General features: G+C 41.9%; 3 protein-coding genes across 7 annotated transcripts in view; all 3 read right to left on the bottom strand.

The window, feature by feature from the left end:
- LOC117432762 (neoverrucotoxin subunit alpha-like) overlaps window positions 1-1920 on the bottom strand; it is an 11981-nt gene extending 10061 nt beyond the window's left edge. The window contains exon 1 of the mRNA XM_059016291.1: window positions 1742-1920. The gene's annotated coding sequence lies outside the window, so the exon portion shown is untranslated. The remainder of the gene's footprint in view (window positions 1-1741) is intronic.
- Window positions 1921-25619: 23699 nt separating this feature from the next.
- LOC117963003 (probable endonuclease 4) lies at window positions 25620-35918 on the bottom strand. 3 transcript variants are annotated; one of them, XR_009320108.1, is made up of 10 exons: window positions 35788-35918; window positions 33723-33892; window positions 33168-33341; window positions 31895-32077; window positions 31306-31515; window positions 30253-30435; window positions 29986-30117; window positions 29593-29697; window positions 28452-28645; window positions 25620-26692 (listed from the first exon to the last, which is right to left on the bottom strand). XR_009320108.1 is itself a non-coding variant. In XM_059016333.1 (10 exons), the coding sequence occupies exons 2-10, from the start codon at window positions 33877-33879 to the stop codon at window positions 26638-26640; spliced, it is 1329 nt and encodes a 442-aa protein (XP_058872316.1). In that variant the 5' UTR covers window positions 33880-33892; window positions 35788-35917; the 3' UTR covers window positions 25620-26637. The 3 variants fall into 3 exon arrangements, 2 of the variants coding, with proteins under 2 accessions (XP_058872316.1, XP_058872317.1); XM_059016333.1 differs by having other exon boundaries at window positions 28516-28645; window positions 35788-35917; XM_059016334.1 differs by lacking the exon at window positions 31895-32077 and having other exon boundaries at window positions 28516-28645; window positions 35788-35916.
- An 8153-nt stretch (window positions 35919-44071) lies between these two features.
- On the bottom strand, window positions 44072-58393 carry LOC117432943 (serine/threonine-protein kinase ULK1-like). Of its 3 annotated transcripts, XM_059016326.1 has the most exons (15): window positions 57698-58393; window positions 57477-57530; window positions 55617-55725; window positions 53878-53976; window positions 53157-53198; window positions 52414-52446; window positions 50405-50441; window positions 49114-49287; window positions 48830-48903; window positions 48294-48395; window positions 47888-47940; window positions 47286-47368; window positions 46698-46748; window positions 45992-46057; window positions 44072-45802 (listed from the first exon to the last, which is right to left on the bottom strand). In XM_059016326.1, the coding sequence occupies exons 3-15, from the start codon at window positions 55704-55706 to the stop codon at window positions 45267-45269; spliced, it is 1440 nt and encodes a 479-aa protein (XP_058872309.1). In that variant the 5' UTR covers window positions 55707-55725; window positions 57477-57530; window positions 57698-58393; the 3' UTR covers window positions 44072-45266. The 3 variants fall into 3 exon arrangements, with proteins under 3 accessions (XP_058872309.1, XP_058872308.1, XP_058872310.1); XM_059016325.1 differs by having other exon boundaries at window positions 57477-58392; XM_059016327.1 differs by lacking the exons at window positions 57477-57530; window positions 57698-58393 and adding an exon at window positions 56535-57119.
- Between the last annotated feature and the right edge of the window lie 13696 nt (window positions 58394-72089).

Here is a 72089-nt window from a genome sequence, read left to right as displayed (position 1 = left end):
TGCATGTGTGGTCTCGTGGGTTCGGTCTCTCGACGTGACCCATTTCGTTCTGCTTGGATTCCGAGATCCGGATAGTGAAAAAAAAAGTTCTAGTTGTTTTTTATTTGTCGCTCACCAACGCCCAAAAGGCTTGTAATTTTGGTCTGAAATTTTCATTCTACAGAAGGGCAGCACAGCTCTTCAAATTAGATGTGACCCGCAGGAGACGATGCGCATAGAACACAGACCAGAACAACCGCAGTGAAGGACTCCCTTGGGGGAGCAGTGGCGACACGGAGGCGAGGGGTGGCAGTGTCCTAGCAAATTTCACTGAGTCACATGACGATTGTAGCGATTCAGAGTGAACAAAAAAAAAAAAAAAACAAGATGTCTGGGGTTTATATTGGTATTTATTGAGGATGGGAATTTCCAACAGTTTCCTATTCGAATACACAGGGCCAACATTTTCGTTTATTTGATTTACCCAAACTCTAGTCCATGCTCTTACACTCCCAAGGCAAATACATATATGTGTCACTAGCAGACAGCATAACACTGTATGTAAGCTGGTAAAGCTGTAAGTTTACTCTTCGGAGGAGCCGGTCAGCTTCATGAAGTGTCCAAACAATGTCCAAGACGACATTTCTTCATTCAAAACTCTTTAGATCCTCAGGCACGGGTTTCTCCTTTTGTTTACTGAGTTAAAATATAGAACTCAATGCAACTTGTACCGAGATGATGTTGAGCAGCAACGCCACAGCGCGTATCTCTTCTAATTAAAGCTACAGTGCATAATGTTGTGCAGTACAAAGCAGAGTCCCAAATAATACTTTTTGCTGTATTCAGAATAAAATAACACATCATATAGCAACCTGCATTTTCTACATCTGTTCAATTCTAACAAATAATACCCTTCATAAAATAATTGGAATAGTGCAAATACTGAAACCTGGACAAAACAATAGAAAATACATTCCAATACATTACTACCAATTACAACTAGCCATCAAATACTGACCTCTGATGAATCAAGGCAAGTTACTTTGTTTATTCAATAACCTGAAAATAATTCAAAACAACGAACACACCTGGCTGTACTTTTAATGGTCAGGGCAAATGTTGACGTTCCTCCACCATTCAATGAGAAAGCCCACAGCACATGTTTTACATTGAACTGCAGTCCAGAGTTTAAAACAACTTTCCAAGTATCTTGCTTTTTCTTATTAGCCGCTGTGTTGTCCTGCTTAGCTTTTAGTATGTCTTTATATTCATCAGGAAGTTAAATTAGCCTTCTAATTTCAGTGTTACCCAAGTTTGGGTTCCTTCTATTATAATTCGACTGAACTCAGATTAATGTTACTGTCTTCAGTCACGTTTCTTTCTAAATAAATCCAAAATAAAATATTTCCTACTAAAATACTTAATAAGAATATGTCAATGCAGAAGCCAATTTAACAAACAGATATGTAATAAAAAAGATAAACTATAGTTTTAATATGTATCCAGGAGGATTTGTTTTAATTTCAAGAGCATTCTCTGTTTTAATTCTCAACTCTCCATTTTACAGCTCAGACTCTACTTTGCAGCATAAAAACTACAAATATGAATCCATAAGTAATTCTGTCTGGTTTGAGTGTATTTTACTATATAAAATAATATATATATATATATATATATATATATATATATATATATATATATATATATATATATATATATATATATATATAAATTAAACAATGCATATTAAAATGTCACTCACCAGACTTCTGAATAATTAAATACAGGATTCAGGTTCAGCAAAGCTCTTGGTTATTTTAGATTAAATATCTGCTAACTTATTTTCTTTTTGAAGATATATAGAAAATAATAAGAAAAGTATTCTTCACAGCTGCAAATTCTGAGGTGACTTTCTTGTAGTTTTCTCCTTTTAACCAAGGCAGCCAACCAGCTGCCAACGACTTTTCCAAAAACCCGCCCACTTCTTCCTGAAAACCCGCCCACTTCTTCCTGAAAACCCGCCCACTTCTTCCTGAAAACCCGCCCAGAACCCACCCATTCAGCAGCATAAGTTGTGACATCGCAATCACCTGTTGTTCCCCATTGTAAACAAATAGTGACTGTGTTCAATTTGATTGCGGCCCGACAGGACTGCGTAATAACAAAACGAACATTTCTGGGAAGTGTAATAATAAAACTGAAGGAAAATACATTTCTTGATAATGGTGGAGTTTAAATAAAAAATCACAAATACAGCCTGAAGAGCCTGCATTGCACATGTAAAGTTACCCATCAGATTACCAGCTCTCTTCATCTGAAACTTGAGTTTATTTTTGCCACACAGAGAATCTCATGCATAAAATACTTGCATATCTGTGGAGCGTCCTTTCCCTTCTGTTGCTCGTATTAGAACGTGTTTATTTTGTCTCGATCATGGCTCCTGTTAATGCTCCTAGTCCTACACTGGGCTAATTCACCAACCTCTCTGCTGCCTTTCACCTTCCTCTGGAGGCCTGGGCTCCAATCTGGGGGGCTAGGGGGCACATACAGACAGACAGATAGTGGGCTAATTCACCAGCCTCCCATTGCTGCCTTTCACCTTCCTCTGGAGACCTGGTGCACTAAAATCCATAATCAAAGTTCAAAGAGGATTTGAGACATTTCATTTGTATCACACAGGATCGCCACGCTATGTGAATTGAAATATATGTGTTCATGGAACTGTGTATATATGGCGTCTCATAATCAAACATTAAATGACCATTAGATGTAAATCTATTGGTTTAAATACTTTAAAATAATACATAAATTAAGTTTGATATATTAATGAATTATACAGTTGTACTGTATGTGACAGATTGTATTTTCTAATGTCTACTTGAGGCCTGAAGGAAGGCTAAATTAATTTGCTAGAAATATATATTTTTTAAACTTAGCTTTTCATACATTTTCACAAACACACAAGCACACTGGCACAGGTGACTCACACACACACACACACACTCACACACACACTGACACACACACACACACTGACACACACACACACACACACACACACACACACACACACACTGACACACCCTGACACACACACACACTGACACACACACACACACACACACACTGACACACACACACACACCCACTGACACACACACACACACACACACACACACACTGACACACACACACACACACACACACCCACTGACACACACTGACACACACACACACACACACACACCCACTGAAACACACACACACACACACACACACACAGTTTCCAGTAACAAGCGATTCAATCTTATCAATGCAATTCATAGATTCTGAGGTTGAGGTTTTTTTTTTTACAGTGGTTCTGTTGTTTTATGACAGCTGTATAATAAATGGAATAGAAAGATGTTACAGAACTGGAACAAAGAAGAGTCTGTTCCAGTCTGATAAACTGCAGGTCAGAGGCTGCTGCCCACATTTATTTTATTATTATTTTATTTTCATTTCATTGGATTTTTATTTGCTTGAAAGCAGTGCAAAATTTGCAATATTAAAAAAATGAGGCACAAGACTGTCCCCTGAAATGTACATGAGGTAATGTACTCCAACTATCCCACGTGTCTCACAGCTCTTGCAAGAGAGAGGCTGTCTCTTTTGTAAAGTGATGTGCTTCTGAAGGGCGTGATCTGTTTGATTTTTTTAGAAAGGAGAAATGCTGTTGTGGCAAAGTGGTTAACAGTGCGTCGCACAGTGAAGAACTTATCTGAAGCAGCAGAGAGGAGCAGCAACTGGCTGTGGTTGAGACGGAAAGATTTTGGCTGGGGATCTCAAGCACAATAGAAAGAAAGAAACGCTGATGTACAGGTAAGTAAGCTGGGCTGAGTTGAGTGGGGGACGGAGGGGGGTGATGCTGGGATGCCAGAATCACCGTCGAGCCCTCTTGAGATGTCGTGGGCTAGTCGACGAAACACTGAGGATGGAAGGTGCCCACTTGAAAACCTCAGAGATGTACCCTACTTAGCTCAATCCAGACGGTTGTCATGCTGATGCGCTGGGGAGGCCGCACTGTGGTTGATCCCCGGAGCCAGCATCGCAGCCGTTGTGTGTGCTGATGCGCCAGGGAGGCAAAATAAGCTGATCCCTGGAGCCAGCATTACACTTCAGCCATTAACACCAGACTGAAGGATATCTACATCATCATATGGAAGGAAACGTAAATGGATGGAGACACACATGGATCACATTAGTTTACTGTAAAGCTACGTCTTAGTTGGTGCTTATCTTGGCGAGAGCCGAGTTCAAATCAGCATGAAGTTTTAACATCTACTCTCGTGTAATGGAAATCATGTGCAGGTGATCAATGAACAGACAGACAATTATAATCCAGGTGCAAATTTGTTTAATGAGTTTGTATGTCCAGTGCCTGACAGCAAAACAAACAGTAAACAATAAATGAAGCTAAGTAATACAGCGGCGTGTGTTATTTAATTTATAATCCCCAGGTTTGTCCAGAAATAATGGTCCCGTTCTTGAGACACCCACATGAAACACAAAACACATACACAAGTCCGTTAGTGCTCATTTTGCAATTACAGTTTATTTGTGATACAAGTGCAGTGCTGTTCCAGGTTGGTGCTGGCCTCTGGCAACGGCTCCTGAAAGTGTAGCCGTCTACTAATAACAAGACACAATCAGAGACAAACAAACAAACACTCAAGATACGTTTTCTTACACAAATCACAGGCCCTTCCAGGTTGTTCTCTAACCAAAACAAAGGAACAGATTACGTCGCTCCGTCCCCTATTTATACCGTCACTCGTGACCCCTTGGTAAACGATTGCAGTGGCTCCTCCAATCCGCGGCTGCCACATCATTTCCCTTCCGGGTCAATGAGTTAGTGCACTGAAGCTCCGCCCCCTTTCTAAATGACCGACTTCCTTTTAACCCTGGGAATGAAGTGTCAGGCCAAACAGTCCAGGGTACTCTGTTCCCGTTACTTAGCACCCTCACCGGTCTGGAGGGAGATTTACCACCAAGAATCATTCTTTCTGTCACAGCCCCTTCTATCTGAAAACATCCTGGGTTAAAGAAAGCTCTTCACCTGCACCTCCTCTGTCATTTAATCTAGCTAGAGTGTACGCTATCCTGCACTTCTTTCACAACTGCATATTATATGTGAGATCTACACAGTGTATTGAAGTGCGTGGCAGGTCAGGCCATTTTTTCATGGAATTATTTAATTTGCTTAAAACAAGTTATATATATAATCTGTTTAATATAAAAGAAGCAATTCAGACAGACTTCAGTTCTGGAGCAGGAACATTACTGAGCTGTATGTCTTGAAGCAAAGGTGGCTGATGGGAAACCTCCTCCTGAAAGTAATTAAAAAACACACAAACAGTCATTTTAATTATAATGAAAAACATTTATTGAAAATTAAATAAATCACATGAAAGCACCGTGCAGCCAGTCTACCCAGGCTAAGTGCTTGAGAAAGAGAGAGGGAGAGAGGTCTAAAGGGAAGGGGTGTATATCTCACTGCTCATGAACACACTGCTCCCAGGTAGGAAACCCACTGATCCTCAAATACTGCTCCTAGTGATTTCACACAGGTGGCTGGTGGTCAAAATAAATGGGGAGGCAGAAGAAAAGCAGAGGTCTTGGGGTCCCCTTCAGCCCCCAGCAGCAGAAGAATCATATTATTCTATTCTGACTGACAACACTTTTCATATCTTCTGAACGTTTTACCCCAATTCAAAGCTGTTAAACACAGCCAGCAGAACAAAGAGAACTGCAGCCCATCGTAATTGATTCTAATAAACGTGACTGTTACACACTGCCAGCGTATGTTTAAAATACAACATTAATACAGCATTTAGATTTCAAGTCACTTTAACATAATTTGCATAAAATATTTTCTAAGCAAAGTTGTTAAAGCAGGAGAAAGGCAGACACTTATCAAGCACACCCTATCCACTTCATCTGTTCAACTTAATAAATGAACAATAGAATAATTAGATACTGTTCTGTTCATACGAAACGGATCTGTTTAATATAAAAGAAGCAATTCAGACAGACTTCAGTTCTGGAGCAGGAACATTACTGAGCTGTATGTCTTGAAGCAAAGGTGGTTGACGGAAAACCTCCTCCCAAAAGTAATTAAAAAAGCACAAACAGTAATTTTAATTATAATTAAACATGTTAGTAACAGCATTTATAATGTGGTATAAATACTGAATAGACGATACAAGACTTTTGCAATGAATGAAAATATAAAGCTGTATATTAGCTGTAAACAAATCAGGACAACTCACATTAAACACAAATGATTTGCACTTCATTGTCTGGGTCATTTATTTTTGTATTTCAAATTAATCTGCTTATTGAATAAGGTTTTTCATTAAAAAAACACCTGCCATAGCAGTGTCAATATGGTGTAGGGCCTCCATGGACAGCCAGCACGCACTGTTTGGACGTGGCAGGTAGCGATTCTGCAGGGTATGAAATTAATTTTTTGCATGTTATTTTTCTAATAATGTGTTTTATTATAAAGCTGATTCTCTACTTTAATTGATATTTTTTAATAGAACAATTAGAAATTATAGAAATCACTTTGTGTTTTCTCATTAACTGCCCTATATATAATATTGTGGTAAAGCCCTTTGTGTCAGGTTAGGGTCCAGGACTTTACCACTGTTTGTGTTTGTGTGGGTGTGTCAATAACAAGTCTAGTCATCAAGCTGCTTTTAAGCACATTTTGTTCAAAAACAAACAAAACAGAGAAATCTAAATAAACAGTTTAAACAGTTTAAACAAATGTCTGAACTAAATTTTAACAAAACTATCAATCCGGACGGCCGAGTCGTTTACCGGGACACACCCCTGGTTTCCATACCCATCTGAGCCAGATAGAGGAGTGAAAGCTGAGAATGAGAGGGAGGGAGGAGGGAGCTCAGATGGGGAGAGGGAAGGAGAGGATGGGCTGGAGAACAGCTTCTAAATGTCCTCTACTTTGGAGCAGAAGAAGGAGGCAAAGTCGTCAGTTGTAAAGGAGAAGGAGGATTGGGGAGGGGACTTCCTGTGTGGCAAACATAAACTCAAGTTTCAGATGAAGAGCGCATTGGGAAAATGATGGTTAACTCTACATGTGCAATGCAGGCCCTTCAGGTTTCATTTGTGATCTTTTATTTAAACTATTATAAAGAAATCTTTCTTCCTTGAGTTGTATTATTTCTGTGCACTTTGTTTGGATTTGTTTTAAAATCTACCATTTCCCAGAAATGTAAGTTTTGTTAAACATGCAGTCCTGTCGGGCCCAATCAAGGACTCAGTTCCTCAGACCACAGTGAAATCAAACGCAATGTCCTTTCAGCTCATGTTGTACAGCAGGTGACATTATCCAGGTAATTCCCTTTTTGATGGCAGGTTTTACATGGAAAAGAAAAACATTAATGAAAAATCAATTAACCCTCACAGGGTGTGGTTGAATGCAAAATATTTTTCCATTACATCTTTTGAATGTACTTAATGCATTATAGGGTTAACATGGATAAATCTACACCAGTTCTTATAATGTTGCTCATTGTATTTCTCCAAACACCTGTATTACATGCACATGTATGTAATCTGTACCAAACAATGTGTTTGTTATTAGCAGAATAAATGTGTATTCCAGTTAAGAATGTGGAAATACATTGTGATGCTCCTCACTGGCCCTGGCTGCTTTCTGCTTCACACAGGCTTGCTTCAGTGTGCTGCCTTTCTGACTCATCCTGACTTCCTCCTTCACATTGTCTGTGGTACACACCTCAATATATTAAACTGAAAGAAAATGTAACTCGTGATTGTTTTTATTGAATTTTAGTTTGGGGAACATGAATCTGGTTACAGACACCGTGACACAAATAAAGCTAAAAAGTAAACAATTTTTTTTTTAAACAAAACAGTCTGGACTCGTATGTTGGTTAGCCACATCTAAAATGTAGAACAGACTTCAGTGTGTGCAGACAGAGATATAAATGCTGTATGAATACGGGACTGAAAATAGCCAGAAGATTGAAGCACAGTTACATTGTTTACATGGATCTAAGAGGATGAATACAGCTCATGATTTTTAAACAGCTGCATTTCACTTCGTTTTACAAGCTTGCATGTTTTTTTAACAACTTCATCTTCACAGCAGACTAGTTCATCAAGGCAACTAACGTATAAAAAAATAACATTTATATGAAATAAATTACATGATTTCTACTGAAACCGGGGGTGTCGCATACAGTAAATCTGTATAATGTATTTATAAAATAAACTTATATATATTAAAGTATCTAAATCAATAGGTTTTAAATCTAAAGGTCATTTAATGATTGATTATGAGACCCCATATATATACAGTTCCATGAACACATACATTTCAATAATATAGCGTGGTGATCCTGTGTGAGACAAAGTATAGGATTTCAATCTCTGGAAGAAGTGGCTCAGCTGTTTATTGTGCAGGTCTGGTCTGTTGTCAGTCTACCACTAGCTTCATTACTCAGTCCTTACCTAGTTTCACATGTACTCTTTGTAACCCCCAACTGCCTGTAGTTGCAGAACTTAGGCTGTGGTTTTTCATTTTTGCTATGCTTAACACGACATGACCGCTTGTTCTGCTTTTACATGTCAGATGCACGTGGTTTCTGTTCTCACATGTATGTATATACATGCAAGATTGTCTGTTTGCCTCTTTCTCAGAAAACCATATTTTCATACTCCTCAAATATCATACGTTCCTTTGCGGTATTGTCAGCCACATTCAGTTATGTGAAAAGTTCAATAGAGAGTCCAGTTCATTATTATTATTATTATTATTATTATTATTATTATTATTATTATTATTATTATTATTATTAGTAGTAGTAGTAGTATTATTATTATTATTATTACAATAGGACCTTGGTTTACTTCTCATCCGAAGGACACCACTAAACTTACCAGTTCAATATTCCACTTACCTGGGATCATGTTCAGAGCCCTAAGGTATCCCTGTTCATCTGGGCCGCCTTCTGTCAGACATAAGAGTTCCAGGCAATCTTAGGGTGAGCTCAAAGGTCCAGTATTGGTTTTGTATGAAGGATCGCAATGTCTTTATGGCAGAGCATCGACATGCATTATAAATATCATGCAGTATTAGGAGGTCATCCATGTTCTTTTGAGTTTTGTGGTAATCAAATAGAAGTTTACTTAACTGATTGGTCTTCCTGTTAATAATTTTTTTTATTGATTCTTCATACAACTGTAAACCCCTTAGACTCAGTAATTCATATTTATTGAACTCTATGGCTGGATCAGCTATCATATTGCCATTACTAGTAATAGGGAAAAGTGAGGCTCAAGCAATTTTGGAGGCTCTCTGCAAAAAACAAAAGGGGGGGGGGGGGTTATACATATTTTATTACCAGAGAAAGCTGTGTGTCTGTAGGTGAGTGCCAGTGTAGAAAGCTGTGTGTCTGTAGGTAAGTGCCAGTGTAGAAAGCTGTGTGTCTGTAGGTAAGTGCCAGTGTAGAAAGCTGTGTGTCTGTAGGTAAGTGCTAGTGTAGAGGTTCCTGAGGGAAGGGGGGCATCTTTTTAAAAGGGGCAGTGAGGCACCATTGAAAACTTCAAACGCCAGGTTTTCAATACACAATCTAGAACTTTACATAAGCATAAGCCATATTGGCTAGCTTATCATAAGGGAACACATTGTGTTCTATCTATATATAGCCCCACATGCACCACAGTAGTGAGAATGTTGTTATGTACGGTGACAGGGATTACCCTGTCTCTGGTTCTTAACTGGATGTGTGCCTTCATGGACGTTGCTGGGACGCACAACAGGAGATGTGTTGCTAGGCAACTAATTGAGTATGTAGGCTCGGCCAGTGCTGTCCTGATTGGGGGGTCCTGGTTGGCTGGGGGCCGTGCCTGTGAAAGCAGCATGGAGCTCAAAAAGCATCTGCACCACAGCTCGGGGTTTAAACATTAAACATATCTTAATTTGGAGAAAAAAAAACTAATTGGCCACCATTCTTGAATATAATCCCTCCTATTTTTTAGCCTTAATTCTTGTCATAAAATATGAGCAATCAAAACAGTTCATATGAAATAAATGACATGATTTCTACTTAAACCGGGGGTGTACTTGTTTTAAAGCATTTATTTTTGTATTTATTTTAAATCTGGTCTCTGCTGCACCAGCATTTTGCCCAGGACTACAATTCCACAATAGACTGCAAAGATGACGCATGTCTAAGGAAACAAGCAAAGTGGGAATCAAAAGGATTGTTAGAAAAATGACGTTCTAATGTTCATTCACACATGGGTTATTTAGATTTCCAGAAAACTTTTGACAAAGTCCTGCATAAAAGATTAATTCTCAGACTGAACACAGTAGGGATTCAAGGAAATGCATGCACATGGATTAGGGAGTGGTTAACATGTAGAAAACAGAAAGTACTGATTAGAGGAGAAACCTCAAGATGGAGCAAGGTAACCAGTGGTGTAACACAGGGATCAGTATTAGGTCCTCTGCTATTCCTAATCTACATTAATGACTTAGATTCTGGTATAGTAAGCAAACTTGTTAAATTTGCAGACGACACAAAAATAGGAGGAGTGGCAAACACCGTTGCAGCAGCAAAGGTCATTCAAAATGATCTAGACAGCATTCAGAACTGGGCAGACACATGGCAAATGACATTTCATAGAGAAAAGTGTAAAGTATTGCATGCGGGCAATAAAAATGTGCATTATAAATATCATAAGGGAGATACTGAAATTGAAGAAGGGAACTATGAAAAAGACCTAGGCGTTTATGTTGACTCAGAAATGTCTTCATCTAGACAATGTGGGGAAGATATAAAAAAGGCCAACAAGATGCTCGGATATATTGTGAGAAGTGCTGAATTTAAATCAAAGGAAGTAATGTTAAAACTTTACAATGCATTAGTAAGACCTCACCTAGAATATTGTGTTCAGTTCTGGTCACCTCGTTACAAAAAGGATATTACTGCTCTAGAAAGAGTGCAAAGAAGAGCAACCAGAATTATCCTGGGTTTAAAAGGCATGTTATATGCAGACAGGCTAAAAGAAATGAATCTATTCAGTCTTGAATAAAGAAGACTAAGAGGCGATCTGATTCAAACATTCAAAATCTTAAAAGGTATAGACAATGTCGACCCAGGGGACTTTTTTGACCTGAAAAAAGAAACAAGGACCAGGGGTCACAAATGGAGATTAGATAAAGGGGCATTCAGAACAGAAAAAAGGAGGCACTTTATCACACAGAGAATTGTGAGGGTCTGGAACCAACTACCCAGTAATGTTGTTGAAGCTGACACCCTGGGATCCTTCAAGAAGCTGCTTGATGAGATTCTGGGATCAATAAGCTACGAACAACCAAACGAGCAGGATGGGCTGAATGGCCTCTCGTTTGTAAACTTTCTTATGTTCTTATATATTTAACCTTCCTTCAGGCCTCAAGTAGACATTAGAAAATACAATCTGTCGCATACAGTAAATCTGTATAATTTATTTATATATCAGACTTACTGTATATCTATTAAAGTATCTAAATCAATAGGTTTAAATCTAAAGTAATTTAATGTTTGATTATGAGACCCCATATATACACAGTTACATGAACACATACATTTCAATAATATAGCATGGTGATCCTGCGTGAGACAAAGTATAGGATTTCAATCTCTGGAAGAAGTGGCTCAGCTGTTTATTGTACTGTTCTGGTCTGTTGTCAGTCTTCCACTAGCTTCATTACTCAGTCCTCCCTAGTTTCACATGCACTCTTTGTAACCCTCCTTGTTGCAGAACTTTGGCTGTGGTTTCACTTTTGCTGTGCTTAACCCGACACGACCGCTTGTCCTGCTTTTACCTATCAGATGCTTGTGGTTTCTGTTCTCGCGTGTATGTAGAAACATGCAAGATTGTCTGTTTGTCTCTTTCTCAGAAAACCATATTTTCCATAATCCTCATATCTCACACGTTCCCTTGTGGTATTGTCAGCCACATTCAGTTATGTGAAAAGTTCAATAGAGAGTCCAGTTCATTATTATTATTATTATTATTATTATTATTATTATTATTATTATTATTATTATTATTAATTAGTCTTTTAGCAGACGCTTTTATCCAATGCGACTTCCCTAGCCTAGTGGCTGAACTATGCATCACGAATGCTGCTGCTGCAGAGTCACTTACAATAGGACCTCGGTTTACTTCTCATCTGAAGGATGCCACTAAACTTACCAGTTCAATATTCCACTTACCTGGGATCATGTTCAGAGCCCTGAGGTATCCCTGTTCGTCTGGGCCTTCTTCTGTCAGACATAAGAGTTCCAGGGTATCTTCGGGTGAGCTCAAAGGTCCAGTATGGGTCTTGTATGAAGGATCGCAGTGTTTTTATGGCTGTGGTAGTTTATGTTGGTAATAGTTGTGGGTTAGGTAGTAAAATATGAAACAGTATGTGAAAAAAATAATAACAGAGCATCGACATACATTATAAATATCATGTAGTACTACATCTGATAGGTAAAAGCATCATCTTTCATATATTCATTTAAAATCTCCTGTAGAGAGGAGGTCATCCATGTTCTTTTTAGTTTTGTGGTTATTATTTAGCAGACGCCTTTATCCAAGGCAAAATTTTGTGGAAATCAAATTGAAGTTTACTTAACTGATTGGTTTTCCTTTTAATAAGGTAAATGCCAGTGTAGAAAGCTGTGTGTCTGTAGGTAAGTGCCAGTGTGGAAAGCTGTGTGTCTGTAGGTAAGTGCCAGTGTGGAAAGCTGTGTGTCTGTAGGTAAGTGCCAGTGTAGAAAGCTGTGTGTCTGTAGGTAAGTGCCAGTGTAGAAAGCTGTGTGTCTGTAGGTGAGTGCCAGTGTAGAAAGCTGTGTGTCTGTAGGTGAGTGCCAGTGTAGAAAGCTGTGTGTCTGTAGGTAAGTGCCAGTGTAGAAAGCTGTGTGTCTGTAGGTAAGTGCCAGTGTAGAAAGCTGTGTGTCTGTAGGTGAGTGCCAGTGTAGAAAGCTGTGTGTCTGTAGGTGAGTGCCAGTGTAGAAAGCTGTGTGTCTGTAGGTGAGTGCCAGTGTAGAAAGCTGTGTGTCTGTAGGTACACACCTCAATATATTAAACTGAAAGAAAAAAGAAAACATTGTGATTGTTTTAAATTAATTTTAGTTAGGGGAACATGAATCTGGCTACAGACAATACACTATGGCACAAATAAAGCTCACAAATAAACTTATTTTTTAAAACAAAGATAATCTGGACTCTTATTTTGGTTAGCCACATCTAAAATGTAGAACAGACTTCAGCGGGTGCAGACAGATATACATGCTTTATGAATAAAGGATTAAAAATAACCACAGCACTGAAGTGCAGTTAAATTGTTTAACAGATCAACATGCTTAATCAATATGTCCCATGATTTTTAGACAGTTGCATTTCACTTCACTTTACAACCGTGTGTGTTTTAAAAACATATCCATAACAACTTAATCTTCACAGCAGACTAGTTAATCTTCACAAGGTAACTATTTTTGTATTTATTTTAAATCTGGTCTCTGCTGCTGCAACATTTTGCCCAGGACTACAATTCCACAATTGACTGCAGAGATGACGCATGTCTAAGGAAACAAGCAAAGTTGGAATCAAAAGGATTGTTAGAAAAATGACATTCTAATGTTCATTCACACATATATTTAGCCTTGCTTCAGGCCTCAAGTTGACATTAGAAAATACAATCTGTCACATACAGTTCATGTGTGTAATTTATTCATATATCAAGCTAAACATATACAGTGCCTATAGAAAGCCTACACCCCTTGAACTTCTTTTACATTTTGTTGTGTCAGTGCCTTAGAGTTTCATGCATTTAAATGAGGATTTTTTTCCACTTATCTACACACTGTTAAGGGGAAAAAAGTTATATATTAAAAATACAAAACTGAAAGATCATAATTGGATAAGTCTCCAGCCCCCTCAGTTAATACTTGGTGGAAGCACGTTTGGCAGCAATTACAGCTGTGAGTCTGTTGGGAAAGGTCTCTACCAACTTTGCACACCTAGATTTGGCAATATTCTTTACAAAACTGTTCAAGCTCTGTCAAGTTCCTTGGGGATAGACAGCAATCGATAGTTGTCAAGTTCCTTGGGGATAAACAGCGTTGATAGACAGCAATCTTCACGTCATGCCACACATTTTCGATTGGATTTAGGTCGGAGCTCTGACTGGGCCACTCAAGGACATTTACATTTTTGTTCCTTAGCCACTCCAGTGTAGCTTTGGCTGTGTGCTTTGCGTCGTTGTCATGTTGAAAGGTGAACTTCCGTCCCAGTTTCAGCTTTCTTGCAGAGGGCAGCAGGTTTTACTCAAGGACTTCTCTGTACTTTGTTCCATTAATTTTCCCTTCTATCCTGACAAATGCCCCAGTCCCTGCTGATGAGAAACATCCCCATAACATGATGCTGCCCCACCATGCTTCACAGTAGGGATGGTGTTCTTTGGGTGATGCGCTGTGTTGGGTTTGCACCAAACATAACGCTTTGCATTTATGCCAAAAAGTTCCATTTTAGTTTCGTCAGACCACAAAACTTTTTGCCACATAGCTACAGAATCTCCTGACTGTTTTTTTGCATACTTCAAACGGGATTCAAGGTGGGCTTTCTTGAGTAATGGCTTCCTTCTTGCCACTCTACCATACAGGCCAGATTTTTTGGAGTGCTTGGGATATTGTTGTCACATGCACACTTTGACCAGTCTTGACCATAAAAGCCTGTAGCTCTTGTAAAGTTGCCATTGGCCTCTTGGTAGCCTCTCTGATCAGTCTCCTTCTTGCTCAGTCTTCCAGTTTGGAGGGATGGCCTGATCTAGGCAGGGTCTTGGTGGTTCCATACACCTTCCACTTCTTAATAATAGTCTTGACCATGTTCCAAGGGATATTCAAGGCCTTTGATATTTTTTTATACCCATCCCCTGATCTGTGTCTGGTGCTCATGGTTGAGTCTTTGCTTTGAAATGCACTACCCAGCAGAGGGAACCTACATGAACTGCTGAATTTATCCTGAAATCATATGAATCACTACAATTTATCATAGGTGGAGGCCACTTAACTTGGTGTGTGATTTTGAAGGCTATTGGTTACATCTGGGCTAATTTAGGATTGCTATTACAAAGGGGGTGGACACTTATCCAACCAAGCTATTTCAGTTTTTATTTTTTAATTTATTTTCTACAAATTTCAAAAATATTTTTTTCACTTGGAGGTTGTGGGGTAGGATGTGTAGATAAATGAAAAAAAAACTATTTTAATGCATTTTAATTGCAGACTAAGTCAACAAAAGGTGAACATTTTGAAAGGGGGTGTAGACTTTCTATAGGGACTGTATATTATTTTAAATTATTTAAACAAATAGGTTTTACATCGAATGGTCATTTAGTCGAATGGTCATGTCAGCGATCTTCAATTAATGTGAAAAGTTCAATAGAGTCCAGTTCAATATTATGTACAATTGATATGTGATCCTTCAGTCCCCACCTCGATACCTTCCTTTAGGAATGTAGTAGAGCTTCATCTTCATTAGGATGCATTGAGCTCCGACTCGGATCTTCATCTTCATTAGGATGCATTGAACTCCGACTCGGATCTGCATCTTCATTAGGATGTATTGGGTTCCAACTCGGATCTTCATCTTCATTAGGATGCATTGAGCTCCGACTCGGATCTTCATCTTCATTAGGATGTATTGGGTTCCAACTCGGATCTTCATCTTCATTAGGATGTATTGAACTCCGACTCGGATCTTCATCTTCATTAGGATGCATTGAGCTCCGACTCGGATCTTCATCTTCATTAGGATGCATTGAGCTCTGACTCAGATCTTGCTCAGTTGCCCCTAAACTTGCAAGTTCAATATTCCACTTACCAGGGATCATGTTAATTTGGTGAGAAAGTATGGCGAGAGTCCCAAGGTATCCCCTAAAATAACACTGAAGACATCACCCTGTCATGAATAGAATAACACTGATTCCATGAAGACATCACCCTGTCAGCAGAATAGAATAACACTGATTCCATGAAGACATCACCCTGTCAGCAGAATAGAATAACACTGATTCCATGAAGACATCACCCTGTCAGCAGAATAGAATAACACTGATTCCATGAAGACATCACCCTGTCAGCAGAATAGAATAACACTGATTCCATGAAGACATCACCCTGTCAGCAGAATAGAATAACACTGATTCCATGAAGACATCACCCTGTCAGCAGAATAGAATAACACTGATTCCATGAAGACATCACCCTGTCAGCAGAATAGAATAACACTGATTCCATGAAGACATCACCCTGTCAGCAGAATAGAATAACACTGATTCCATGAAGACATCACCCTGTCAGCAGAATAGAATAACACTGATTCCATGAAGACATCACCCTGTCAGCAGAATAGAATAACACTGATTCCATGAAGACATCACCCTGTCAGTAGAATAGAATAACACTGATTCCATGAAGACATCACCCTGTCAGCAGAATAGAATAACACTGATTCCATGAAGACATCACCCTGTCAGCAGAATAGAATAACACTGATTCCATGAAGACATCACCCTGTCAGCAGAATAGAATAACACTGATTACAGGGTGATGTCACCCTGTCAGCAGAATAGAATAACACTGATTACAGGGTGATGTCACTGTTATGAAGTTATAGGTGGGGAAAAAAACAGGATGTTTTTGGAAAACCTATTATTCACAGGAAGTGGCCACTCTCTAAGTTCGACAACATGGCACCCGAGCAGAATTTTTCCACATAGGATAGGTTACAAAATTGCAAAATGTTTTTTTTGTACCTAAAACTGACAACCTTAGCCTTTGTAACTATAAATTGAAATGAAGATTAATTGCTTTTATTGTAAACAGTGTGTGTGTTTTGTAATGTGTCTCTCACCTGTGTCTCTATATGCGTGTGTCTCATTTCTGTGCTTGTGTGTTTCTGTGCATGGACTGTACATGCCTTTCTACACATATGGCAATTTTATACCAGGGCATATCTCAGAACTCCAGCACAGTATGGCTAACCAGAACCTGCCCCAACCAAAACACTAAACAACACTAACCATACATCACATCCCAGTTTCATCACATCTGCTCCAGTCTTCATGGGTTTATCTGAAACATCTAATGTTCTCTTTGAGCTTATGTGTCTGTCTGTCTGTCTGCCTGTCTGTTTGTCTGTCTGTCTGTCTGTCTGTCTGTCTGTGCCACATAGCCCCCCAGATTGGAACCCAGGCAACCAGAGGAAAGTGAAAAGCAGGGATGAGAGGCTAGTGAATTAGCCCACTGTAGGACTTTTACAAGGAGAATAACAGGAGCCATGACTGAGACAAAAGAAGCTAATTCTTGTTACCAAAATGTCTCATATTTTTATGTTCTAGTAGGAGCTTTAATAGGAGCAACAGTAGAGAAAGGGCAAACTGAAGAAATGAATAAAATGAAAACAGATCAAATTGTTATTTTGTCTTGATAAATGTGTTACTTTCCCTTGAAATCCTTTGTCCTTCTGTCTAAGAAATGTGTTAGACCGAATGCAGAGTCCCATGCATTTTAACTTGACACATGAGTTATCTCACATATTTGTGCAGTTACATAACAAACGCAACATTCACTTTATTTCAAACTTTATTAACATCTGGTATAGAGAACAGGAGAGAATGGGGAGAGAATGAATCTGTGCTGCAAATCTACCTCTTGACCTGGAAGGACTCTAAGTAAGGTTGGTGGTACGCCTTCACAGGGATGGGTCGACTCGATGGTAGGATGGTACCACAAGTTGGCCATCTTGGCGAAAGGGCGTTGCTGTAAGACTGCAAACAACTATACTGTGATCAGCTGTGGTGAGTGCGGCGATTGGATAAAGCATGGCGCTGGGCTGATCACGGGGAGGAGTTTGGCAGTACAAAGGGGACACAGATATATGAGTAGGGACCCTTAGACTGAAATAATAACAAGCCAGGGCACTACTGTTGTGTTTTATATTGTAGAGGGAAACTGATTGGGATTTAGTGCTAACAAGCCAGCACAAGCACCCAGGATTTCAACACTGTCACAACACTGCAACCTGCACTTGCACTGGGAGCACCGGCCTTTTCATGAGCACTTGGATTATTGAGTATGCATTGTAAATAGGCCCTCTGTTTGGACATCACTTAATTCCTTGTTGTAATTGAGCAAATACTTTGGACTCTAATGAGCTTATGTTGACTGCAACCTCATGTGTGGGTCAAGGTAGGACGATTCATTAAATACATCAACAACACAAACTAAATATCAAGGTCATTCTGTTATGGTGCAATAACTGACTTTCACAACTTATGTAAGGTGAACTCAACAGGAGGTTTATTGTGTGGTTTTTGGAGTATCTGGAACATCGCGTCTCACTGCCGTAAAGCACACACCAACACTGCCTTACGGCATCATAACTTAGCAACACAAGCATGGCACACACTCACAACTCAAGACACAAACAGGGCGCTGCTGAGCGATTAACAACCAAACATAACACATTCTATTAACAACCAAACATAACACATTCTATTAACAACCAAACATAACACATTCTATTAACAACCAAACATAACACATTCTATTAACAACCAAACATAACACATTCTATTAACAACCAAACATAACACATTCTATTAACAACCAAACATAACGCATTCTATTTCCTTTTTTGTCCAGGCCTTGGGTGCTGAACCTAGCACTTTGGTTCTGTTTTACATTAGCGTGTGGAATATTGTCTGTGTGGACACATTTAACCATTTAAGTGACTAATACACAGGTGTAACCAGTATTTAAAGATCCGAGCCAGTCTTTTATGAAGAACCTGCATTAAGGGCTGTGGGTATCTTCTCTGTTCCAGAGTAGGCGGCACCACAAGGTGGAGTTGGAGCAGCCTAGTTGGGCTGCAGCATAAGGAACCAGAGCGACAAGAGTGGTGACAAGCCAGCCAACGAGAAAGGCTGTGAAGAGGAGAGCCAAAGGACAAGGATGCTAAAGTGGAGCTTGCTGCTATTGAGGAGGAAAAGGAGAGAAGGAGGGAGGAGCGCTACACTGCGCTCATTGAACGGGTAGGGCTGGCACTTTCCACAACACCAGCCCCTACAGGAACACCAGCAATATCGGCACCGAAGGCTCGGGCGATGAAGATGTCGGCGGAGGATGACCCGGAGGCGTACCTGGTCGAGTTTGAGCATCTGGCCACCACCGCGTCATGGCCGTAGGAGTTCTGGGCGAGCCAGCTGGGACCCTGCCTGATCGGGGAGGCTCAGGTAGCCTACCAGACTATGAGCGACCTCAACACTGCCAGTTACGAGAGACACTCCTAGGCCGAGACAGAACTGATAGTACAATTAACAGACTAAGTAGAGTAGTTTAATGTAGTTTAGCAGGGACGATGTTAGCTTCTGTTCTGTGCCAAACTACATCCCGTCGATCACGCTTACTAAAAATCCTGTGCAGAATGTGGTCGAGGGATTGTGGCGGAGTGTCCCGCCCCTTTGTTTATTATTTATTTATATTATGATTTATGTTTTATATTATGGCGAAGCGCTGGTTATTTGTTATTGTTTTTGTATTTTTAAAAACCTTGTGAGGATGCGTGACTGATCAGCTAGTGATTTATTTAACTAGCTGACAGTCACGTATCCTTATGAAACTCATGCAGACGGTGACCATCTCCTGAGTTAATTCATTGATTAACTGTTGCTAATCAGGAGATGGTCACTGTATATAAACCTGCAGCTCTCTACCCTCGAGGAGAGTGTCAGAGGAGAGACGTAAGGCTGAGAGATTTAGAACCAAAACAATTGCTAGACGTGCTGGCTTAAAAACAACACGATACTTGTTTGTTTGGCCAACGTGCCTTTTTGTTTTGTTGTTTGTTTAAATCTTTTGTTTTGTTTTATTATTTAATAAAATAGCTGAGCGCCGTAGCGCTGTTTCACCACCTCCATTCATTGTTTGCCTTTGTTTACTTCCGGCTCCGTGACATCACTACCCACACGTCACTGCAACAGCAAGCTCGGTCACAAATGGTGTCCTGCGTGGGACAAACAACGCCTCCAGGAACGCAGGACCAGGAAAGCAAAGGGTGTTTTCTTTTGTTCGTTTTTTTTAAATCGTGTTTTTTGTGTTTGGAGGGAAAAAAGAAAATAAATAAAAATGGAAGGCTGGAGCTGCCCCACGCAATATGAAGAGGAGGAGCGCGAGCATCCAGCACCCAGAAGGGGGGAGCGTGAGCGTCCAGCACCCAGAAGGGGGGAGCGCGAGCGTCCAGCACCCAGAAGGGGGGAGCGCGAGCATCCAGCACCCAGAAGGGGGGAGCGCGAGCATCCAGCACCCAGAAGGGGGGAGCGCGAGCATCCAGCACCCAGAAGGGGGGAGCGCGAGCATCCAGCACCCAGAAGGGGGGAGCGCGATCATCCAGCACCCAGAAGGGGGGAGCGCGAGCATCCAGCGCCCAGAAGGGGGGGGGGGGGGGCGTGCGTCCAGCGCCCAGAAGGGGGGGGCCCGTGCGTCCAGCACCCAGAAGGGGGGAGCCCGTGCGTCCAGCACCCAGAAGGGGGGAGCCCGTGCGTCCAGCACCCAGAAGGGGGGAGCCCGTGCGTCCACAGCCCAAAAGGGGGGAACTCGGGTGGCCACACCCCAAGGGGGGAAGGCCCACAGGTCCAGAACATAGGTCTCCAGCAGCAGAGAAAGAATACCTGCTGCTTCTGCCTCCGCCACCTCCACCGCCAGGAGCAGAGCAGCGGGAGCTGCCTCTGCTTCCACCACCTCCACCGCTTCCACCAGCAGAGCAGAGCAGCAGGAGCTGCCTCTGCCTCCGCCACCTACACTGCTTCCACCAGCAGGAGCAGAGCAGCAGGAGCTGCCTCTGCCTCCGCCACCTCCACCGCTAACACCAGCAGGAGCTGCCTCTGCCACCTCCACCAGCAGAGGGTGAATCTGGAAGGACTGGGAGAGTTCCCAAAAAGAAATATAAAAGTATTTGTGAGTGTTTTGTTTGTTTGTAGCACTGTTAGTAATTGTCTTTTGTTTGTAAATTCACGAGACGGCTAACACGTCTCCGGAGCATGTCGCCTTGGGCCAGCACTACCCGGAACAACAACACAATCACTGTTATTTGTTATCACCCACCTTGAGCACGGCTGCACGCACCCGGACTGGTGATTTGTGTTTGTAGTATTGTGGGAGCGGATAACGTGTTATTATTTGTTTTGTTTACAAATCATTATTATGATTTTTCCTGCCGAGATTTACACCAGGGGCTTATTGCCTGAGGATTATTGTTTGGTCGCCAGACCAGGATTTGTGTTGACAATAAAAATAACATTTCCACTTTGAATTACAGTTTTTCACTTGTGATTATTTCTGCACTGCATCACCTCTGCACCTGTTCATAATCAGCAGCCACTTTGCCACAATCACGTATTAACAAAGCTTACATTTTGGGGAAGTGTAGTTTTTAAAATAAATCAAAACAAAGTGCACAGTAATAATGAAACTTACATTTCTAGGAAATGGCAGACTTTAAAATAAATCCAAATTTAAAGTGCACAGTAATAATGAAACTTAAGGAAGATGCATTTCTTGGTGATGGTGGAGTTTAAATAAAAGATCCCAAATGAAACTTGAATGTAAAGTTACCCATCATTTTACCATGCGCTCTTGATATGAAACTTGAGTTTATTTTTGCCACACAGAAAATCTCATGCATAATATACTTGCATATCTGTGGAGGGCCCTTGCCCTACTGTTGCTCCTATTAAAGATCCTATTAGAACATACAAATATGAGACATTTTGATAATAAGAATTAGCTTCCTTTGTCTCAGTTATTCCTGCCTTTCACCGCTGGAGGTCTGGGATCCAATTAGGAGGGCTAGGTGGCACAGACAAACAGACAGACAGACAGACAGACAGACAGACAGACAGACAGACAGTGGGCTAATTCACTAGTCTCTCATTCCTGTATTTCAGATAAACCCATGAAGAGACTGGAGCAGATCTGATGAAACTGGGATGAGATGTGCAGTTAGTGTTGTTTAGTGTTTTGGTTGGGGCAGGCGAATAACAGGTTTGCAAAAACCTCTAAGTGTTTTTCCCCCCTATAACTTCACAACAGTGACATCACCATGGACAGTGGTATTCTATTCAGCAGATATGGTGACATCACCCTGTAATCAATGGCATTTTATTCAGCTTAAAGGTGACATCATCCGGTAATCATTGGTATTTTATTCAGCTGATATGATGACATCACCCTGTAATCAATGGTATTTTATTCCGCTGATATGGTGACATCACCCTGTAATCAATGGTATTTTATTCCGCTGATATGGTGACATCACCCTGTAATCAATGGTATTCTATTCAGCTGATATGATGACATCACCCTGTAATCAATGGTATTCTATTCAGCTGATATGATGACATCACCCTGTAATCAATGGTATTCTATTCAGCTGATATGATGACATCACCCTGTAATCAATGGTATTCTATTCAGCTGATATGATGACATCACCCTGTAATCAATGGCATTTTATTCTGCATTGCTGGAAACTGCTAGTTGGTGGAAGGATGTTAATGCCTCCAAAACGCCATTATGCTGCCCTTCTGAGATGATGTCTGAGGATGTTAAAGCAGTACCAAAGAAAAAGTAAGAGATTCAAAACTTTCGTCATTCTACCGTGGAGTTTCTGATGCACAGTAAAGAACACTGGAGTGTACATTCTCTACTACAAACCAGGACAGAATATTACAGTGGATGAGCAGCCAGCCGCAAGAGACACCCCTCACTATACTGTGTGGGGATCGCTCCTGATCCCCTAAACTAACCCTACACACCCCTCACTATACTGTGGGGGGATCGCTCCTGATCCCCTAAACTAACCCTACACACCCCTCACTATACTGTGGGGGGATCGCTCCTGATTCCCTAAACTAACCCTACACACCCCTCACTATACTGTGGGGGGATCGCTCCTGATCCCCTAAACTAACCCTACACACCCCTCACTATACTGTGGGGGGATCGCTCCTGATTCCCTAAACTAACCCTACACACCCCTCACTATACTGTGGGGGGATCGCTCCTGATCCCCTAAACTAACCCTACACACCCCTCACTATACTGTGTGGGGATCGCTCTTCATCCCCGTAAACTAACCCTACACACCCCTCACTATACTGTGTGGGGATCGCTCCTGATCCCCTAAACTAACCCTACACACCCCTCACTATACTGTGGGGGGATCGCTCCTGATCCCCTAAACTAACCCTACACACCCCTCACTATACTGTGTGGGGATCGCTCCTGATCCCCTAAACTAACCCTACACACCCCTCACTATACTGTGTGGGGATCGCTCTTCATCCCCGTAAACTAACCCTACACACCCCTCACTATACTGTGTGGGGATCGCTCCTGATCCCCTAAACTAACCCTACACACCCCTCACTATACTGTGTGGGGATCGCTCCTGACCCCCTAAACTAACCCTACACACCCCTCACTATACTGTGTGGGGATCGCTCTTCATCCCTCTAAACTAACCCTACACACCCCTCACTATACTGTGTGGGGATTGCTCCTGATCCCCTAAACTAACCCTACACACCCCTCACTATACTGTGTGGGGATCGCTCTTCATCCCCCTAAACTAACCCTACACACCCCTCACTATGCTGTGTGGGGATTGCTCCTGATCCCCTAAACTAACCCTACACACCCCTCACTATACTGTGTGGGGATCGCTCTTCATCCCCCTAAACTAACCCTACACACCCCTCACTAGACTGTGGGGGGATCGCTCCTGATCCCCTAAACTAACCCTACACACCCCTCACTATACTGTGTGTGGATCGCTCCTGATCCCCTAAACTAACCCTACACACCCCTCACTATACTGTGTGTGGATCGCTCCTGATCCCCTAAACTAACCCTACACACCCCTCACTATACTGTGTGTGGATCGCTCCTGATCCCCTAAACTAACCCTACACACCCCTCACTATACTGTGTGGGGATCGCTCCTGATCCCCTAAACTAACCCTACACACCCCTCACTATACTGTGTGGGGATCGCTCTTCATCCCCCTAAACTAACCCTACACACTCCTCACTATACTGTGTGGGGATTGCTCCTGATCCCCTAAACTAACCCTACACACTCCTCACTATACTGTGTGGGGATCGCTCTTCATCCCTCTAAACTAACCTGTGGGAGGGTGTGGGAATTCACTGGACACAAGACAGAAATATATTTGGAAACACCACTTGGCGCACAGATTTATTTATTCCACAAGGTATGGACACTGTAGGATGGATTTTTCTCTCCAATGCTGTTAGTTGGACTTTAGTCGGTGGTCCTCCACCTGTTCCCCTGGAATGTCGATTGATTTTTTATTATGTTTTTGCTTCGTTCTGTGCTTCAGGTCTCAAAATCGTTTTTGGACTTCCTTAACTGACCTTTTTACAGAAGAGGTTGAATTTATTTTATCTGTTATTTCTTTCCCTATTTTAATTTAGCCGGGGCCTTTTGCCAAAACGAACATTTTGGTATTCCAAAACTTCATCGAGCAAAAGCTCAGCTTGAGAATCGTTTTCTCTCTTTCCTCTCCATTGTTGCAACTAGTCTGCACGTGCGCTGCCTCAATCAATGTTTGCTATTTAAATGACATCATACTATTGGAATGTAACTCATTGGCCTGTTAAGGAACCTGGAAATCACTTGTCATTTAAATCAGTCGTAAGCAGGAGTGGCAGAGGGCGTTGCGAGTAGAAGAAATGAACCTGCCCCTGTTGAAAATCAACACGTATAATTAGGTAGCAAAAAAAAATAACCTTGCAGTCAAAATGCACGGCAACCTCTATTTTCTCTCTTAAATGGCCCCTTCTGAAACTCAGGCACTCTGTGTCATCGTTGTCACTGTTCAAAACCCTGTGGACTCTGGCGTGTGCCGAGAGAGCGTCCAAATAAAAGGATTGCAAAGAATCCAGGCGTCTCTCCTGTTTTCTGCCTCTTGCACAACACTACAGCACGATCGAAGCGAGAGGTTTAATAATAATCTCAATGCAGCTGTTCTGACCTCGGAGTTACCAACACCTTGGGAATGGAGGATGTTGGTAAACGTTTGAAAAGCCCATAAAGATTTTAATAAATGTGTCCACCTGCTGTCTAGGAGGTTCATTCACCTTCAAATAGTTTACAAAGGCATTGATTGATTGATTATAAATCATGTCTCATGTGTTTTCCTTGTCATATATTTCCCATAATTAAATGTTTCTTTTAATAATCGTCATAACAATAACAATAATCACAATAAAAGTTGTCTTACACAGTTCATATTTATTGGAAAAACTAAAAACAATACCTTTATTTTTTTATACAAAATATACACATCAAATATAGGAAATACTTATTTGATCTATTCTTGTTATTTATATAAACATATATTCAACAGTTAAGCATCTTCAGTGTTTTTTTTTTTTCTTATAAAAACTACTATACATTCTATATAAATGCAGAACGCTGTATCATTGTGGAGATGAAGAAGTATCTTTTTTTTAGATGCAGACCATTAATGAGCAAGTAGCGGGGTTGCAAAAAATACAGCGTCCCCCACGTGCTGCTACAACTGTTTAAATAACGTACCTGTCATTTCATTAACATCCCAACAACTTTTCACACTTTTAACTTTAAAGTCTGTTTCAAAGTCTTTTCAAAATGTCCACTCTAGTGCACTGATAGTGTCAGGATTTTGCCAACATTGTCAAACAGGTAACACAGCAAGAACGATCCATAATATGGTACAGGAAAGCCAGAGCACTTGTGTGTGTTTTTTTAAATCACTCTTCCTGCAGTGATTTTGAGCAGTGCTTCTCAACCCTGGTCCTCTGGGAACCCGGTATCTCCTCATTTTTATTCCAACTGAGCTTTCAATTACTTAACTAGACCCTTAATTGAACTGATCATTTGCTTAATTAAACCGTTTTAATTGTTCTCGGCTCCTAACAAGTTGCAGATTAAGTTACTTATAACAACATTTTATAGTGAAGTTGAAATGTTTAAAACTGTTTAAAAGCTCTAACTGTTTAAAAGCTGAAAACAATTAAAAATACCTAATTGTGCTAATTATTAGTTTATTAATTAAGGGTTTAATTAAGTAATTGAAAGCTCAGTTGGAATGAAAACCAGAGGACCGGGGTTGAGCAGCACTGATTCAGAGGACAGAAATCAAACCCCAGTGCACTACAGCAGACATATTGAAAAGAGCTTTGAAACAGACTTTAAAGTTATGTGTAAAAAGTTGTCAGGATGTTAATGAAATGAAAAATGACAGGGATGTTATTTAAACAGCTGTAGCAACACGGGGGGACGTGGAACGCTAGATTTTCCAAAACCTAGCTACTTTCTCGTTAATCTCATCTATCCAAATGTTTCACAAATTGAGGACTTGAGTCCCTATAGTGTGGATTTCCAGTTAACTCCAGCGCAGCCTGGGTGGATCAGCAGCATAATGGAAGCTGAGGCTCAAGGAAAGTAAAGCCACCTCTACTGGCACAGAGAGTAGAGCAACTGGATCTCCTGTGAGCCGTCCATGTCAGGCCTGATGAGAAACGAAAAGAAACATCGCCCCTTAGTGTAATACAGAACCATTGCAGTGCCACTGTCTGTCTGTCTGTCTGCCATTGAAGATCATTGAGGTTATAGTTAGCACACTGTGGTCCCATTCTACCAGCCTCACCCCATTATAGCTGCCCTATATTTGTGCTACCATTACCCCTCAGTGTAATACAGAACCATTGCAGTGCCACTGTCTGTCTGTCTGTCTGCCATTGAAGATCACTGAGGGTATAGTTAGCACACTGTGGTCCCATTCTACCAGCCTCACCCCATTGTAGCTGCCCTATACTTGTGCTACCATTGCCCCTCAGTGTAATACAGAGCCATTGCAGTGCCACTGTCTGTCTGTCTGCCATTGAAGATCATTGAGGGTATAGTTAGCACACTGTGGTCCCATTCTACCAGCCTCGCCCCATTGTAGCTGCCCTATACTTGTGCTACCATTGCCCCTCAGTGTAATACAGAACCAATGCAGTGCCACTGTCTGTCTGTCTGCCATTGAAGATTATTGAGAGTATAGTTAGCACACTGTGGTCCCATTCTACCAGCCTCACCCCATTATAGCTGCCCTATACTTGTGCTACCATTGCCCCTCAGTGTAATACAGAGCCATTGCAGTGCCACTGTCTGTCTGTCTGTCTGCCATTGAAGATCATTGAGGGTATAGTTAGCACACTGTGGTCCCATTCTACCAGCCTGACCCCATTATAGCTGCCCTATACTTGTGCTACCATTGCCCCTCAGTGTAATACAGAGCCATTGCAGTGCCGCAGTCTGTCTGTCTGTCATTGAAGATCATTGAGGGTATAGTTAGCAGACTGTGGTCCCATTCTACCAGCCTCACCCCATTATAGCTGCCCTATACTTGTGCTACCATTGCCCCTCAGTGTAATACAGAGCCACTGCAGTGCCACTGTCTGTCTGTCTGTCTGTCTGTCTGTCTGTCTGTCTGCCATTGAAGATCATTGAGGGTATAGTTAGCACACTGTGGTCCCATTCTACCAGCCTCACCCCATTGTAGCTGCCCTATACTTGTGCTACCATTGCCCCTCAGTGTAATACAGAGCCATTACAGTGCCGCTGTCTGTCTGTCTGTCTGTCTGCCATTGAAGATCATTGAGGGTATAGTTAGCACACTGTGGTCCCATTCTACCAGCCTCACCCCATTGTAGCTGCCCTATACTTGTGCTACCATTGCCCCTCAGTGTAATACAGAGCCATTGCAGTGCCACTGTCTGTCTGTCTGTCTGTCTGTCTGTCTGCCATTGAAGATCATTGAGGGTATAGTTAGCACACTGTGGTCCCATTCTACCAGCCTCACCCCATTGTAGATGCCCTATACTTGTGCTACCATTGCCCCTCAGTGTAATACAGAGCCATTACAGTGCCGCTGTCTGTCTGCCATTGAAGATCATTGAGGGTATAGTTAGCACACTGTGGTCCCATTCTACCAGCCTCACCCCATTGTAGCTGCCCTATACTTGTGCTACCATTGCCCCTAGTGTAATACAGAGCCATTGCAGTGCCACTGTCTGTCTGCCATTGAAGATCATTGAGGGTATAGTGAGCACATGGTGGTCCAATGTGTAATTGATTAATCGTGTGAAATTCAGGCCAGAACAATTGCTTTTAGATCATTTAACATAAAAAGGCAGTCTTATTAAATAAAAGAACACATTTACCAATTTCTTATAATTCAACTTCTTATAACTGAGATTTAGATTTAATTTCTCACCACTAACCTGAGAACACAGCAGACAGATCAGCCAATCAAAACCCTGAAATGGGCAGCCCCTCCCCCTCTACCTGACGGGCGTCTCGAGGATCATGGGCATGTTGTCCAGGCGAGGCTCGTTCATGATTTGTCGAAATCCCTCCAATCCGATCTCCCCCTCACCAATGTTCTCATGACGATCCAGATGGCAGCCCAGCTTCCCTGAAAAACACATGTGAGGTCAACAGACAGGCTCGATGATCCCCTGGTTAGAGAATGGGGCTTGTTGTTACCAGGAGGTTCCCGTTCAATCCCAGCTCAGCCACTGACTCACTGTGTGTGACCCTGAGCAAGTCATTTAACCCCCTTGTGCTCCGTTCTTCGGATGAGACATTAAACAAACAAAGTTCTATTGGAAGTGACTCTGCAGCAGCAGCAGTTGTGAGGCATAGTTCACCACTTGGTCTCTAAGTCGCTTTGGATAAAAACATCAGCTAATTGACTAAATAAAAATAATTACATTGAGGGGCAATGGTAGCGCAAGTATAGGGCAGCTACAATGGGGTGAGGCTGGTAGAATGGGACCACAGTGTGCTAACTATATCCTCAATGATCTTCAATGGCAGACAGACAGACAGACAGCGGCACTGTAATGGCTCTGTATTACACTGAGGGGCAATGGTAGCACAAGTATAGGGCAGCTACAATGGGGTGAGGCTGGTAGAATGGGACCACAGTGTGCTAACTATACCCTCAATGATCTTCAATGACAGATAGACAGAGGCACTGCACAACTGTGGATGATGGATTACTGTAGAAATTCAATACAGTCTGGATGAGATCTACAACACTAGAGATCTTTTTGTGTATCTGTCTCCCTCCAGTGGATACAGGCGATATTGCAAGCTATTCTTGTTGTAAACTAACATTACTGTACTGGAGATATGTGACAAAGCGATTTCAATACAGGTCGAATTATTCATATATTTTCTTTGTATTCTTAATTCCAGGCAGGTTAGAAATAAATAAAAAAAAATATATATATATATATATATATATATATATATATATATATATTAAAATAAAAGACTGCAACTTTTCATCCCCAGTTGTCAATACTTTCTCCCCCAAGTTCTGAGTGACTAGATATTCTAAATAGCGCCCCCTACCTTTGGAGTCATTGAGATGCACTGCCTTGAGATACTGCAGTCCAACCGTCCAATCAAATTCATCCAGCATCTTCTTAACCCCGTCCACTGCAGAGAGGTCGTGACCTGGGGGAGGAGACTCTTACTGGGGTCATGCAAGGGTCACATACTATAGGACAGTTGCCCCTCCCCCTTTCCCTGTCTCTTATGGTGAAAGACCAGTCTGTCTCACTAACAGCAGTGTCCAGTCGACCCCTTTCCCTGTCTCTTATGGTGAAAGACCAGTCTGTCTCACTAACAGTAGTGTCCAGTCGACCCCTTTCCCTGTCTCTTATGGTGAACAGATTCAATGAGTATTTTGAAGGACGCTATACAGATGAAACTGGTCTGGTTTTAAATCCAAGTTTCTCTTACCAGCTGCGAAGGCATGGCACGTATCCAGACAGACTCCAATTCTGGATTTATCTTTCACTCGATCAATAATCCCTCTCAGTTCTGAGAACTTGCCCCCAACAGTGTTACCCTGGCAGCTCATATTCTCTATAACTGAAGAGGGAAAGAAAGAGACAGACATTAAAACAGAAATGTTAAATATGACCATCTCCCTCGGCAGAACTAATGAAACAGCGCCCCCCACTCACCACTCTGGTGGCAGGAGGAACTGCAGGCTGTTGATTGTACCTGTCGTGACTCCAGTGGTATGCTGGTGGGCGTGGTTTATGGAATCTGCTATCCTATCCAGACACTCCTCTACTGTGATGTCATGGAGGGAGGAGCCAGGGTGGAAGTTGAACATGGTCAGGCCCAGCTGCTCACACCTCTTCAGTTCATCAATAAGCATGGCTCTGCTCTTCTCATAGACACCTGAGGATAAAATAATCAGATTACATTTTCTTATATTGTATGTGTGTGTTCATATCTTTTATGGTGTTTGAAATCATGCTGAGTGACTTACTGCAAATATTCAGTGTTTTTTTTTCTCATGTATCTTTGTCTCCCCCCAGTGGAGACAGGCGATACTGCACTGGTCATTTCGTCTTTCTTTCTTTCATTTATTTATTTATTTATTTATTTATTTATTTATTACACAAATAGTTTTAGTTTTTCTAACAAGTCTGTGTTAAGCTGCTCTTATGCTATATTTGCCTGCCAGAGATATATGTATTCTAGATAAGCAAAAGTGTCTTTAAAGAATAGCCAGCGTCGTCTAGTGATAGGGCTGTGATCTCAGGACCTTTCCTGTACCTTTGCCTCCCCCCAGTGGATACCGGTAGTACTGCAGGATAGTCCAGTTCTAAACTAACTGACTGCACTGTACCGGGGATCTGAGAGCCAGCAAATTCACTGCAGTCTGAATAAAAAACAATGTTACTGGAGAAGATCTTTCCTGTATCTTTGTCTCCCCCAAGTGGATACAGGCAGTACAGCAAGAAAGTCCAGATTTGTAACTGTACTGTACTGGGAATCTGAGATCCATTAACTGCAATACAGTCCAGAAAACTTAATGTATCTTTGTCTCCCCTGGTGGAGAAAGGCAGTACTGCTCTGGTAATTTCATGTATCTTTGCTCCCCCTGGTGGAAATCTCCCTCTAGGGGACAGAGTTGCTACTTCAAGGTGGTCTAGATATGAACTAACAGACCTTTCCTGTATCTGTCTCCACCTGGTGGAGTCAGGTGGTACTGCTCTGCAATTTCCTGCCTGTCTCCCCCTGGTGGAGACGGCTGGTACTCACCGGGTTTGGGAGACCCACAGTTGAGCAGGTATGACCCGTGCGGCAGTATGCGGTCGGGGGTGAAGCCGTGTTGGGAGCAGGCCTGGCGGAACCGAGCCACTGCCTTCTCATCCAGGGGCCGGCTCTTCCATGAGCGCTGGGAGCCTAGGAACATGCCGAACACACAGCCCCCGATCGTAACGGAGCCCTGCACAGCGTTCCAGAGCCCACCTGCAGAGACACAGTCAGACTTGTGAGCGCTGACCATCTTTAAGATCCATTTTCTCACCTCTTATTAGCTTTATTAACAGTATAGCTGTCCCTCCCTTTAAAGGAGCGCTGACCATCTTTAAAATCCATTCTCTCACCTCTTATTAGCTTTATTAACAGTATCGCTGGCCCCTCCCTTTACAGGAGCGCTGACCATCTTTAAAATCCATTCTCTCACCTCTTATTAGCTTTATTAACAGTATCGCTGGTCCCTGCCTTTAAAGGAGCGCTGACCATCTTTAAAATCCATTCTCTCAACTCCTATTAGCTTTATTAACAGTATCGCTGGTCCCTCCCTTTAAAGGAGCGCTGACCATCTTTAAAATCCATTCTCTCCTACCTGCTATGGACATGTGGGCTCCTATGAGCTTCCTTCTTCCTCCCTCCATTTTCACACTCCCTTTCTCTGTCTCTATCTCCGCTGATGAGCTGGGCTGTACAGGCAATGGCTCTTCTTCCTCCTTTTTTATTCCCTCGCTCTTTAGTTTTTTTGTTCCCTTCTTCACAGGCCTGGTCCCGCCGTCTGGTAACCAAAGCAGTCAGACGTCAAGACAATTATTTTTGTTTTGTCTTATGATGTCACTTCCTCCCTGTCGCAGTTAGCAAAACAAACTTGATCCAAGGTGGCAGACCACTAGAGGGTGCTGGCTCTTCTATAAATACACTGTGGCTGATCCAGCCTGTGTTACTCACGTCTGTGGCTGGTAATTAGAGCTGAAGAGCAGCTCCTGAACTCATCATCACCTCAAATTGTAGCCGACAAAATAATTCCATTAATTTCCCCCCATTGACAGCCCTTCATTATAGAAGTCTTAATGTGCAGTTTTGAAATGAACACATATTTTAATATGTCATTTTTACTTAAACCCATGATATCTGGTTAAAGAAATCTCAGTTTGCACAAGCCATGCTTTCGGATAGTGTCACTTCCTAGGTCGCCTGCTGGGTAAAATCGCCCCACTTCTCTGGCTTCTTGTCTGTCAATAACCAATCAGCTGCTGCTTCCCCTATTGACTGACATGCTTTGCACCCAGAAGACACTGCTGTTGGGTGACCAGGAAGTAAAGCAGTGACAGACTTCCTGGAAGACAAGTCAAGCAAGCTGAGAACTTCCTTTAACCCCAGTGTAGAACCAGATGTGAATTCAAATGAAAATGGGACTATAACATGTGTTTCTTTCAGAACTGCACCTCTGAGACTGACTAGCCAATAGAAGAGCAGGACAGGCGAGATTAAAGGAATTGTTTTATTAATATTATTATTTAGCAGACCCATTTATCGAAAGCAACTTCCAGAGACTAGGGGGTGAACTATGCATCATCAACAACTGCTGTTGCTGCTGCAGAGTCACTTCCAATAGGACCTTGTTTGTTTTACGCCTCATACGAAGGACAGAGCACAAGGAGATTTAGTGACTTGATCAGGGTCTCACACACACACACACACAGTGAGTCAGTAGCTGAGCCGGGCTTTGAACCTCCTGGTATCAAGACCATTTTCTCTAACCAGTGGACCAGAGAGCCTCAGATTAATTAGTTACAATCTCTTTCAGCGTTATGAGGTCATCTCCTGCTAATTCAATGGAACTGAAAGTCGTTTTCATATTCTCGTACCCGGTTCATCCACGCTCTCCCGTTTCACTCCACGTTTCACTGATTTCCTCCTCTGTCTGCGTGGCTTCACCTTCTCTCTATTCCCCTCTCCCTCCTTCTTCACCGTCACTTGTCCCTTCTTTCGTTTGGGAGTGAGGACAGGTCTGACCGAATGAGCCGAGCCCTCGAGCGCTCCTGTATTGAAGACGAAAAAGTGACTTGAGTTAAATTTACACTGAAGACCAAGAAAGACTTCTAGTGGAAACGTTTGCCATTGAATTTACACTGAAGACGTTGAGAAAGACTTCTAGTGGATACGTTTGCCATTGAATTGACACTGAAGATGCTGAGAAAGACTTTTAGTGGAAACGTTTGCCATTGAATTTACACTGAAGACGCTGAGAAAGACTTCTAGTGGAAACGTTTGCCATTGAATTTACACTGAAGATGCTGAGAAAGACTTCTAATGGAAAAGTTTGCCATTGAATTTACATTGAAGACGCTGAGAAAGACTTCTAGTGGAAACATTTGCCATTGAATTTACACTGAAGACACTCAGAAAGACTTACAACTCACCTGCAGTAGAGCGCTTGCGGCCCCTAACTCCACTCCTCCGCCTCTTCTCTCCCCCCTTCCCTCGCTCCGCACTCTCTGAGTTGCGCAGTGAACTGCGTGTCCTGGTGAAGGGGCCACTCCCCCTGCGCTCGGACTTAACCCTGTCCTTGCCAGACATCCCAAAAAACAGCCTGTGAAACACACACACACACACACACACAGAGAAAGCTTAAGGGACACTTTATTAGGAATCCTAGTCTCTGGAAGCTATAAGAACTGGAACAGTTAGCTGTTAGTTAGTGAGTGCAAAATGGGCAAGACATGCTTATTAGAGAGTTGGGTAATTGTATTTTAGTCGTGCTATTGCACTTACTGTAAACGACACTCAGAGGTGACAGTAAGCTGGTACTGACCGGGACTCTGTACTGGTCATTGTATTTTAAGGCTACATCGTTTGCTCTTTGTATTTGAAGTCCTTTCCCACCTCCCGGCTTCTTCATGGTTGTCCAGTTACTATTGATGTTTAATAAAAAGAACTCAAAGTCACTCAGGTTCTGGTCATGGGACTTAGGATGACAGAGGGGTGATCGCCATAGTAACCGTCACTCTTGCAGTGAGCAACGCTGACTGCAAAGGGGGCTCAGCAGACCTGTCAACACTGAATATACCTGATGTTTAATTTATAAACTATCATTGTGTTATTATATACAGTACTGTTATTTAGTCCTTCGGATGAGATGTAAAACAAAAAGCTCCTGTTGGAAGTGACTCTGCAGCAGCAGCAGTAGCAGTTGTTGATGATGCAGGGTTCAGCCTCTAGTCTCTGGAAGTCACTTTGGATTAAAGCCTCTGCTAAATGACTAACTCATTCATTCACAATTTCAGCATCAGTGACTTGAAGAAAAAGAAGATCCCAGTTTTTCACTCTGCAAATCAGGTAACCCTAACGACATGAACAGTGCAAGAAACTAAAGCTCTGGAAGAAATTAGGTCAGACACCAAAATCCAAACAGAGCAACTGGACAAAAACTCACAACAATAGTCAAATATAAATCAAATAGTTTTTTTTTTGTTTGTTTGTTTTTTTAATTACATTTTGTTGTAGTTGTATATTTAAGGTTCAAATGTAATAATTTCAAATGTAATTATTATTTATATATTTTATTATGTATATATTTCGAAACCATTATTAAATAAAATGCCCTTCCCTCTCCTTTTAGCTTTGAGGAACCCGGTTGATTTAGGCAGCTTGAAACACCGGATGCTTTGAAGTCTAAACTGAAGACATCCTTTTTAAACGCGCTTTTATATCACTGGTTGTAGCTGAGAGTGTGTTCTACACATGAGCTCTGTGGTTTTGTTTTTAACTTTGTACAGAGCTCTGGGGTGCCGTGGCGTGAAGGGAGGGCGATATATAAAAATATAGACATAAACTTGTAGTGTAGTGTAGTGTAGTGTAGTGTAAGTGTAGTGTAGTGTAGTGTAGTGTACTGTAGTGTAGTGTAGTGTAAGTGTAGTGTAGTGTACTGTAGTGTAGTGTAGTGTAAGTGTAGTGTAGTGTAAGTGTAGTGTAGTGTAGTGTAGTGTAGTGTAGTGTAGTGTAGTGTAGTGTAAGTGCAAGTCGTCTGTAAGTAAACGTTTTGGTTCGCAGTCTTCACGGTATAACATCGTTTCAGACGCATAAAATCCCATCGTTACTACGGACGATAATGCACAAAGGAAAATATGTCCAAAACATCATTACAGTGTAAAAATCATGCATGTAAATATACCAGCCATGCTATTAGAATGTATAACAGCGGCCCGGATCACCAATGCAAGTGTAACACTACGATTAAGATATACACAGTAAAACGCGGTACAGCATTGCACACGGAGCTGTCTGCTAGACATTGCACGCAGGTACATTCACGCTGTCCACGATCTTATTAAATTACCAGTCGAACTGAAGGACCTTATTTGCAAATTGAATCCAAGCTGTTAAAGGTCAAAATGCAAGTCACCAAACCGACGTGTTGCTCAAACCAGCAACAGACAACGCTGAAGTTTAGAGTTCATTAACTGAAGTACAGCACCAAGCCCTTACCTTGGTTTTATTACAGTTCAATGCACGGCGCCGCACAGAGTTGACAAGTTTGCTTCCGCGTTTACCAAGTATTGTAATGGCTGTTCTGACCAAAACAATGGCTTTATACTGCCATCTAGTGGCTGAAAATAAAAACTGGGCTTCATGTTTTTGCTATGATGCTGGATTCAAAATGTGCTTCTCTTCGGAAGCGCCAAAATTACGTCACATAGACCACGACTGGCCTCCTTTCTCATGAATATTACGTAAGCCCCTGCTGAATATTAATCAAGGGAATGAAATAGCCGTATATTAAAACAAACATTTTTATTTATAATATGTATCTTAAGTTAACTTTGAATAATTTGAATGGATGTATTAGTAATCGAATTTATGTAATTCTAATCTGTTATATTATTATATATGGATATGTGTCTAGAAACTGTGAATAAAACTAATTATAAACTAATAACTGCTGAACCGGGAGTGAATCTTGTGGAGACCCTGAGATGACGTAGCGGTGCACCCACACCATAGGGGAAAAAAGAAAGAAAATTGCATGAAATCGTGTGTTTTGATTTATAACAAAAAAAAAAAAAAAAATGCGATCTTTGCTCTAGGACCGCTGGGAGTATCTATGCTCCAGAAGGGTGAGCGGGCGATGTCTTTATAAAACAAACGCGTCATTCCCTTAAGCTATTGGGCCGCTGCGGGACCATCTCGCTTCACAGACGTCTATCAAAGCGTCACACTCAGCCCTTGGATACTCAGGATTTGTAGACTGTGCTGTATTACACTTTCCTGTGCTTTTACTACAGGGAGCTTCTATAAGGGTTAGTTTACCATGGTTTGTTCTTTAATATGCTTTACCATACCTCTCTGTGCTTTACAATGCTTCCCTATGCTTTACCAGACCTCTCTGTGCTTTACAATGCTTCCCTATGCTTTACCAGACCTCTCTGTGCTTTACAATGCTTCCCTGTGCTTTACCAGACCTCTCTGTGCTTTACAATGCTTCCCTTTGCTTTACCAGACCTCTCTGTGCTTTACAATGCTTCCCTATGCTTTACCAGACCTCTCTGTGCTTTACAATGCTTCCCTGTGCTTTACCAGACCTCTATGTGCTTTACAATGCTTCCCTGTGCTTTACCAGACCTCTCTGTGCTTTACAATGCTTCCCTGTGCTTTACCAGACCTCTACGTGCTTTACAATGCTTCCCTGTGCTTTACCAGACCTATCTGTGCTTTACAATGCTTCCCTATGCTTTACCAGACCTCTCTGTGCTTTACAATGCTTCCCTATGCTTTACCAGACCTCTCTGTGCTTTATAATGCTTCCCTATGCTTTACCACACCTCTCTGTGCTTTACAATGCTTCCCTATGATTTAGCAGACCTCTCTGTGCTTCACAATGCTTCCCTATGCTTTAGATTTTACTGTGCTGCTGTATTACACTTTGCTGTGCTTGTACTGTGGAACACATTTATAATGCTCTCTCTCATGCTCACAAGGGGTTTTCTCTGTCCTTCTAATTAGGTAGCAGGCTACAGACACTGCAGCTATTTCTGCTGCGTATCTCTCCCCCTTTCATCCAGAAACCTCCTTCTTTTTACTGCCAGCTCCCTGAGAGTGTTTGTGTCAGGGTTACTGCTCTGTGTTTGATACAGACTGTGAAGAACGAAGCGCGTCTCACATTGATTCCCTCCACTGTAACACTGCTTACAGAGTCCGTCTCTCTGTGCTTCCTGTTTCATTCCTGTCTCTCTGGTTCACGCTCCCTGATTCTCCCACCAGCAAAACAAACTGGCGAGAAAAAATGCTTGCTTTGAGTCTCTTGTTTTCCATGGTAAATGTGTTATTTATTAACACAGTTCAGATCAGATTATTGACAGTGTCACAAGCTGTCGGAGCAGGATTGTGATAGAGACGGCTTGCTTTGAGTCTCTTGTTTCCCATGGTAAATGTGTTATTTATTAACACAGTTCAGATCAGATTATTGACAGTGTCACAAGCTGCTGGAGCAGGATTGTGATAGAGACGGCTTGCCTTGATTCTCTTGTTTTCCATGGTAAATGTGTTATTTATTAACACAGTTCAGATCAGATTATTAACAGTGTCACAAGCTGCTGGGGCAGGATTGTGATAGAGACGGCTTGGTGCCTCGTCTTGTGGGTTTCCTCTTTGTTTTATTAAGAATGTTCTTTTTGAAATATTGGATTGCTGTTGATTATAACAGAAGATTGACAAGCAGTCAAACAGACCCCTGCTCTGTCCATGGTTATGTGTTTAACTAAAATGATTTCATGAAGTGTGTAAAGTATTTGAAAAGGACGTGTTGCTTTATAGTGTGGACTTCCAAACTGTGAGACAGGGTTTAGGGGCTGTGAGGAAGTCTGGTCACACTTTATTGTAATGAACACTGTATTAGTTTATTCATTGTGAGCATCTAGCTCAGTCATTTTAAGTGTGGTTTGCTTTGTGTTAATGGTTGGTTAATGACGTGATAACTACGAGGAACACTGAGTGTACTGGGAGACATCAGCTTTACAAGCAGATCAATACCAAACAGAGTCGAGGTTTTTCTACAAGTCTTCACAGACACTCGGTCATGTGACAATAGCTTTGGACTTTTTTAAGGTCCGATATTTTAATAAAAAGACGGTCAGTTATAAGTTTTTCAAAATGAACAGTAATCTGAAAATATCTGATCAAAACAAAATGTGTTTGATGAAGGGGGTCAGGAGGTGGGGTCCTATTACCTGTAACACAGGAAGGAAGGAAGTGAACGGGGAGAGGAAACCAGTGTGGGGGCTGCAGGATCAATGGACTTCACCTGAGTCAAAGAGAGTGGAAATAAAGAAGTGTGGAAAACAAAACGAGCAACAGCAAAACAAGAAGGGACTTGAGAGAATGATGTTCTGCTGATGAGAGGGAAGACATTGATTGAAATCCTTGACACCTGTGCAATATTTCTGTAAAAAAGTTTTGTCATATGAAATCATGTTATTGTTTTTTATTTGCTCTGCCGTGCATTACTGGTAAATGTCATATTTATTGTTGTTGTTCAGTGGCCAAGAGTTGCGTCACACAGTGAAGAACTTATCTGAAGGAGCAGCAACTGGCTGTGGTTGAGACGGAAAGATTCTGGCTGGGGATCTCAAGCACAATAGAAAGAAAGCAACGCTGATGTACGGGTAAGTAAGCTGGGCTGAGTTGAGTGGGGGACGGAGGGGGGTGATGCTGGGACGCCAGTATCACCGTCGAGCCCTCTTGAGGTGTTGTGGGCTAGTTGACGAAACACAGAGGATGGAAGGTGCCCACTTGAAGACCCCAGAGATGTACCCTACTTCGCTCAATCCAGACGGTTGTCATGCTGATGCGCTGGGGAGGCCGCACTGTGGTTGATCCCCGGAGCCAACATCGCAGCCGTTGTGTGTGCTGATGCGCCAGGGAGGCAAATAAGATGATCCCTGGAGCCAGCATTACACTTCAGCCATTAACACCAGACAGAAGGATATCTACATCATCATATGGAAGGAAACGCAAATGGATAGAGACACAGCTGGATCACATTAGTTTACTGTAAAGCTATGTCTTAGTTGGTGCTTATCTTGACGAGAACCGAGTTCAAATCAGCATGAAGTTTTAACATCTACTCTCGTGTAATGGAAATCAATAATCGTTGTTTTATTGTTTTGTATTCTATAACTGTGTTTGTTTTCTAATTAATGTTCATTGAGAAACCTGATCTCAGAGCTGCTGCCCTTTTCACTATTTTTCTCAAAAGTCTGCTTTGCAGATAAGACACGAAAGCAGAGCTTCATTATAAGAATATACAACAATAACCCTGTGTCTTTGAGTGTCTGTTCTGTATACAATAGTGTCATGGATTGCAGAGTGGTGATGTCAGAACAAGGAAGTAAATACAGACACGACTGGTGAAATGAAATGATGGATGCGCTTGCTTGCGCCAGTTTATTGCAAAATAAAAGGTTTGAACACAAAACACAAGACACGGCACTTTAGCCAAAATAAACAGACAAACAAAATGAACAGACACTAACAAACAGGGACGAATACTAAACAAACACATACCACGTAGCAATTGCCTATAATTATCTCTCCTCACTCTCTCCCGTTCTTTCGCCCTGAACACACAACCCAGAGTGTACCGAGACTCGATTGGTAGTCAATCATTCAATTAGAATCTCGGTACAACTGCCTGTGAATTAAGTGCAATTCCCCGTGTTCACATACTAATACATTTTACCTGCACGTGAAGTAATGTGCAATCCTCGTGCCTAAATACAAATATACATTTTGAATCACTCGTGTTACACGGACCCATTTATATCCCGTGCACCAATATCTATACACCAACATTTACACACAACACGTAACATATAACCCACACATGCACAGAGGGGCGGGGCACATTGCCAAAAATAGTTTCAACACTCATAAAATCAGCACTGTATAAATAAGTACAGTATGTCAGTAACGTACATACCCTCTCTGATAATACTGAGCTTGTGCTAAACAATGTCAGCTTCTCAGAATATCTGGAGGGAGCAACTTTCTCTTAGGGGTGAGGGAGGGAGCAGTTCAGTCTCCATGCCTCAAGCCTGCACTGGACTCTAGGGAGCACCCTTTCTCTTAGGGAGAGAGCAGTTCAGTCTCTTTTGTACACAAGTGAAAGCCCAGTGCAGTCAATGTATATCTTTTAATAGTAATATTTGTTGGGGGATTTAGAAACGGTATCATATAATATACTGTGCTGAATCAATCTTTCATTATTAAATGAGGGACTTGGTGGAAACAAAGAGAAGGGTTACTGTGACAGTCCCACTCCTAACTCTCTCCTCTCTGCACCTCTCACACTGAATTATCAGTTTCTGCTCCCCCTGCTTGTCTAAATCTGGCCTCAGTCCAAAATCCTGCCTTAGAGCTTTACACAACTGCAGGAAATCAGCACAGTTTGTTGTCAAATCATCAATCTCTCTGCCTCGCTGCTGCAAGAATGGCTTCAAACTTGTGGTCAGAGGATCACTTCAGCTGTCCAGTGTGTCTGGAGATATTGAAGGACCCAGTCGCTATTCCATGTGGACACAGTTACTGTATGGGGATGTGGCAATGTGCCCCGTCCCTGTGTGCATTTGTGTATGTTGCGTGTGTTAATGTCGGTGTATAGATTGGTACACGGGATATAAACAGGTCTGTGTTTCACGTGTGTTTAAATTGTAGATTTGTATTTAGGCACGAGGAGAGCACAAATCACTTCACGTGCTGGTTAAATGTAATATGCGAGCATGGGGTTGCACAGAATTAATTCACGTGCTGGGATTCAAGTGAATAATTAATTAGTAATTGAATCCCAGCACAATAGTATATATAGACGCACATTTCGTTCAGTCAGGGTTGGTGTTCGGTGAGTGGAGAACGGGAGAGAGAGGAGAAACTAAAAAGTGAAAGAAAGAAAGAACGTAAATATTGCTTTACTCACCGTGTTTGTTCGTCCCTGTTTGTTAGTGTGTGTTCGTTTTTGTTTGTCTCTTTATTTTGGCGCAAGTGCCGTGTCCAGTGTTTTTTGTCGTTTCAAACCTTTTATTTTCTGTTCCGTTATTAAATGCTGAGCGCAATCACGCGCTCAGCTTTACCAAAACCCCATCTCTCTGTTTATTTATTTCCTGCATCTGGTCTGACGCCACCCACTCCGGCCGTCTTTGTGACACGTGGTGTCATCGTGGGATAGCCGCGCCTCCAAGCGTCAGACCAGGAGGGGTTTTGTTTAAAAAAAAAAAAAAAAAAAAAAAAAATTATATATAATGGCAGAGGACGCCATCAAACTACGGGGCTGGTTCCTGGAGAATGCTGGGCTGGAGGCCCAGTCTCTGCCCATAGTCGTCCGTGCCCTGTGGATGATGGACAGTGAGAGATGGGAGGCCTATCAGCAGGAACACACCCCAAACACCTTGGAGGAAGGTGTGGAGTTTGTCCTCAGCTACCTGGAGGCAACCATAAACGGAACAGCAGCCCAGGTAGCAGGACCACCAGCAGAGGAGTACCTGCTGTCCCCATCTCCACCAGCAGAGGGTGAGTACCTGCTGTCCCCATCTCCACCAGCAGAGGGTGAATGCCTGCTGGTTTTGCCTTCACAGCCCAAGCGGGAGGAGCCCGAATGTCCTACGCCTGAGTGGGAGGAGCCCGAACGTCCTACGCCTGAGTGGGAGGAGCCCGAACGTCCTACGCCTGAGTGGGGGGAGCCCGAACGTCCACAGCCCAAGAGGGGGGAGTCGGTGCGTCCACAGCCCAAAAGGGAGGAGTCGGTGCGTCCACAGTCCAAAAGGGAGGAGTCGGTGCGTCCACAGCCCAAAGGGAGGCAAGTCGGGGCTTCCACAGCTCTGGGACCCAAGCCACTAGCAGAGGGAAAATGCCTGCTGGTTCCACCTCCACCAGGAGCAGAGGAGCTGGAGCTGCCTCTGCCTCCACCACCGCCAGGAGCAGAGGAGCTGCCTCTGCCTCCACCACCTCCAGGAGCAGAGGAGCAGGAGCTGCCTCTGCCTCCGCCACCACCACCGCAAGGAGCAGAGGAGCAGGAGCTGCCTCTGCCTCCGCCACCACCACCGGAAGGAGCAGAGGAGCAGGAGCTGCCTCTGCCACTTCCAGGAGCAGAGGAGCAGGAGCTGCCTCTGCCTCCACCACCGCCAGAAGCAGAACAGCAGGAGCTGTCTCTGCTTCCCGTACTTCCACCACGGGGAGTACGGTGGCCGGAGCCCCAGAAAGGGGAGCTGTCGGCCACGAAGAAGGGGGAGGAGGTCTGGAGACCTGCTCCCACTGCAGCAGTTTCGCTGCCGGAGATCGTGGGGGAGGTCCGGAGACCTGCTCCCACTGCAGCAGTTTCGCTGCCGGAGATCGTGGGGGAGGTCCTTGTGCTGCAGAAGAGACTGTGGCCAGAGCCCCGGAAGAGGGAGCTGCCGGCTACGAAGAAGAGGGGAGGTCAGGAGACCATCCCCCAAGCAGCCTTTCCGCTGCCAGGACTGCCCCTGCTGAAGGAGTCAGTCTGGGAGCTGTCGGCACGTCTGCTGACAGCATGGCCAGTAGCAGCCTGGCTACTGGCAACATTGCCACCTGTGGGCCCCTGGAAGCCTCCCTTCCCAGCCCGAGACTTTGTCCTGGACTGCTGGATTTTTAAGGGGGGAGGTGGCCGTTGAGGCCATGTGTGCTGCGCACAAGGGGGGGTATATGTGGCAATGTGCCCCGTCCCTGTGTGCATTTGTGTATGTTGCGTGTGTTAATGTCGGTGTATAGATTGGTACACGGGATATAAACAGGTCTGTGTTTCACGTGTGTTTAAATTGTAGATTTGTATTTAGGCACGAGGAGAGCACAAATCACTTCACGTGCTGGTTAAATGTAATATGCGAGCACGGGGTTGCACAGAATTAATTCACGTGCTGGGATTCAAGTGAATAATTAATTAGTAATTGAATCCCAGCACAATAGTATATATAGACGCACATTTCGTTCAGTCAGGGTTGGTGTTCGGTGAGTGGAGAACGGGAGAGAGAGGAGAAACTAAAAAGTGAAAGAAAGAAAGAACGTAAATATTGCTTTACTCACCGTGTTTGTTCGTCCCTGTTTGTTAGTGTGTGTTCGTTTTTGTTTGTCTCTTTATTTTGGCGCAAGTGCCGTGTCCAGTGTTTTTTGTCGTTTCAAACCTTTTATTTTCTGTTCCGTTATTAAATGCTGAGCGCAATCACGCGCTCAGCTTTACCAAAACCCCATCTCTCTGTTTATTTATTTCCTGCATCTGGTCTGACGCCACCCACTCCGGCCGTCTTTGTGACAGGGGTGTATTAAGAACTGCTGGGATCAGACTGATCATACAGGTGTCTACAGGTGCCCCCAGTGCAGAGAGACCTTTACCCCAAGGCCTGTTCTGTGAAGAAACACCATGCTGGCTGAAATTGCTGGAGAATTCAAGAAGAGAAGGCTCAATCCTCCTCCTGCTCAAAGTTATGCTGGACCTGGAGATGTGCCGTGTGATTTCTGCACTGGGAGAAAGTTCAAAGCTGTGAAATCCTGTTTGACGTGCCTGGCCTCTTACTGTGAAACACACGTCAAGCCACACAGTGAGGTTACAAGCTGATCAATGCAATTGGAAATCTGGAGCAGAAGCTTTGTGCTGAACACCAAAAGGTTTTGGAGGGGTTCTGCAGAACTGATCAGACGTGTATTTGCTGGCTCTGTACAGAAAAGGAACACAAGAGCCATGATATAGTCTCAGTTGAGACAGAAAGGACTGGGAAGCAGGTAAGGGTTTGAACCATTTCTTTGTAGCTACCCTAGACGATAAGGATTCACCAGGATATTCAATGTGTCTATTTAAAATATTAGATCGTTTCACATTAGATCCATTAGTGTATTGATTTTTATATTCTATTGAGACATATTTTACTTTCTCAGCCCAAACTATTATGGATTAGGGTTATACTTATTTGTAGTTTGTGTTTTATTTTGATTTTATTTCATTTTGACTATTTTGATATGATGATATTACTATTTATTTTGTAACTGTAAATACAATGATAATACGAGATCAACATATTAGCACCACATTGATATTGGTATTAAATCAGCCTGCAAATGTATTTGTATGCCAGTGTAATAGCAATAATAATATATTCCTACTTACATTTAAAATAAAATATCATTACAATATAAACATATTGATATCTCAATATTATCAACCAGCAGCCACAGAGGGTCCCTCACACACACACACACACACACACACACACACAGAGGGCAATTTAGAGTGACCAATCAATCTGAACAGCATGTCTTTGGACTGTGGGAGGAAACTGGAGTACCTGGAGAAAACCCACAATGTGAACACATTGGGAGAACATGCAAACTCCACACAGACAGATCCCTAGGCAAGAATCGAACCTAGGACCCTGGCACTGTGAGGCAGCAGCGCTAACCACCACGCCACCCGTTTTAAAAAAACAGAAAGAGAAAAATGAAAGTTTCTTCAATGTAGTGGATTTCTTCTCCGCTACTCAAAGAGACTCAGGACCCCAGGCAGGTTACCAACTACAAAGTACTTTATTCAATGCACCAGGGAAGAACAGTGTACAAACTGTCTTAAAGCTGACTACAAATACAAGCACATATAAACATGTTAGTGGTGATACTAAGCAAAGAATAGGTGTGTACTAAAAGCACATCACAGGTTTGAACAGAAAGTTCTGCAAGACAAAGAGTGTTGTGACTTCAAAACTTCTTCCTCAAGATAAGTTACAAACTAGCTGACACCAGTCCTTGTGATAAGAAGATGCTGTGGAAGTGAGTACACATTCTTATTGTGGGAGACAGTTTTACTAAGCTTGAGAGTCCAGCAACCTTCCACTGAAAGCCATTGCTATGCAGAAAAAAGAAAGTCAACAGAAATTCACTCAGAAATGAACCTCTTCATTCAAACACTAAACAGATGGCTACTTCAGCTTGCAGACTCTTACACTGGAATCAGAATAAATATAAAACCCAGGATAGAGTTTCTCAGTAAATGTGGTTTGGAATCTGTGCAGGGGGGTCATTTTGTCTCCAGAGACTCCATAAAATGATAGCGTGCCAGCAGTAAAGTCCAGATACACCCCTATTCTGGGGGAGCAGAATAATTTTACTTCAGATGCATTGTTATTCTGCCAGGCAGAGTACCTGGAATCACAGCAGAACAATTTCCAGGACTTGTTATTGTGTCCAAGCTGAAAGGAAATGTCCTCTCCTTTCGGGTCGATTCCTTTATATGCGACTCCTATATCTACCCCCTCCCTGCCACTCCACTCAATCTCCCAGTAGCAGGGAGACCCAGACAAACCCTCTTTGCAAAGCACTTGGTACAATATGTCAAATCTATCTGGGTGATCAGGATATGGCTGGACCTCTCTCCGTCGTGTTACCTTTCTGTTCCCTTCAGACAGACAGAGCTCTCTATGTGCTGTGTTGGGGTCCAGTGTGAGCTGACAGTAATCTGATTGAAGAGAAGAGGAGGGTTAAAGGACAGAGATGCTTAGAAAAATCAAATCACTGAAAAACAATCTGCACTGGGTTGGAAATTGCTGTCCTCAAGCTCCACTCCTCCCTGTTCTGGAGTGTCAGCTATTCTCAAAATGGAGGGACGCATCTTTCAATCAAATGTTAGTGAAAACAGAATTCTTACATTTTAAAAAGTCAGCTCTGGTCTTTGGCTCTGGAGCCTGTCGACTTTGAATGGCAGCTTCTTTTGCTGGAGAGAAAAGAGAGAGAAATGGAATTGAAACTTCTGAATAAATTGAGAACTCCGTGTGAGTTAAAACAGATATCCCCCCCCCCAAAAAAAAAAAGTTTATGTAACTGAAGGAGAAGGTGGCTGGAAAGTTAAGTTCGTAATTATGCAATACATGTCTGTGATTCTCTAGCAACACAACTAATTCATTCCTCCTCCCCTCTCCCCTCTCCTCCAGTCCTCCTGTCCTTCCCCCTCTCCTCTGCTCCCCTTCCCCCTCTCCTCTGCTCTCCTCCCCCTCCTCTCCTCCCCCTCCTCTCCTCCCCCATCCTCTCCTCCCTCATCCTCTCCTCCCTCATCCCCTCCCCACTCTTCTCCACTCCTCTCATCCCCACTCTACTCCCCTCCTCCTCTCCCTCCTCTCCCTCTCTTCCCCTCTCCTCTCCTCTGTGGTCATTGACAGTGTATAACGTTCCCTTGACAACAGTAGAGAGACTGGAAGCTTTTACCAGTCCACAGTAAATGATTGGGAGTTCCACGCTGTCTCGGCTGAGTGGGACTTCATGGGAAAGAAATTCTGCTCCTAACAGCCTCTACTCTAACCAAGGAGTATAACAATTGTACCGTTATAATAATATATGGGTTCAGTAATTTCACTTACAATTTTTCTTGGGTGAGCTCACTCCGAGGAATGGGTGTCTGAAAAATGTATCTGTAAGAACGCAAGAGATTTATAAGCCTCTAGTGCAAGCAGACCGTCACAAAAAGCAGAAATGATTTTACTTGGAATCAATTTTATGAATGCAAACAATAATGATAATTGGTGGTCAATGACTAGAGATAACTGTGGTGCAGGCAATATGATGCAATATGATGGCAAATGAAAGTAAAGCTATGCAGTAATAGCACAGACTTTCACAAATTTCCCTGTCATTGTTCTCCACCTCTGGAAATTTTCTGTCGAATGCAGTTTAAATTACAAAGACAGTTTATATTAACATTGATTTTGGTATTAAAGGGCTAGTGTGTATGTAAAACTAGGGAGATCCATAAATCCATCCATCATCATTAACCGCTTAATCCTTTACAGGGTCTCGGTGAGCCAGAGCCTAACCCAGCATACACAGAGCGCAAGGCAAGACTACACCCTGGATGGGACGCCAGTACATCGCAGAATTAGTGAGATATATTATGTAAATTCAATGATACAACATATTGAAGAAAACTTGACAAAATAAAATTTACCCACCAAATTCAATGCGATCTTTAGGATTGCACTGCAACAGCCCGCACAGTAGGTGGCGCAAGTGAGTGGAGATCCCCTGTGGGATGCTGGCATAAAGAAAGAGGCACGTAGTTATTTAACATTTTAAATTCATTCAAAAACGGCCAACGGTACTGTTAAAAGTTTAAATAGTGAATAGGTAACTGGTAACAAATCAGTGTTTCTTTAAAACAACAAGAATACATTTGATATTTAGGATTAGTAACATATGACAGCAGTGTAGAGTAGTGGTTAGGACTGTGGACTCTTGACCGGAGGGTCTTGTGTGGGTTCAATCCCAGGTGGGGGACACACTGCTGCTATACCCTTGAGCAACTTTACCTAGATTACTCCAGTAAAAACCCAACTGTATAAATGAGTAATTGTATGTACAAAATGGGTGGCACGGTGGCGTGGTGGTTAGCGCTGCTGCCTCACAGCGCCAGGGTCCTAGGTACACAGGTAGAAGTATCGCAGTGGATGAAAATCTGATTACTAAAACATGGCAGAAAAATTGAAAAAGCATGGGTAAAAATCTAAGAGGAGTTGAGGAAAGATGTTAGGGGGTGTGAAGCAAATATACTTACTTGGGAGTCTTGTGTTTCTCAAAGAGGCGACAGAGCTCTTGAGGGTTGCTAGCCTGAAAATTATCAACCCAAAAGTATTTAAGATGGGTGTGAAACACAAAATATCTTTAGACACACTAAAAGAAAAAAAAACATTAGCAGTGACTACGTTTACATGCAGGCAATACCAGAGTATTTCGAATAGCAGCATAACAACAGCCCAATAACAGCGTCTGTCACTCACTTGATACAAATACTGAATAGCACAGAGAACATTGGAAACCTAGCAGTGAACTGTTCAGGGTTCACACCGGATTGACAATGTGATGCTAGAAACTGTCCTCAGCACAATACTAATCAGCAGGATTCATCTGGTATACCGGTAATAGGCAATAAGTGAACATGTCACAACAGCATGTGGACTCACCTGAAATGGGACCTGGCCAGTCAGACATTGGTACACTATGATTCCTATACTCCATAGATCAACTTTTGCATCATAGGTCTTTGCCATTATAACTTCAGGAGCCTGGAAAAAAAAAACACAGAAAGCACAGTGACAGAACAGCTATGCACAGAACAGCAACAGAACAGCAAAATATCCATCCATCCATTGTCATTAACTGCTTAATCCTTTACAGGGTCGCGGTGAGCCAGAGCCTAACCCGGCATACACAGGGCAATGCAAGGCAGGACTACACCCTGGACGGGACGCCAGTCCATCGCAGGGCACCACACACACACTCATACAGAGGGCAATTTAGAGTGACCAATCAACCTGAACAGCATGTCTTTGGACTGTGGAAGGAAACCAGATTACCCAGAGAAATCCCACAATGTGAAAACACATTGGGGAGAACATGCAAACTCAGCTTAAAATATTACCATCAATAATACTATGCATCTAATGCCTATGCAAATCCTAGCAATAGTAACAGCCATACAAAGTGGTAAAGCACTCACCATGTACAGAGGAGTACCACACATTGTAAGTGCCATCATATTGGTTGGCTGGAATCTGGCTAACCCAAAGTCGGCTGTAGGGTAAAAGAAAGGAAGTGAGGCAGGAATAGCAATGTGGTGTTAGTCTTTATGGGGCTCAATTTCTTGGTCCTCTAATAGTTAGACCATGTCACTAGTGATGGAGGGGGGAGAGGGGGAAGAGGAGGAGGTGGGAGGAGGAGGGAAGAGGAGGAAGGGGGGAGGAGGAGCAGAGGAGAGGAGGAGGGGGAGGAGCAGTAGCTCACCAATCTTCAAGCGAATGTTTCTGGGGTTGGATTTGTCCCCTCCTGTAAGGGCCAGCAGGATGTTCTGTGGTTTGAGGTCTCGGTGGATGACTCCCTTGCTCTGCAGCACCTTCATGGCAGATGTGATCTGCTGCAGGAACAGACGGATTGTGTCCTCATTTAGGGGCCCTTTGGCTATGAAAAAAAGTGAACAAAACCTCAATTAAAGAAAACCATCGCCAGGAGTTGAATCAACATGATCTTTTATTTTAGTTTTTCATCCATCCATCCATTATCATTAACCGCTCAATCCTTTACAGGGTCGCGGTGAGCCGGAGCCTAACCCGGCATACACAGGGCAATGCAAGGCAGGACTACACCCTGGACGGGACACCATTCCATCACAGGGTACCACACACACACACACCACACTCACACAGAGGGCAATTTAGAGTGACCGGTGCTGAGATCATGGAGCTAATCCACTCTCTCCTACCTCACATTAAACACTTTGATATATTAAGTCCAGTTTACTTGAATTAAGAAAATATGTAACTTCATAGGCAGGGAGTACTTCAGTGGTGTTTAAGAGACGCATGTAATATCCTTTCCTATTACTAAGTGATTTATTTACTTTGATGTCGCACTGCACCTCCGCTCGAAAATTGCTCAAAATCAGTTGATCGTTCGTTTCTGTTCACAATTGCTGTGTTGTCAGGGTGCTGAGTTTCTATTTGCAAAAACACCAACGTTTTTCCACAAGTTTGGCATGTTTTTCCTAAGAACACCCCTGTGCACTAATGTTGTAATGCCAGAGGGGAAATAACAGAGTGCAATATCCTGTACAATTAACCCTTTAGTAAGCTATATGTTCTACATTTAACTTTAAAGACATGTAGCCTCGCATGGGTTTTCTCCAGGTATTCCGGTTTCCTCCCACAGTCCAAAAACATGCTGTTCAGGTTGATTGGTCACTCTAAATTGCCCTCTGTATGAGTGTGTGTGTGTGTGTGTGGTGCCCTGCGATGGACTGGCATCCCGTCCAGGGTGCAGTCTCGTCTTGCATTGCCCTGTGTATGCTGGGTTAGGCTCTGGCTCACCACGACCCTGTAAAGGATTGAGCGGTTAATGATAATGGATGGATGGATGGACATGTAACCTGGCTTTCAGCACTTCTATTACAAAAATAAAAAGCAATCATATCACCTCTCAAAGGACATTTAGTTGTATTTGACACAAAAACTTAAAACTAGGAGTTTAAAAAGAGATACACAAACTAAACCAGGTATCAAAGTTTTCAGATGTAACTTACATTTCAGGTAGTCTGCCAGATCCCCTCCATTGCAATACTAGCAAGAAAAAAACAAATCAAACAGGATCACATCAGATAACTACCACACAGGAGCTTAAAGGGGACCTCAAGCTGTTTACTTAATGCTGCTACAACTATTTAAGTAAGATGTGTATACTGTTTTTATTAATATATTTTGATATCCTGATTAAACTGGTTTACAGTGCTCGGTTTTCAAGATGGCTTTCCAAATGTACCCTTTTGAAGAACTTTTCAGAACTACATTTCCCATCATCTTCCTACTCATGTATCTATAATGGGAGTGATGGGAAGTGTAGTTCTGAAGTTCTTCATCTGAAGGGTATGTTTAGAAAGCCATCTTGGAAACTGAGTGCTGTAGAAGACTGCAATTTAATAATAGTGTAAAAAAAATGGTCAGGATGTCAAAAATACATAAATAATACACACCCCTTACTTAAACAGTTGTAGTGACATATGGGAACATGTAACACACAAAAGTGATGAGTGGGGAACTTTAATAATTCATCAAATAAAGTACAAAGGCAAAAATTCACAGAAAACATTGCATGGAAATAAAAGACCATTAAACAGCTTATTTTATGCTCGTTCTGATTGTACAAACAGTATGTTTCATAAAAGAAAGATTCAAAACACACAGTGCGTGTCAATAGAAATAACCAGAAATTGTCAGTATAACTGGATTGTAAATGAAAGTAGGATCATGTTCTTTTTTATAAGAAAAATCACAATCAAACTGTTGATTTTAGGCTATAACTATAAGTGATTCACACACTTTAATGCATCAAAGCTATGACTAAAGATTATGCACTATTCATTTTACAATGTACACAAAAAAGTCTGTGAATAAAGGACCATCATCCATCCATCCATTATCATAACCGCTTATTCCTTTAGAGGAGTCAATACAGTGAAATACATACATACACACATATAGACTCTATATAGAGAGACAAGGAGTCAATACATCCATCCATTATCATAACCACTTAATCCTTTAGAGGAGTCAATACAGTGAAATACATACATACACACATATAGACTCTATATAGAGAGACAAGGAGTCAATACATCCATCCATTATCATAACCGCTTAATCCTTTAGAGGAGTCAATACAGTGAAATACATACATACACACATATAGACTCTATATAGAGAGACAAGGAGTCAATACATCCATCCATTATCATAACCGCTTATTCCTTTAGAGGAGTCAATACAGTGAAATACATACATACACACATATAGACTCTATATGGAGAGACAAGGAGTCAATACATCCATCCATTATCATAACCGCTTAATCCTTTAGAGGAGTCAATACAGTGAAATACATACATACACACATATAGACTCTATATAGAGAGACAAGGAGTCAATACATCCAACCATTATCATAACTGCTTAATCCTTTAGAGGAGTCAATACAGTGAAATACATACATACACACATATAGACTCTATATAGAGAGACAAGGAGTCAATACATCCATCCATTATCATAACTGCTTAATCCTTTAGAGGAGTCAATACAGTGAAATACATACATACACACATATAGACTCTATATAGAGAGACAAGGAGTCAATACATCCATCCATTATCATAACTGCTTAATCCTTTAGAGGAGTCAATACAGTGAGCCGGAGCCTAACCCGGCAGACACAGGGCACAAGGCGAGACTACACCCTGGACGGGACGCCAGTCCATCGCAGAGAACCACACACACACACTCTCACTCAGAGGGCAATTTAGATTGACCAATCAACCTGAACAGCATGTCTTTGGACTGTGGGAGGAAACCGGAGTACCTGGAGAAAACCCACAATGTGAACACATTGGGAGAACATGCAAACTCCACACAGACAGATCCCCTAAGCTGGAATCGAACCTAGGACCCTGGAGCTGTGAGGCAGCAGCGCTAACGACCATGTCAATATATTAATGAGCAAAAGCATACTAATCACACACAGATGGGAAAGGTGACTTACCTCCATCACCAGATAGACACAACTAGATGTTTTCTAAAAAAGAAAAGCAGGTAAAGATGAGTGTGAATGCCAAGCACTGTTAAAGGGAACGGCAGAATTAAATCTTAATCAATTTCAACAAAAATGATGCATGTGATAAAAGTTTGCATTTGTTTTTTTGCATATGTATTACATAAGAAATAACCCTTGACAGGTTGTGTGGTAAGACCATTATTACCACATGTATATGTATATATCTACACAGAGGCTGGCATTCGTTTATTTGTCTAGACCAGGGGGTTTTAATATTTTTGGGTGTGCAGACACCCTATTCAACCAAAGATTTTGCAGAGTGACATGTAGTTATATGCCATATATGGAAAACTCCATTCATTATCATTAACTACTTATTCTTTTACAGGGTTGCGGTGAGCCGGAGCCTAACCTGGCAGACACAGGGCAATGCAAGGTGAGACTACACCCTGGACAGGACGCCAGTCCATCGCAGGACACCACACACACACACACACTCACACAGAGGGCAATTTAGAGCGACCAATCAATCTGAACAGCATGTCTTTGGACTGTGGGAGAAAACTGGAGTACCCGGAGAAACACATTGTGGAGAGCATGCAAACTCCACACAGACAGACCTCCAAGGCCAGATTTGAAATCAGGACCCTGGCACTGTGAGGCAGCAGCACTAACCACCACGTCACCGTGCCGCCCCTATAAAATGATCAGACATATGAAATTAATATTACCTGGAAATCATACAATCTCACAAAATTGTCATGTTTCAGCCCCTAAGGAAAAAAAAATAATAATTGTATTGATATGTGACAGGGTGGCTGGGCGGTGTGACATCAGGACAGAAGCAGGAATAGAAACTCACACCAGGTACTGCAGTTTAAAAGGCTTGCGCCCTTTTAATTAAATAATACAAAAATAAATAAAAGGTTTGAACAAAAAGTAACTTGCTCACAGAGCAAAATAAATATTGAAACAAAACAAGTCACGAACCCAAAAATAATACGATCCCAGGTCAGGCTGGGCAGTTGCTGTCACTGTTACTGGAATCGTTTTAAATAAAGTTTTGTTTTGTTTTGTTTTGTTTTGTTTTGTTTTGTTTTTCTCTCACTCCTCTCGCTCACTCTCTCCTGCTAACACCCACCCGAGTGCAGCGAGCTGCAGGCTTTTATAGCGTGGCCGAGGGGTTTAACTGGCTAGTAATTAATCCATTACCCCTCGGCCACAATCTGCACGAGCTTTTAAATTACCATGGATGGGGCTAGCCATCCACGCTACTAAACAATACAAACAAAATCGGCTACGCCGTCATCTATAAATACAGTAATAACCCTGATCTAAAAATAAATAAATCTGTATAGGGCTGCTCGCCCTGTTACATGATATAACATTAATTGTGAAGGAAACTATTACCATGGGCAAATACAGAGAAAACAAAATTGCCAATGTTCTTACCTTTAAAATCTGTATCTCCCTGTCTAACTGTGTCCAGTAAGTTTGATCAAAAGAGAGGTTTTTCGTGTGTATACATTTGATGGCAACTTCACCGTTTTTCTTGTAAAAAAAGAAAAATGAAATATGTACCTCATTTACATTCATTTCATCCATGTGCACTTTTGTATATATCATCAGGTGCATTCATGTAACACTTTTTTTCCATCAATCTATCCATTATCATAACCGGTTATTCCTTTAGAGGGTCACTGCAGTGAGCCGGAGCCTAACCCGGCAGACACAGGGCAATGCAAGGCAGGACTACACCCTGGATGGGACACTGCCAGTCCATCGCAGTGTTTCACACTTTTTAATAAAGAATATTCCACTTCAATTAAAATACATTCATTTAAACTCCAAAAACTGTAAACTTTTTAAAAATGTACAGCTTTTTTTGTTGTTGTTGTATATTTTGGACCAAATTGAATTCTCCATTCGTGTTGTACCACTGCTAACAGATGTTAGACAGCACGTGTCTTTGAAACTTGTCTGTACTTGGTGACAATACTTTAAATATATATTTTTACTAAGCTTTGTATCTTCTGTGGGTTTGACAACCAAAAGTTACAGTACATATAGCCATGACGTAACAACAGACAACTGCAGAACAGGCAGAATGCATGCTGTGTTCAGTGTGAATGGCTCTTTAGGCTATTGGCTCATATTTGAGTCTCAATTTGCAAATTCCCAAGCAGACCACGTGACTCGCAAGCAATGCAAAGTGACTGATACATCAGCAGAGAGAGAACGAGACCTGACAGCTGAAGTCGCCACACACTTCAGAGAGAGAGAGCAACAATGCAAGCAGTTCCTAATTAATTATCAGTTTGCAATGATATTCCAACAGCTTTAAACACTTACAAATGGTAAGAAATGTTCATATGGAGAATATGTTTTGGGGACCCATTGTCATGGGGGTGAATTGTCGACCAATTATCAGGGGGGACCTATTATCACAGGGAAGAATTTTCGCCAGGACCAATTATCAGGTGGAACCTATTATCACAGGGAAGAATTTTCGCCAGGACCAATTATCAGGGGGAACCTATTATCACAGGGAAGAACTGTCGCCAGGACCAATTATCAGGGGGAACCTATTATCACAGGGAAGAATTATTTCTGGGACTAATTATCGGCAGGACCAATTGTAGGCGACAATTTATCATTGACCCAAAAATGTCAGCACTCTTTAGTGAATAAGCTTGCATATTAAGTGACTTTCTTCGCTGTATTTTTGATGTAGGTGTATACATTTCCACTATTAACATAATTCATTAAATCCCCAGTACTCGGTACTTTTCCTGTGCATTGTTTACCTCACGTTTACTGCTTAGTCAAGGTGCGCACAGTACGAGGTAAGTGGCTTACTGCATGGCAAACTGGTTACCGCTGTTTAGTGCATGTCCCAAAATGTTCAAACTCCTTCTTAGAAATTCTGTACAGTCAAAGAAATGTAGCTATACATTAAAGTAACACATCTGCATATTCTTTATGATTATCATAGATTTATATTCTTTCCAAAAGGTACATCGATCTATGACAGCAAACCCTATATAGTAGGCCCAGAAGATTTAGTGTACTGAATTTGAGTAATTCGGTAGAGAATTGCAGTTTTAAATGACATTACATGAAATGAAAACAATCTATAAAAAGACAATAATAAACAAATGTTTAGAAATATCAAACAGTAGGCTACTTACCTCTTTGTGCCTTCCCTTAAATACCATACCAAATGCACCTTGTCCTAGGACATCTTTCATGCTGTACTCAAATTTCCCCACTGTCTCCATTTCCCTCTACTTGTGGATGCTGCAATTTGAAGGGAAAATACAAATGAGGCTCTAGGGATGTCTTCTAAGTAACCCCGGGTTGTTCCATTGTCAAACCCTCGACAGCTAGAAAGTTACCCCTTTTCCTCCCAATTCCGTGGGCTACCTTCGCGAAAAAGAAAAGTTGGTAGAATCATGTGTGTCAGAGCTGTATCTCTGTCATTGTTTAAATGCTTGTGTTTTAGTTCCTGTGTGTGCCTGTGGGTGGATGTCTGTGTGTGTCAACTGAGCGTATCAATCATCCATCCCATCCATTATCATTAACCGCTCAATCCTTTACAGGGTCGCAGTGAGCCGGAGCCTAACCCGGCATACACAGGGCGCAAGGCGAGACTAGACCCTGGATGGGACGCCAGTCCATCGCAGGGCACCACACTCACACACACTCACACACTGAGGGCAATTTAGAGTGACCAATCAACCTGAACAGCATGTCTTCAGACTGTGGGAGGAAACCAGAGTACCCAGAGAAAACCCACAATGCGAACACATTGGGGAGAACATGCAAACTCCACACAGACAGACCCCTAGGCCAGAATCGCACCTAGGACCCTGGCACTGTAAGGCAGCAGCGCTAACCACCACACCACCATGACACCCACCAGCAATGTTTTTGTGATATCTAATACTAATAGTCTGTACAGCCTATGCGCCAGAACATAATATTGTAATTAAAAACATGCAACATGTTAAAAAATAACAAAATAAAAATGAATATACAATAAATAACATTTAAAAGTATGGATGAAATAAATAAAGCAAGGGTTAATATGACAATGATGTACTCACCTTAATTTTCTCAAATGAGCAGCTGATGGTTGGTGAGAATTATTTTATTTTAAATTTTTGCAATTGTAATATTTACAGCTGGAATTAAAAGGCAATCTTTAGTCACTATTTTATACCCTCAAGACCATACTCTGTTGGTTAGTATTTCTATAGAACTCTCTGTGAGCCCCCTTTGTTGAGTGGGGGCTATAGTCTCACTAGGTCCTTTTTCTGTCCTTGCCAAACGTATTCTAACATTATGAGTATTATTTAAAACTAAAAATAGCCTCTTTAAAATATGTGTCTCTGTGAGGGAGAGTAAGGAGAGCTGAGCTGACAGGTAAAGTGCTCCAGGGGGAGTAGCGACCGGTTTTACTCCATGAAGCATTCGAGTCTTCATATCCCTACACTGTACTGTCTGTAAAGAGGGGAAACGCACTATTTACTGTGGTTACTCGTAATGCACATCCGTCCTTACAGTGTTATAAAATTGAACTTTCATTTACAGAAAACATTGCCACAAATTAAAAAAAAGATACAAAATATTGTTTATTTTATTGCGTATTGTATTATTATTCAAAATATAAATAAAAATCTCATGGATTTTTTTTTTTTTTTACACATGTATTTCAGTGAAAAATTGTCAAAACAGTATTAATTTTCTATTTGAATAACTCCAAGATTTACTCAGCTACTTCAATGACAAAAACACTGAGAACGGCTCTTTTTGTGTCGAAACAAGTCTGTTATTGTTGTTTTCACAAATTGATTGAAATAACTTTAACAGACGGTTTGAGGTTACGATATTTTTGGACTTAAATTCGCTTTGTGCCTCCAACCCAACTACAGCCGTCTGTTAATGCACCACAACCCACATCCCTTACGTAACACACTGGAACAGCACTATTTAAAAAAAAAAAAAAAAAAACTCTGTAACACAAGAATTATAACTAAATACATTACCTTGTCTTGAGTTTAGGAAAAGAAGCGGAATGTCTCTGTGACTCGATGCACTTTCTGAAGTGTGAAAAATAAATAAACCTGTTTGTCAGAAGCTGTTGTTTTGCTTTTACTTACAACCAGTCTTTCAAGATTAATTGAAACTATTTTCCATGGTAAAATTATGTTGACCCAGTTCTTCCGCTTTACCATTTATAGGGCACACATAAAATTTAAATTACTACCATTTTTCTTCGCTGATTGTATGAAAAAAAGGGCTCTAGGCCAGAGAGTTGTGTTCAAATCCCAGGTGGATGAGACGGCTGCTGCTGTACCCTTGAGCAAAGGTACTTTACCTAGATTGCTCCAGTAAAAAAAAAAAAAAAAATGCATAAAATGGATACAACAATTGGTGAGTAAAAATTATTTGATATCTTGTAACAACTGTAAGCCACTCTGGCTGTGAGGCAACAGCGCTAACCACTACACCACTGTCCCGCCCCCTTTAAACTGATAAAGGACTAAAACAAAAGAGATAACAGCTAGTCCCTGGAATGATAGCAATGAAGTTTGTTTTTACAGATCAAAAATACTCCTCAAGTGTCCGATCAAGAAAGCATTGTAAAATCACTTAAATGACAGGAAACTGAAACACAGTTACGCCAAGTGCTGGGTTAACTACCGAGCCAGCCCAGATCAGAGCTTAGTCTGCTGCTACATTAACACCAGATCCCCCAACTGAGAAACTGATTGATAAAAGTATAAGTTAATGCTTTCAGTGAAAGAGTAGACCTATGCAGTATTTGCAGATGTCAGTGACATGGCTGTGTCTGTTTAACTCTTGACTCGCTTTCTGTTCTTCTCATGGTCATATTCAATCAAGAGATTTAGTAACCTGTCCAACACCGGCTAATAAGGACCTTTTGCAAATGAGGCCCCGCATTGCTAAGAATTAAGCCAACACCCTGTTTCCATAGAACAATTCATGGCTTCGGGGTAAAGACAAGTTCTAACAGAAATGCAATGGCTGCTGAGAAAGAAGTTCAATCAACTTGTTTTTTTTGTTTTTTTACTGGAGGAATCTAAGTAAAATACCTTGCTGAAGGCTACAGCAACAGTGTGTCTCCCCCATCTGGGTTAATAATTGTAAAGGCTATTGATTCTGAAATGTGCTAACAATTAGATTTACTCTGAATTGTTTTAATTTACTCTGAATTGTTTTCATTTTTAAGCAATCTGTAGCGCGTAACTTCTTATCGAGTTAGAAATCAGAAATGTGCATATAAGGCAGGCGTGGGCGAGCAATGCAGCACTCCCTGTTCCTTGGTATTCCCACTTGGTGTTTGATTAGTTTAATTTGCAATAGTAAAGGACCAGAATAAGGGTGTCTGTCAAACATTTTAAACAAAATGTATGTGTGACAGAAAGACAATGAGTTCTGGTTTGAAATCTCTCTCCCGACCTGTGAGGGCACTAAATAGCAAAAGGAGAAGGGTCTGGACGGGCTGGCCTGACGGTTCATTTCTGGGGCTGGGAAGTCGGTCAGCCTGGAAGGAAGTGAGACTCTGTTGTTGGAAAAAATTAACCTGGAAGGTAAACGAGGTAGCAGCTGCAAGTAATAAACGCAGCTGCAATCGTTTACCAAGGGGTCATGAGGGATAGCATTTAGGGGCCAGAGAAACGCTAATCTTTTCCTTCGCTTGGGTTGTGTGCATGACCTAGAAGGACGTAGAGCTGCAGTAGTTACTGCCTGTGGGGAAAGAGTATTCGTGAGTGTTTGTTTGTTTGGTCTTGTCAGTAATTGTCTTGTTTATTCAATCACCAGATGGCTACACACATTCCGGAGCTGTCGCTAAAGGCCAGCAATAAAACCCGGAACAGCACTTCACTGTATTGTCACTATAAACTGTATCACCCACCACGAGCACTACAGCGCGCACCCAGGACTGGTGACCGCGTTTGTACATTGTGGGAGAGATATTGTCTCCATTTCCCTCTACTTGTGGATGCTGCAATTTGAAGGGAAAATATAAATGAGGCTCTAGGGATGTCTTCTAAGTAACCCCGGGTTGTTCCATTGTCAAACCCTCGACAGCTAGAAAGTTACCCCTTTTCCTCCCAATTCCGTGGGCTACCTTCGCGAAAAAGAAAAGTTGGTACAATCATGTGTGTCAGAGCTGTATCTCTGTCATTGTTTAAATGCTTGTGTTTTAGTTCCTGTGTGTGCCTGTGGGTGGGTGTCTGTGTGTGTCAACTGAGCGTATCAATCATCCATCCCATCCATTATCATTAACCGCTCAATCCTTTACAGGGTCGCAGTGAGCCGGAGCCTAACCCGGCATACACAGGGCGCAAGGCGAGACTAGACCCTGGATGGGACGCCAGTCCATCGCAGGGCACCACACTTACACACACTCACACACTGAGGGCAATTTAGAGTGACCAATCAACCTGAACAGCATGTCTTCAGACTGTGGGAGGAAACCGGAGTACCCAGAGAAAACCCACAATGCAAACACACTGGGGAGAACATGCAAACTCCACACAGACAGACCCCTAGGCCAGAATCGCACCTAGGACCCTGGCACTGTAAGGCAGCAGCGCTAACCACCACGCCAGCGTGACACCCACCAGCAATGTTTTTGCGATATCTAATACTGATAGTCTGTACAGCCTATGCGCCAGAACATAATATTGTAATTAAAAACATGCAACACATTAAAAAATAACAAAATAAAAATGAATATACAATAAATAACATTTAAAAGTATGGATGAAATAAATAAAGCAAGGGTTAATATGACAATGATGTACTCACCCTAATTTTCTCAAATGAGCAGCTGAGTAATATGCTACCCATAATGCAATGCATGTCATATCATATAGCTTAGTATTTTGATTAAAAATAGTGTTAATACTTTAAAACTATTGTATATATACACAGTTGTCATCAAAAGTTTACATATCCCAATGGAAATTTATAATTTCTAGAAATTTCTCAAAAACAAATAATTATAGGAAAAATCTTTTAAAGTATTAACACTATTTTTAATCAAAATACTAAGCTATATGATACACAGCCTTTAGTGTTTACATCACTGTTGCTAAACATTGTAACAATAACACACATCAATATCTGTGGATATGACATGCATTGCATTATGTGTAGCATATTACTCTGGGCTCCAAACGGAGCACTTTCTAAAAGGCAGTCTGGTAACAAGGCGTTATTGAAATGAGAATGTGATCTCAAGGGTTTTACTTGAGTAAAGAAAATGAACGATTGATTGATTCGTGTTTAAGCTGAATCTTTATTAATTGCCAGGGATCCTAGTTTAAAAAAACAAAAATTCTGATAAGAAAAATTAAAAATCCACAATTAAAATAAAAAGGCTAAAATTGAGTCATCGTCCACAAACAGTGCTACTGAATAACAGTTAACACAGGAAGTGTTTATTGGTACAGTTTATTATTACAAATGTGATTAAATATAGTGATATGTTTTTACCACAACTGTATTTCATTTCTTTTTAAGAACTGTTATATATATATATATATAATGGCATCCAACAGTCAGTGCTGTAACAGTTGTTTTTTTTAAAGAGAACTTAAGTTTGCTTTATTGTATGTTTTATTTTATTTTTATTTTTATTTTTTCTTATTGTTTGATTTCCATAAAATATGGCAAACATGTTTGTTCTGGGTTTTTTTTTTCATTTTTTTAATGTGATTTAATAAAACATTGAATTTAACTAACTGTGACTTTTTCTTATTTATTAATACTCATTAACGCTGTTTTTCATTAAGTCTTTGCCGCAGAATTTGACAAGTTCTTTGCAGAAAAACTCCCTTTTTTTCTTTGCAGATTTTAGGAAATTTGACTGCAGATTTCCGTGGGGACCTACCCAAGTGGGTTTATACTGACATCTAGTGGCTGAAAATAAAAACCGGGTTTACTATATTGATATGATGCTGGATTCAAAGTATGCTACTCTTTTTGGAGCACCAAAATTACGTCACGTAAAACGCGACTGCCAGCCTCCTCCTTTCTCATGAATATTAAGTAAGCCCCCGTACTGAATATTAAAAGTGGACTGAAATAGGAGTACATTAAAATGAACGTGTTTATTTATAATATGTATCTTAAGTTAACTTTTGAAGAATTTGAATGGATGTATTAGTAATCAAATTGATGTATTTATAGTCTGTTATATTATTGCAATAACATAATGATTAATATTCATGAGAAATCAACATTAATAACTTAGATTCTGGTATATTTAGCAAACTTGTTAAATTTGCAGAGGACAAAAAAATAGGAGTGGCAAATACCGTTGCAGCAGCAAAGGTCCTTCAAAACATTATTATTATTATTTATTTCTTAGCTGACGCCCTTATCCACGGTGACTTACAATTGTTACAAGATATCACATTATTTCACATTATACAGATCACACTTTTTTTTTTTACATACAATTCCCCATTTATACAGTTGGGTTTTTACTGGAGCAATCTAGGTAAAGTACCTTGCTCAAGGGTACAGCAGCAGTGTCCCCCACCTGGGATTGAACACACGACCCTCTGGTCAAGAGTCTAGAGCCCTAACCACTACTCCACACTGCTGCCCCAACTTGAACTGAAAGCTGTCCTTGCAGATACACTTTACATACAGGCTGTTAATTACAACACCGTTTCACAAGCTATAAGTTCAGTGGCTACTTAATCAAGGTGCGCTCAGCTCAGCTCACTTCTCTCTTTCATTAAGACTAGTATTGGAGATCGAGGAGTCCTGGAGGATCAAACCTACACTATTGCATTATATTATTTTGTTCTCTGTTATGTTTTGATTTGAACTTAAGTTTTGCTGTACTGTTTTGAGCATTCTTTTTGTTTATGGAATTAAACCTGTATATGTTGAATAAACCAAACTAATATCTGAAGAAAAGGACTGTGCATTTCTTTCATCAAGAAACAACTACTCACTACTTTTTAAAAAAAAACTACTACACGGTGAGCTGAGCATAATAAAATAATTGTCCATTCTAAATTGGGAGAAAATAATAGGCAACGACTAAATTTATAAAATAAACTACATAGATGGTGCTATGCTGCTTTTTAGTGATAAGGCTAAGACCAGGGATCCTAGTTTTTCACATACACACAAAAAAAAAAAACATCCAATAAGAATAAATAACAATCCCCCCCCCCCCCCCTTCACGTTATAAGACACAAAAACAGCGCTATTGAATAATAACAGTTAACATATTTATTGGTACACTTTCAAATTATAAGGAAGTAACAAGCTCACCAGAGCCATCAATCAATAATATAAACAAACACACCATTTTACTTTAAACATTACAAATACGTCTGTGTAGTTATAATAATAATTAAAAAAAAAAAAAAAAAAACAGTATTCATATTAGTTCATCTCCGAGTTAGTCTTCATCATCTGGACGGCTATTGCCAAACGCACTCACACGATCTTTAGAGGTGATGTTTATCGTTGACGGTGTTACGACGAATTCAGTGCCCCCTAGGATTCATGTGTCCCCGATGGATGTGCGCATGCGCTTGCAACAAACCTTGCTATCTGCCAACGGGAGCGTGTGATTCCTCGCTCACGACGCAAAGCGTGTAATTTGTCATTGCAATCCGTGACTAGACTGTAAAGCAGCGCCTGCTGCAAAGTGAACGTGCGCTCTGCTGCAAACGGGAGCGACTTTATTGCTTCTGGACGGAAGATGTTTGTGTAGCTTGTGATTTCGGCGATTCTACATCCAGAATAGATTGTTTAAATACAGTAACAACAACAACAACTATATATTGTGTTTCTTCAAATGTGTATAAATGAGCTAGTTACTTACTCTTATTAGGACGGAAGTATTGAATGTACTCTTACTATATTGTGATTATCGAACTGTACATGTAGTTAAAGTTGCTCTGAAGTTATTGTATATTTTATCTGCTCTTACTGCATTGTGAAATATGTATATTTTGTGACAACTGTAAGTCGCCCTGAGTGAGGGCGTCTGCTAAGAAAATTAATAAGAATTAGAAGAAAAACAACAACAACAAAACGCAACTGTAATTAAATGAAGTCTTGTGACGGATTGTACCAGTATGTTTCACAGAGCACAATAAACAAGTTGAAACACTCTCTTTTATATTTATTTATTATTATTACTACACAAGTAATCTACCACATGTAAATTAATCCAGTTATTTTATAATTCTGTTAAATGCAGTACAATCTTCTAAATGTTTATTTACTTATTTATTTGTAAGTAATTTAATTCCTGACAGCTTTTCACAACTGTCACACACAGATAAACAAATAACAGAAATGTTGAACTTGAAAGGAGATTAGATTTTTTTTTTATTTACCATCTCAATGCATACTCAACAACTTTTGTCACTCTGGTGTGCATTTGCTCTCAATACACAAGGGGCACCATTTTTTCCAGGGGGACAGTTTTTGGCAGTCACTGGAATATTTGGTGTCCCCTCTGTAAATCAAGCAGGAGCTTGCCAAAAACTTCCAAACTTATATTGTTAGTGTGTCTCTCTCTCACCTGCATACTAAATAGGTTTGTGTCACTCTGCTGTGCATTTGCTTTCAATAAACAAGGGGCATCATTTTTTCCAGGGGCACAGTTTTTTGCAGTTACTGGAATATTTGGTGCCCCCTCTATAAATTAAGCAGGATCTTTCTAAAAATTACCAAACTTACACTGTGTCTCTCTCTCTCACCTGCATAATAAATAGTTTTTTGTCACTCTGGTGTGCATTTGCTCTAAATAAACAAGGGGCACCATTTTTTCCAGGGGCACTGTTTTTTACAGTCGCCCTGGAATATTTGGTGCCCCCTCTGTAAATTAAGCAGGGTCTTTCTAAAAAATACCAAACTTACACTGTTAGTGTCTCTCCCTCTCTCTCACCTACAGACTAAATAGGTTTGTGTCACTCTGGTGTGCATTTGCTCTAAATAAACAAGGGGGCACTGTTTTTTAGAGTCGCCCTGGAATATTTGGTGTCCCCTCTGTAAATCAAGCAGGAGCTTGCCAAAAACTTCCAAACTTATACTGTTAGTGTCTCTCTCCCTCACCTGCATACTCAACAACTTTTTTCGTGATCAAATGTTTTTATTGGAGGAGTAAACAGTACAACATAACAAGAAGGATTGCAACAAAAACTCTCCCCCCCTTTTTTATTTTCACCCCCCACCACCTTTCCATTAAAATCTAGAAACATAAGCATCTATTTTGTCCCACTATTTAGTAGGAGTTGGAAGAAGAATCATTGAACTAATACAATTTTAACAGTAATTTTACTGGCGGGGGAACGGCTCTAGTGCAGCTGGCCCAGTTGCACCGGCAGTGGAAATGTAGCATTTGTGTGTCCTCACATTGTGCATGCTGCACAAAAAAGCTGACTTTAGTTGATGGCTGTCCAACACATGTGTGGAGGAACCACCTGCTGCAGCCATCACAAGCTATCTGAAAAATACAAAGGAAAGTAGAGGATGTAGAAAAACTAATGTAGTGTAGAGAGTTTAATTAAGAAATCATTACGAGGTATGGAAACCATGTACATTTCATGTGCATAAACTTTTAGAAAACATCTACTTCTATTTATTTATTTTTAATTTTGATTAGATGATGTTTGGAGTTGCAGTTGAAAAAGTTTAAAAATACAACTAAAGTGTTCACTACTAAATTACCCATTCATCCAGGGCGACTTACAATCGTAAGCAAATACATTTCAAGTGTTACAATACAAGTAATACAATAAGAGCAAGAAATACAATAACTTTTGTTCAAGCAAAGTACAAGTGTGACAAACCACAATTCAATAATACAGCAGGTAATAGTGACAGTTACATCAGGATATGATTAAATAGTGATAGTTACATCAGGATATGATTAAATACAAAGTACTACAGGTTAAACACTTGGCAGATTACAGTACTCTGAAGTACAGGATTAAATGCAGTAAAATAGGGGGCAGATAAGAGCAAAATAAAGCACATTTACATGAAGGGTGATAGTGTCCCAGGATACAAACAGAGGAGTTCTACAGGTGCTGTTTGAAGAAGTGAGTCTTAAGGTGGCGCCGGAATGTGGTCAGGGACTGGGTAGTCCTGACATCTGTAGGAAGGCCGTTCCACCACTGCTGAGCAAGGGTGGAGAAGGAGCGGGCTCTGGAGGCAGGGGAGCGTAGCGGAGGTAGAGCTAGTCTTCTAGTGCAGGCGGAGCGGAGAGGTCGAGTGGGGGTGTAGGGAGAGATGAGGGTCTGGAAGTAGCTGGGTGCAGTCTGGTCAAGGCATCTGTAGGCTAGTACAAGAGTCTTGAACTGGATGCGAGCGGTGATCGGGAGCCAGTGGAGCGAGCGGAGTAGTGGAGTAGCGTGGGCGAAGCGAGGCAGAGAGAACACCAGGCGGGCAGCAGAGTTCTGGATGAGCTGGAGCGGACGGGTGGCGGATGCAGGGAGGCCAGCCAGGATGGAGTTGCAGTAGTCTAGGCGGGAGAGTACCAGGGCCTGGACCAGGAGCTGGGTAGCATAGTTGGTGAGGAAGGGTCGGATTCTTCGGATGTTGCTCAGGAAGAATCGGCAAGTGCGTGCCAGAGTGGAGATGTGCTGGGAATAAGAGAGGCAGGGGTCCAGGGTGACTCCAAGGTTCTTAGCGGAGGAAGAGGGAGAGAGTGTGGTAGATTCCAGAGGAACAGAGATAGAGAGATCAGAGGAGGGGAGGAGGAGGGAAAGAAAAGGAGGTCAGATTTAGAGAGGTTGAGTTTGAGGTGATGCGAGTGCATCCAGGAGGAAATAGCAGACAGACAGGTAGAGATACGGGAGGAGATGGTGGAGGTGGGGAAGAGGTGGGGAACGAGAGGAAAATCTGAGTAGGATTGCTGTCCACTCAAGCAATCGCGTTGCCACGCAGTTGCCAGAACTTTGACAATACGTTGTCAGCGCTGTTACACGGGGCAATCCTCACGGGATTTGGTCGCAGGAGATAAAAGTTGCTAGTAAATTGACTCATGTAACAAGGGCTTAAGGCCTATTCTGAAATGATGTTAAAGATGATGTGGCAGGTCCATGGATGACATCCTTCCACGTCCCTCAGTTTGTGGTGGTTGAGCAGCGCTGGCTGTTCCAGCCTGTAGAGCGGCTCTTACAGCAGCAGCAGCTGCGCGCTCGATGATTGCATGTGAGTTACTGGAATCCGCCAGGATGTCTTTCTGAATGTGAACCTGACCGAGTCTGTGGAGATTCACCCGCCCTTCCGAAGAATGATGACGTAACAAAGCAGGCGGATCTCATTTGCATACAAACTCCAGATTTAGCTGCCAGTTAAATATTTAGCTAAATGTTAAATCTTGTTAAGGATTTAAGATTTATTTAAATATTTAGCTAAATGTTAAACCGTGTAACTAGATTTTATACTTCGTATTGTTGAGGATAGTGGATAATAAAACTATATGCATAATAATAATAATAATAATAATAATAATAATAATAATAATAATAATAATAATAATAATGACAACACACATAAATATAATACTAAGAATCAGAGTTGAAACTCAGCCGGTACGCCCCGGAACTGCGTACCTGCAAAACATCTTGTCAAGGCACTTCAATATTTCAACTTATCACAATGATAGGCTACATCATTTTTTCTTTGTATTTTCCGTCCTTTTCGCTTCTTCTTCTTCGTTGTTCGGTTATTATTGATGTTTAAGCAAAATAACTCGACGTCACGCAGGTTCCGGTCATGTGACTTATGATGACAGAGTATGCTGACTGCCAAAGGGGCTTCCGCATACTTGTGAACATGGAGTCTTCAAAATAAGCGAGCTTTTGTAAACTGATATTTCCTAAGACAAAAGCATACAACTATTCCACTATAATTTGGTAAAACTATTATTGTGTTAAATGCATAAGAAAGTTTCCAAACAAGAGGAGGCCCCATTGCGCCCATCTTGCTTGTTTGGTTGTTAGTAGCTTATTGATCCCAGAATCTCATCAAGCAGCTTCTTGAAGGATCCCAGGGTGTCAGCTTCAACAACATTACTGTGGAGTTGGTTCCAGACCCTCACAATTCTCTGTGTAAAAAAGTGCCTCCTATTTTCTGTTTCTGAATGCCCCTTTATCTAATCTCCATTTGTGACCCCTGGTCCTTGTTTCTTTACTGCACAATACTGTTATTTTGGTACTGCGTCAGTGACTAGGAGAAAAAGAACGTCTTATTTAGTTTTTCAGGGCAAATCGGGTAACCCTAACGACATGAACAGTGCGAGAAACTCAAGCTCTAATATACAGACGTGCTCAAATTTGTTGGTACCCCTCCACAAAAAACGAAGAATGCACAATTTTCTCTGAAATAACTTGAAACTGACAAAAGTAATTGGCATCCACCATTGTTTATTCCATATTTAATAGAAATCAGACTTTGCTTTTGATTTTTTATTCAACATAATATTGTAAATAAGAAAACAAATGAAAATGGCATGGACAAAAATGATGGGACCGCTAACCTAATATTTTGTTGCACAACCTTTAGAGGCAATCACTGCAATCAAACGTTTTCTGTAGCTCTCAATGAGACTTCTGCACCTGTTAACAGGTAGTTTGGCCCACTCTTCCTGAGCAAACTGCTCCAGCTGTCTCAGGTTTGATAGGTGCCTTCTCCAGACTGCAAGTTTCAGCTCTTTCCATAGATGTTCGATAGGATTCAGATCAGGACTCATAGAAGGCCACTTCAGAATAGTCCAATGTTTTGTTCTTATCCATTCTTGGGTGCTTTTAGCTGTGTGTTTTGGGTCATTATCCTGTTGGAGGACCCATGACCTGCGACTGAGACAGAGCTTTCTGACACTGGGCAGTACGTTTCGCTCCAGAATGCCTTGATAGTCTTGAGATTTCATTGTGTCCTGCACAGATTCAAGGCACCCTGTGCCAGGCGCAGCAAAGCAGCCCCAAAACATAACCGAGCCTCCTCCATGTGTCACTGTAGGTATGGTGTTCTTTTCTTTGAAAGCTTCATTTTTTCGTCTGTGAACATACAGCTGATGTGACTTGCCAAAAAGCTCCAGTTTTGACTCAACTGTCCAAAGGACATTCTCCCAGAAGGATTGTGGCTTGTCAATATGCATTTTAGCAAATTCCAGTCTGGCTTTTTTATGTTTTTCTGTCAAAAGTGGAGTCCTCCTGGGTCTTCATCCATGGAGCCCACTTTCGCTCAAAAAGCGACGGATGGTGCGATCAGAAACTGACGTACCTTCACCTTGGAGTTCAGCTTGTATCTCTTTGGTAGTTATCCTTGGTTCTTTTTCTACCATTCGCACTATCCTTCTGTTCAATCTGGGGTCGATTTTCCTCTTGCGGCCGCGCCCAGGGAGGTTGGCTACAGTTCCATGGACCTTAAACTTCTTAATAATATTTGCAACTGTTGTCACAGGGACATCAAGCTGCTTGGAGATGGTCTTGTAGCCTTTACCTTTACCATGCTTGTCTATTATTTTCTTTCTGATCTCCTCAGACAACTCTCTCCTTTGCTTTCTCTGGTCCATGTTCAGTGTGGTGCACACAATGATACCAAACAGCACAGTGACTGCTTTTCTCCATTTAAATAGGCTGAATGACTGATTACAAGATTGGAGACATGTGTGATACTAATTAAAGAAACTAATTAGTTTGAAATATCTCTATAATCCAATTATTTATTATCTTTTCTAAGGGGTACCAACAAATGTGTCCAGGCCATTTTAGAATATCTTTGTAGAATAAGCAATAATTCATCTCTTTTCACAGCTGCTTTGCTTTATTCTATGACATACCAAAGGCATGCAAGGATACATGATAAAATAGCTTTTAATTTCATTACTTTTCAGGAGGAATGAAGCATTATTTCAATGAGCTGTAAGGGTACCAACAAATTTGAGCACGTCTGTAAATTTGATCAGACACAAAAATCCAAGCAGAACAACTGGACAAAACATACAAAAATATCATAGTTTTTTTTTCCTATTAAGTGCTGTTGTAACTGTTAGTATTAACCTGTATATTTAAAGTTCAAAATGAATCATTCAAAATGAAACATAATCTTAATTGATACAAAATTGTTTAAAATACAATGCTCCCATGGCACTCCATTAGCAACACAGACGTTTCCAAAAACGAACCCAGCATTTGAGTAACTGTGATAACAAGAAGGGCTCGGGATGATTTCAAACAGCATGAAAAGATAAGGTGGCGCTCTAAAGAAAGAGAAAGAAAAATGACATTTGAAGCGCTGTACTCTTTAACAACGGACTTGTTTCAATTGTGTTGCAGAGGAGAAACACAGCTAACTGAGGAACGAGTGATTCAGTAGAGAGAGGCATGGACCCGACAAGGAGAAGAAGAAGGAGTAAAGAGAATGACCCGCCTGATATGTCACAAGAGCCTGCCAGGTACTGAAAGTCTTTTCTTATTAGTTCATGGTGCGGCGGCATGCTGAATAATACCTTTACTAAGAAGCTGTTCAGGAATCCAAATCACTGAGCTGAGTCTCAAGCCCAGGGTTAGAGTCTAGACCTCTCTGTGCTTTACAATGCTTCCCTATGCTTTACCAGACCTCTCTGTGCTTTACAATGCTTCCCTATGCTTTACCAGACCTCTGTGTGCTTTACAATGCTTCCCTATGCTTTACCAGACCTCCCTGTGCTTTACAATGCTTCCCTATGCTTTACCAGACCTCTCTGTGCTTTACAATGCTTCCCTATGCTTTACCACACCTATCTGTGCTTTACAATGCTTCCATATGCTTTACCAGACCTCTTTCTCTCTCTTTCCCCTCTAGATCCGAACCTAACAGCGCTCTGGAAGAAGCCATCTACTAGTCAGGTCTGTATCCTCCACCCCACTGCTCCTACTGTGCCTTTTGTCTTGCTTGTCCTGCTATGACTGTCTCTCACATCCCTTTTCTGTCCTCCCGTCCTCGTCCTCTGCCCTCCCTCCGCTGCTGCTCCTCCAACCCCTCTAACCTCATTTCTCTGCCTCTCCCCCCCTCCCGCACACTCTCTGGTGCACTCTGGAACTGTCACTCTTCTGCTAACAAAGCTGATTTCATCTCTGCCTTTGCCTCCCACCTCTCGCTCGATTTCCTTGCTCTTACTGAAACCTGGCTGTCCCCTGATAACACTGTTACTCCTGCTGCCCTGTCCTCTCTCTACGTCCTGTCCCATACCCCGCGTCTCACTGGACGGGGAGGTGGGACGGGTCTTCTCCTCTCTCCCTCCTTACTCTTTTCTGTCCCCTCCGATCTCACCTCCCTCTCTGTCAGTACCTTTGAATTTCATGCAGTCCAACTAACTTCTCCCTGTCAACTCCTGCTCATTGTTCTGTACCGCCCCCCTGGGCCTCTCACTCACTTTCTGGATGAACTCGACTATCTACTCTCCTCCCTCCCCTCTCTGTCTACCCCGACTGTCCTGTTGGGTGACTTCAACATCCATCTCTCCAACCCCAGCCACTCTGCTGGATTCCTCCCTCTCCTTCACTCCTTCGACTTCTGTCTCTCTCCGTCCCCTCCTACCCACAAAGCTGGCCGTCAACTGGACCTCACCTTCTCCAGGGCCTGCTGCCCCTCCAACCTCTCTGTCACCCCCCTGGACCTCTCTGATCACTATTTCATCTCTTTTTCTCTGTCTCTCCCCCCTCTCCTTGCTCCTCCTACCCCCACTGTCACCTCTCGCCGTAACCTCCGCTCTCTCTCCCCCTCTGTCCTTGCCTCCACTGCTCTCTCTCACCTCCCTCCTATCAACTCCTTTTCACAACTCTCCGTAGACTCTGCTACCTCCACCCTCTTCTCCTCACTCACCTCCTCCCTCGACTCCCTCTGTCCCCTCACCTCCCGACCTGCTCGCCCCTCCCCTCCCCATCCCTGGCTCTCCTCTGCGCTCTGTTCAGCAAGAATCACACTGCGATCTGCTGAAAAGAAATGGAAGAGAACCAAACTCCCTGCTGCCCTAGACCTTTACCGCACTCTCCTCTCCTCCTTCTCCTCTACTCTCTCCTCTGCTAAATGTACTTATTTCCAATTTGTAATCCAAGCCTCCACTAACAACCCACGTAAACTATTCTCTACCTTCTCCTCCCTCCTAAACCCTCCCCCCTCCTCCTCCCTCCTCCATCTCCCCTGATGACTTTACCTCCTTCTTCTCTTCTAAAATCTAAGATATCCGCAAACTCTTTAACACCTCTCCCTCCCCCGCACCCCCTCCTGCTACAACCCCTACACCCACTACATCCCCTACTAACTCACCCTCCTTCTCCACCTTCTCGCCCTTCTCAGACTCTGACCTCTACTCCCTGCTCCAGGGTCACAAACCCACCACGTGTGCCCTGGACCCCCTCCCCACTCACCTCTTTCAAGCTGCTGCTCCTGCTCTACTTAACTTCATCTCCTCCCTTCTCAACACCTCTCTACTTTCTGGTCTCTTTCCCTCTGCCTTCAAAAAAGCCTCTATCACTCCCCTCCTCAAAAAACCTACCCTCGACCCCACCTCCCTCCAGAGCTACCGTCCTGTCTCCCTCCTACCCTTCCTCTCCAAAACCCTCGAGCGGACTGTACACCGCCAGCTCTCTGCT

This window comes from Acipenser ruthenus, chromosome 52 (assembly GCF_902713425.1).
Source record: "Acipenser ruthenus chromosome 52, fAciRut3.2 maternal haplotype, whole genome shotgun sequence".
In the NCBI taxonomy this organism is placed as follows: domain Eukaryota; kingdom Metazoa; phylum Chordata; class Actinopteri; order Acipenseriformes; family Acipenseridae; genus Acipenser; species Acipenser ruthenus.
Note: the sequence above shows the minus strand (reverse complement) of the source record. Positions and strands in the feature narration are given on the sequence as shown.

Excerpts from the sequence above, each read along its gene's own strand:
- LOC117432943 (XM_059016326.1), bottom strand. The coding sequence starts at position 55,706 with ATGGAGACAGTGGGGAAATTTGAGTACAGCATGAAAGATGTCCTAGGA. Across the intron at positions 48,904-49,113 it reads AAACATTCGCTTGAAGATTG|CCGACTTTGGGTTAGCCAGA; the intron begins GTGAGCTACTGC and ends TTTACCCTACAG. Across the intron at positions 47,369-47,887 it reads GAGAAACACAAGACTCCCAA|CATCCCACAGGGGATCTCCA; the intron begins GTAAGTATATTT and ends TCTTTATGCCAG.
- LOC117963003 (XM_059016333.1), bottom strand. The coding sequence starts at position 33,879 with ATGTCTGGCAAGGACAGGGTTAAGTCCGAGCGCAGGGGGAGTGGCCCC. Across the intron at positions 30,118-30,252 it reads TACCACTGGAGTCACGACAG|TTATAGAGAATATGAGCTGC; the intron begins GTACAATCAACA and ends TTCCCTCTTCAG. Across the intron at positions 26,693-28,515 it reads ATCCTCGAGACGCCCGTCAG|GCCTGACATGGACGGCTCAC; the intron begins GTAGAGGGGGAG and ends GTTTCTCATCAG.